Source organism: Rattus norvegicus, chromosome 1 (assembly GCF_021556685.1).
Source record: "Rattus norvegicus strain SHRSP/BbbUtx chromosome 1, alternate assembly SHRSP_T2T, whole genome shotgun sequence".
NCBI classification, from domain to species: domain Eukaryota; kingdom Metazoa; phylum Chordata; class Mammalia; order Rodentia; family Muridae; genus Rattus; species Rattus norvegicus.
In genome coordinates, this window is record NC_141534.1 from 72,491,875 (window position 1) to 72,563,963 (window position 72,089).

General features: G+C 40.2%; 1 protein-coding gene and 1 pseudogene across 1 annotated transcript; both read right to left on the minus strand.

Moving 5' to 3' along the window:
• On the minus strand, nt 4,241-13,454 carry Vom2r-ps24 (vomeronasal 2 receptor, pseudogene 24; annotated as a pseudogene).
• On the minus strand, nt 44,090-45,890 carry LOC148007191 (uncharacterized; the record flags this gene model as incomplete). The annotated part of the gene is given in 1 exon segment (XM_087606033.1): nt 44,090-45,890. A coding segment is annotated over 1 exon segment (1,716 nt), but the record flags the coding sequence as incomplete, so codon positions are not given.
• Between the last annotated feature and the right edge of the window lie 26,199 nt (nt 45,891-72,089).

Sequence of the window (72,089 nt, forward strand, 5' to 3'; positions counted from 1 at the left end):
GTACAGAGACAGACATGGTGATCAATGGAATAGAATTGAATGCCCAGAAATAAACTCATACACTTATGGACACTTGATTTTTGATGATAAAAAAGCCAAAAATATACAATGGGAAAGAGAAAGTATTGTCAATAAATGGTGCTGGTCTAACTGGTAGTCTGTATGTAGAAAAATGAAAATAGATCCATATTTGTCACATTGCACAAAGCTTAAGTCCAAGTGGATCAAGAACTTCAACATAAAACCAGATACACTGAATCTAATAGAAGAGAAATTAGGATAGGGCCTCAAACTAATTGGCATAGGGTGAGGTTGGGGGTGGAAAATTTCTAAATAGAACACCAATGGCACAGGCTCTAAGATAAAAATTTCATAAATAGGATCTCATGAGACAGAAAGACTTCTGTAAGGCAAAGGGCATAGTCAAGAGGACAGATTGGCAACCTACAGACTGGGAAAAAATCTTCATACCCTACATCTGATAGAGGACTAATATCCAGAATATATAAAGAATTCAAGAAGCTAACCTCAAAAATAAAAAGAAAAGAAAAGAAAAAAATACCTAATAAAAAATGGGGTAGACCAGAGGTCCTGAGTTCAACTCCCAGCAACCATCTGTAATTGGATCTGATGTCCTCTTCTGGTGTGTATGAGGACAGCTACAGTGTACTCATATGCATAAAATAAATAAATCATTTTAAAAAATGGGGTATAGAGCTAAACAGAATTAATAACAGAGAAATCTTGAATGGATGGAAACCACTTAAAGAAATGTTCAAAGTCTTTAGTCATCAGGGAAATGCAAATCAAAATGACTGTGAGATTCCACCTTACACCAATCAGAATGACTAAGATCAAAAGCTGAGGAGACAGTAAATGTTTGCAAGGAGGTAGAGAAAGAGAAACAGTCCTCCATTGCTGATGGTATTGCAAAGTGGTACAACCACTCTAGAAACCAATCTGGAGGTTTTTCAGAAAATTCAAAATAGATCTACCTGAAGACCCACTTATACTACTCTTAGGCGTATACCCAAAAGATGCCCCACCATACTACAGGGCTACATGTTCAACTATGTTTATACTGGCCTTATCTGTGATAGCCAGAAGCTGGAAACAACCCATATGAATGGATACAGAAAATGTTAATTTACACAATGGAATATTATTTAGCTATTAATAACAAGGACATCATAACTTTTGCAGGCAAATGTATGTACCTGGGAAATATCATCCTGAGTGAGCTAACATAGACTCAAAAGGACATGCATAGTATGTACTCACTAACAAGTGGATATTATCCTTATAAGTATAGAATACTTAGGATACAATCCACAGAATTCAAGAAGGTTAACAAGCAGAAGGACCCAAGTGAGGAAAATGCTTGAATCCTACTTGGTAGGGACAAGAAAAAAAAAACTATCATGGGAGGCAGAAGGAAGGAGGGACCTGAGTGGGAGAGCGAAGAGGGCAAAAGGGAAATATGATCACGTATGGTGGGTAGAGGCAGGAAGAAGCCCTGAGAGCCAGCAGAATATATGGAAATATGCAACCTTGGGGGGGGGGCACCCTCTAGAAAGGTACCAGAGGCCTGGGAGGTGAGAAACTCTCAGGACTGAAAGGGAGGAACCTTACACAAAATGTCCAACAGTGGGAAGAGGAAACTTGTAGTGTCCACTTCCAGTAGAAGGACAAAACATCAAGTGGAGGGATAGGTTGCCATCCCACAGTCAAAAACTCTAACCCAGAGTTGGTCTTGTCTAAAAGAACTGTGGGGACAAAAATGGAGAAGTGACTGAGTGAAAGGTGGTCCAGTGACCACCCACAACTTGGGATCTGTCTGAAGGGGAGGCTCCAAGGCGTGATACTATTACTGATGCTGTGGTGTGCTTAGAGAGAGGAGCCTAGCATGGCTGTCCTCCAAGAAACCCAACAAGCAGCTGAGTAAGACAGATGCAGATACTTACACTCAACGGCTGGAATGAAATTGGGACACCTGTGACTGAATTAGAGAAAGGCTGGAAAACGCTGAGGAGGAGGATGACCCCATAAGAACACCAGCAGTCTAAACTTATCTGGACTCGTGAGGTTTTGCAAACACTGAGCCACCAACCAGGCAGCATACATGAGCTGGTCTGAGCCCCTGACACATATACACCAGAGGTCTGCCTGATCTGTCTGGCCTCAGTGGGAGATGTGCCTAACTCACGAGGGATTTGAGACCCCACAAAATTGGGAGGCCTAGTGGGGTGGGGGCACACACTGTTGGAGATGAGTGAGGAGCAGGAATGGGATGAGGAACTGTTGGAGGGCAAAGTCACCATGATGGAAAAGATGGGGTTTATGCAAGGATTACTTGGCTATAGCTGTTGCTTAATGTCAGATCTACCAATAGAAGAGACCAAGACTGAGCCACAGATATGGCATCATTCCACAGGGTGACCTGGCAGTAACCTGGTTGTATATTGACTGCATTGGATCACTTCCTCTCTAGAAAGGACAATGCTTTGTCATTACTTTAGTAGGTAATTTTCTAGCTATAGATTTATCTTTCTTGAATGTAATGCTTCTTCTGAAATCACAATCTTACAGAATGTCTTATATGGAATTTCCGAATGTTTGTTGACCATGGCATTCTACACAGTATTGTATCTGACCAAAAAACTTACTTCACAGTCAGAGAAGTATGACAATGGGTCACACAGTGGAGATTACACATTTCATGTCTGGAATGCAGGAGATCTTTGGGAATCTCTTGGTTTTGATTTAAATAAAGTGGAAAATGCAACAACCTCATCCACACAGGATGACAAAGGGCACAGACACATCAGAAATACAAAAATACGGTGTCACTCCTCCATGGAAAGGGTCACAATTTGCTGAGGTAATAGTAGATGCAGGAGGAAGTACAAGATGAGTAGTAGAGAAAGGATGTTGTAAATGAGCTAAAGTCACATAACCCATTGTGGAAAAGAGCATTCTGTCATGAGGGTGTTGTTTTGCTTAGAGTGCATTTATGCATGTTTGTGTTTTCTTTCCTTAATTTCTTTATCAGGTGATTTGATATCAATATAGAGAACATCAATAGTAATCATATTTAAGTTCAATATAACAAAATAATATTCCTTGACAGAAATTACCACGTATTCTTAATTTATAATGACTTTGCAGTTGTCTGTGTCTTCTCGTGAGTATTGGGATACTATATGACTTGAACCTGTGAAGGTATTATGAATGCTGCAAAATTCTCTTTGAGTACATATCAGTCCTTTTTGATCTTGGTGATATTGTTTCTTTGAACTCAGCCACGACTTCTGCCACTTATAGTCATTGACCTACTTTTCCATACAGATCTCTGAGTCTTGAGTGATATTGGTGCTGTACAAACTGGTAGTAAGTAGATATTCCTAGAGAAAAACCTTACTTATGTCTCCAAATGGAAAAGTTGAGCTGGTCCCTAACTACTAGTTTTACCTCTACTGATTAGAATTCAAGATGCTGATATTCTTAACATCATAGCACACTGTAAAGTTATTCCAAAATATGGCGCCCCTGTGATGGCCGTCAACAATGTGCAATGCTGTCACTAAGCCCCATACGCTGCTGACATTCATTCTTGTTTCTCTTTTCAAATCAGTTCCTTTTATTGAATCAGTAATCTATAGTATTCTCAGTCACAGTGGAGGCAACATACCATTTTGCTTATGTTTATTGTTGTAATAAAACACCATGGTCAAAAGGAACATGTGAGAAAAGTGTCGATAGACACTTATGTACTGTGGTCACAGTTCATTGAATGAAGCCAAGACATGCACTTTGATGCAGGAACTCAATGAGAGTCCATGGAATAATGGTGATTACTGGCTTCATGGTGCCTAAAGTTTCCTATAATTCCCAGAACAACTTGCCTAGAGGTGCCACAGTCCACCAGCTGTAGCATCATTTAATATTAATTATTAATTAAGAATATGACTTAAACATATACCTACAGGTCAAAATGATAGTAGCCATTGCTCAGTTGAGATTTTCTGTTCTCAATATGTTTAGGTTTGTGTACTCATGAATGAAACCATTTTCTACTCAAACTTAGTAGATGGTATTACATTAGACCGTACTGGCCTGTGTTGTAATTACATTATTTAAAAGTTTTATGTGAGTTAGTATTACTCTTGTTGAGGCAAAGCAAAAACATATATTGAGTGCCATCTAACACTTTAAAACTGTTAAAGTTTCAATAAACTGGTTTATTTTTGTACTTCTGAAGAGCATTTAAATCTGGTCTAACTAAAATAATGTAACACTTTGGGACAAAGATACACCCCAGCAACCCTGCAGTAGAAGCCAAGATGGAAAAGACCTCCACAACCACCATAAACTTCCCTCTGGTGCTATGGTAGACAGGGAGGAAGGTAATCCAAACACTGCAGAACACCAGCATGCTGAAGGTTAGGAACTTGGCTTCATTGAATCTGTCAGGAAGATTCCTGGCCATGAAAGCCACAGTGAAGCTCCCCAGAGCCAAGGAGCCCAAGTATCCCAAGACAAAGTGGAATGCAATAGCTGAACCTTTGTTGCATACAATGATGGTTTTCCCATGCTCAGATTGTGTATCTCTTTCAATAAAGGGAGGGGATGCTACAAGCCAGATTCCACAGAGAACAATTTGGATTAGAGTACAAATTGGAATGACCAAATTCGGTGTTCCTGATGCCAGCATGCCTCTCATCTTTATTCCTGGTGCAGTAATCCTGAAAGCCATGACCACAGTTATTGTTTTTGCTAACACCGTAGAAACAGCCACTGTGAAAAATACTCCAAACGTGGTCTGCTGCAGGATGCAGGTGGCCTTGTTGGGATGTCCAATGAAGAGCAATGAGCAGAGAAAACACAAAATGAGAGAGATGAGCAGGATGTAGCTGAGAATGTGGTTATTGGCTTTCACAATAGGAGTATGCTTGTACTTCACAAAAGTGACTAGGACTAGAACTGTGAGGGCAGAGAAGGACAGGGCCATGCAGCCTAGAGCTATCCCCAGTGGATCTTCATAAGCCAGAAATGACACAGTTCTGTGGAGGCAATGGGTTTGCTCTAAATTGGCGTACTTATCATCTGGACATCTCACACATTGCTCCATATCTGGTGGTGAACAACAACAGACCATTATAAGATACCATAATTATGTACTTATAATTTAGTGTTTGTATTATTCAGAGGATACCTCAATAAATAATTTGTTGTTAGGCATCTATTCCACACCTTCATGCTCTAGGGACCACTGACTTAAGCTTGCTCTTTATTAACTTAAGTTTGGTGATGGAGAAAACACCATAATGGGGACTGGAGCAGAAACAATATTTATTTTTTTTAAGCAAGCAAGCAAGCAAGCAAGCAAGCAAGAAAACACCTTTTTTCCCCCAGTGTATTATGAATAGTAATGTGCACAAACTCAGATTAGTTAATTCCTCAAACCTTAAACGCACTACTCACAATTCTGTGTGGTGTGCAGACATAGTTCTCAATGCCAACTCATGAAATGCATTATGCACTTTGTTGGCTTTGAGGGTTGTGCCCTTTGTATATTTACATATGCACAATGGCATACAAGTCCTCATGCAAGTCTTGTTTGCATAAAGCAATATTTCCCTTATTGAAACTGTATGGCTCATAGATCTATCCATGTCCCCTTCATTGTTGTAAGGCCTCTTTTTTTCCCAAATACACATTCCAAACTGGATGGTATGAAGATTATGGGTATTGACATTCATCTCTGTTGTTAAGCTAGGCTGTGATTACTAATGAGCACTATCACATTTTTGTGTGCATTCTTGATATTTCCACTGTTGTTCTAATTGTTTCAAAGCAAATGCTTCATCCTTTAAGCCATATAAGCTACTACAGTGTGTTTCCTTAAATAACAACTCTTGCCCTGATCATCTGGTCTTTGTCAGGGACCAATGTGGCTGATAGGAAAAGATTGTGGGCCAATCCTGTAGCCACGTTGCTTTGTTGAAAGAATCAAGGAAGATTAAACATATGCATAGGCTATGCCTACATTTTTTTGTTTAAAAATGGTTATAGATGTTTGTTCCCCTAAATATCTTCTATGAAATATATAATTAGTAACGAGTATATTTTGAGGGAAATGATTGTAGAACAAACAGGTTATGTGCATGGTCCAAAAGTTTTTGATACCATTCAAAGGATTAAATTCTGAAACAGAAATTTCGGGTCTTCAGTTTCTATCTAGGCCATTTTACAATTCTAGATTAGAAAGAGAAGATACTCAAAATCAGAATTTATTTCCTGCATGCAAACATGTACCTGTCTCATTGGAAATCTCATTTTCTGGGCACTGAGCACAATCAAAGCAGCAGTCTGCTGTTTGTTCCTGATGAATTTTCCTGAATCCAACCATGCATGTCACACTACACATGGAGGTGGGGATCTGAGGCAATATAGATATAGGTATAGATATATTATATCATACATGATATACATAATGTACATATGCACAAATATACACATACAAAAATATATATACATACGTGGTTATTAACAGATATGACTATACATATTTCATTGTTAACCAGCATCACATATTAATTTCAGGTACTTTTTATTTTATATAAGCTTACAATGCCCTCAATGTTACACATTATTTACTACATCATCTGATATTATATGTATAATGTTTAGGTTGTAGTGATGGTAAAAAATTCCTTTCTAAAATGATTAAATCCAAATGGAATATTTATGTGGAACAGTTTCTTTCACATAATTTATAAATAAAAAAAGGAAGGATACAGACTTTGGTTGGGGAGGGACAATAGGGTAAATCAGGAAAACTTTGTTTGATGACTATGAACAAAGTATGTTGTATGACATTCTCACAGAATTAGTAAAGTTTTCCTAAGCTTAAAAGCAAATCTTGGATATGGGGAAATATTTCTGTTAATGGGTATAAGCTCTTCTTCTTTAGGCTTTCAAGATGTTTACACAGAATAACAAAATTTTATGGCTTATATGTAGTTCCACAATTTTAATTATATGTATTACTTTATATTTCATACATGTGTTTCTGTAGTGTTGGGTGAATACTCACGTGTCTGCATTTGACCATGTAAACCAAAAGCCTTTGATCTCTGTGACCTTGATTTGTAAGAAGTTGTGTGCTATCAAATATTGATGCTGGTGACTAAAGTTGGGCCTTTGCAAGAGCAGCAACTGATCTTAACCACAGAGCTAAGACTTCTTTGCCATATATTTTAAAATTTAGATATACTGAAAAGAATGAAAACTGTGACATACACACCGATGTTATTCCTGTGGCCCACTCCAAGTCTTCAGATATATGAAGTTTTTGGCTCCGTGGGAAATAAGGAGAATAGGTTCCTATTTTCACTTTTAATCCAAGGCCTTGTGGAAAATTCCAAATGTCAAAAATGTCATATACTGCACACTGACTTTCTCTATGATTCATGTTCACCAATTCTCCTAGAGGGTTAGTAAATACTCTGGTCTTCAGCACAGAAGTCACCTAAATGAGATGCATCATTAGATGATTACATATGTATATCAATGTGAAATTGAGATTGTCCCCTAATATTTAAATGGCTTCCAGTAAAGACAGGTGTATTAAAGTTATTCCATGTAATAAAATGTAATCTCTCTCATGGGTAATTAAAAATTAATTTATTTCACATTGAAGTTTCAGGGTAAAAAGTTCTAGAACAACTTACCAAATAACAAAGCTTACCAAATAACAAGTGTAGTAGGAAATATTAAAAATATGACTCCCACACTGTCCTCTACTCTCTGGCCCCAGCAGTCTCACTGCCTTCTTGGCCTCCAAGCACCCACACTACCACTAGCAAGGCACTGGAGGTCAGGTCAGCCTGACCTGTTCTCAGCCCTACAGACTCTCTGACCCCAGACTTCTGAAATCTCTCTGCCTGGCTCACCAAGTTCCCATGGTGGGTAGCTGCCACAACAGCCGCACGTTTCCAAAATTTTGTATCTGGCTGGGATGCCCCACCAACATGCCTTTCTCTGTAACTTAGTTGAGTTGCAGCGTGAAGGAAAACACCACACAAACTTAGTTTAGAATCAACAGGTAACTCAATCACTGAGCACAGCAATTAGCATCTTAATTTTGTAAGCTATTCTAAATATAACTCCGCCAGTGGCAAATTTAGGTTATCTAAAGTGGAGGCCTCTTGCTAGCTACATTTTGTCCTGAAAGCTCTCCCTGTCCAAAAACTAGTCCTTTATCCTGCCTCTCCTCTTCCCATCTCTGACACGGAAGTGCCACCTACTCCTTATCCAGTGATTGGTTCCTAGAAATCTTTATTTATTAAGGGAAGGTTCCCAGCAAGTCACTTGAATACAGGAGTCATTCCTCTTCCCAGGCAGCCCTTCTTGGGGAAGTGGAATTAGCACCAAAATACAAACAGCACCAGGGCTATCCACAACAAGAAGTGTGTGTGTGTGTGTGTGTGTGTGTGTGTGTGTGTGTGTGTGTGCGTGCGTGTGTGTGTGTGTCTGGACATTGTGGAAAAAAAGATTGGCAGTTGGGCACTTGGTCAATCACGTATATATAGTATACATATGTGAAATAAACATAAACTTAATGAAATATACAGTTTTCATCATTTATGTTTCTATAAATGTTACTTTAAATGGATAACTATTATTCACAGTGTATATATTGATTCTTGATAAAATTATTCTAGTCTAGTCATCATTTAAGGCTTTTATGATAAAACTCAGCTCCTATTTTAAATATAAAACTTATTTGTTAAAATGTTGAGACAAATTTTTACAAAAGTCACTGATAATTCAAACAAAAAAATAATCTCTCCTATTAAATGTTATCCTGGTAAAAGATTCATTAGGGAGTTTTGTAGAATAGAAATATTTTTATTGAGAGACTAATCTCTAACAAATGTATGTGAGTTTGCCAGGGGTCATTTAAAATATCACATTACTAAATCTAAGTATAATGAATTGTAAGAAATTTTACCTGCATACAGTCTAAAAATAATCCTTTGTGTTTTGTCATTTTCTGAGAGTCTACTTCTTGAAAAATGAGTTTATGGTAGGTATGGGCCACAGCATACACAGCATTATACAAATTGTAACCTTCTTCACTCAGGTCCATGTGAAATCTCTGTTGTGCTATCCATTCCCGGGTGTTGTTGAATTTAAAAAGATCAATTTTGCTATTGTTGTTTTTAGAGGTTGAACAATTAAAATAATTCCACCCAAGTTTAGTTTGAAAAAGGTCTATTGGGTATATGGAAGTGTCCACTGTTTGGATAAAATCCCAAAATCTAGAAATCTCATCATGGTGGTGTGCAAAAGTGACAGTCCCGTGGAAGAAATCAAGGCTGAAATCTCTTTTATTTGGGATGACATCCCATTGTGAAGTTGTAATCCAGATTCTCCGTACTCCTAAATCTCCCCATCTTCTAAAGCTGACTTCTAGAGTAGAATTCATTTCACCATAAATGATAACAACTTTTGCTGATGATGTCATAATTTGCTTATCATATATCATAGCCCTTGCCATGTATATCTGCATGGTTTCTGGTATCACATTCACAAAAGCTAAACAGATCTCATGTCTTTGCATTTCTTCTCTCAAGTCTGAGAGAAACTGTATACCCTGGTCATCATTTGAAATAACTACTCCTATCCAAGTCCATTTAAAATGAAGCATCAAGGAGACCATGGCATGGGACAAACATGTATCTTTGGTTGCTATCTGACAGACGTAGGGAAATTGGTCATTGTCACTCAAGTTAGGATTAAATGGTCCAAAAAAAACCTAAAGGATATGGAAGAGAGGATGAAACATCCATATGAGGAATATGATTTTTAGGCAGTTTTGTCTTCTATATGAGTAATGTTACATACCTTTCAGAATTCCTATTAAGGATAATAAGATTCCCTTATAAATATCATGTATTATTCCTACTAAATTTCAGAATATTCCTGACAAGTATGAATATTCCTGGAAATAGTTTTGCCTGTTTCCCCATTGCATCTATGATCTGATAATCTATTTTTTTAAAATATATGTATAACAGCATACTCACAAATGCATGCTGCACAAGTTTTCTTGCTAGATACATATGAATGGAATAAAAAAGGTGTTAATTCATCCAGTGTCACATATTCTCACCTTTGGTCTCTTATTATTAATTGACAGTTTTAAGGCTGTTGTCCATGATGGTCCTGTAACTTGTATATCACATCTATACTGTAATCCACAGGCGTAATTAATAAAACTGAAAATATTTTTTTTTGGTGAATATTTATTTTCCAGGAATACTAATGTATCATCACACATGCCCACAATGTTGGAAAATATCAAAGACATGTTGGGTAAAAGATGAGGATTTTTGTTGATTTCACTGGTAGTAAAAAACAATACCAAAAAATCCTCATATCTTCTTGGTGGTATTCTAAAGGAAGCCACAGGGAAGATTAAGGAGAATGTACAATACATGAAATTTTCCATTCAAATTGCAGAAATCTACTGCAAGACATGATAACTTTCTGTGTAAATGCTGCCTCTCCTGAAATAAGCCTGGGAAATTAGATATAGGATGCTCTGATACGATAATTTTTATATTTGTGAAAATCCATAAAGAGCTTTTTTTAAATCTCTGAATGTCATCCATGAGCTAGATTACAGTCCTAGGGAGTAAGACTCTACTATGCAATAGACTTAGAGTTCTAATTGCACATAAACAAAAACCCATGATTTGAACCATATATCTAATTCATAACACATTCTCCTTAAATTTTATTATTTAAAAAACTTTAAAGATGTATTTTGTTTATTTCATATGAGTACACTGTATCTGTCTTCAGACACACAAGAAGGGAACATCAGATACTATTACAGATGGTTGTAAGTCATCACTTGGTTGCTGGGAATTGAATTTAGGACCTCTGGAAAAAGTCAGTGTTCTTTAATGTAGACCCATATCTCCAGCCTTATTTAAAAAATTTTAAGCATCAAATATCTTAATCATATTGAGTATTTTAAGAATCAAATAATACATCAAGATATTTCATTCACCTTTTATATTTATATCCTTTAGTACCATAACATATCATTAACACATATTTACCAATATCCATAACTTAGGATCCTATTTATTTTTTAAAGATTTATTTATTTTACATATGTGAGTATACTCTCACTATCTTCTGACATACTAGAATAAGGCATCAGAGCCAATTACAGATGGTTGCAAACCACCATTTGGTTGCTGGGGATTGAACTCAGGACCTCTTGAAGAATAGTTAGTACTCTTAACCACTGAGTCCTAAGGATCCTATTTCTAATGCTTAAGTACTAAATTATGTTTCAAAACATACAAGATATTGTTTGGAATTCAAACACAGTAAATAGCATAAAATATTAAAGAGTAAATTATTAAGAAATATATTCAAAGCCAATATATGATACTATCTGACATAGAATACTCAAAATGCATTATATATTTATATAAATTGTCTAAAAATCAGTTTACTTAAAAATTTATTCATGAGAGTTTCTTTAATCAGTTAGAAAATTTTAGAAAGAAGAAAATAGGAAATACTCTTTCAAGTTTAATATTAAGAAAATGCTCATTTCATGCACGGTGAGAAAAATTACCAGTAATGATAGTTACATGATGGTTTTAGAATATGCTTTTAATATTTTCAAATGTTAATGTTCATTAAACATAATAATTATTTTATGGTACATTCCACTTAAATTTATATATCCATTTGGTAATATGTAAAGTGATATACCACATAACCAGATTATTATCGTTTAGGGCTCATTCACATATCAATTTATTGTTACCTGTTAGTGTCAATGTTACTATGTAAATTTACTAAAAAAAAGTATCAGATTTCTCTTAACACCTCAATCTTACTAATTCTCTGCCATGATTTCAGAGCACTGAGATCCTTTTTCCATATGAAATGTGCTCATTTGTTCCACACCATGTCCCAGTACTTGTTTTACTATTTGCAATTTCCTCTCATCAGGAGTAAAAACACAAAACATGCTCTTTTGCTCAAAGTTGCATTTTTCAATTGAGTGTTTAGAGCTTTTTCTCATTTTAAACCATGAAAGTGTATTAATATAGTTCATATATGTTCATTATAATCCCTATTATTGCTTATAAAAGTGTCATTAATGAGAATTTCCATTATTTTACCAATTAGGTGTGGGATAACCTAGGATAAAACAGAAATGAAATCCCTAGTCAACTGACATCCAAAAATACTAATATTAAGCAACTATCAGTATCTAAATATGCACAATGTATTGTGGCTAACAATTGGAAAATGTATTCTTAAAATCCTAAAGAGTTGTAAATTAAGTAAAAGATGGGATGAGATTCAGAGACAGAAAAGCACAGGAAACCTCAGTTCATAAAAGAAAGAAGCCCCAAACAGAGTAAATAGGTGAGGTATTCCCAGACTTCTTCATTCATATCTATGATGTGCAGCCAACACTGATATCTCACACTTGAGATCTGAGAACGATGTAGACATATTGAGAACAGATTCTAATCCACAAGAAGTAAAATAATCCTTCTAAAAATTTCAAATGTTGTATTTATTCACTAATGAATAGCAATATATACAGAAGTAGACAGTAACAGAATCTCAAACTTGGCAGGTTTTCCACATGTATATTCACAATTCTATATATATATATCACAATTATACATATATATAATCATATACACTACACACATACATATTTAAATGTATGAATATATGTCCAACTGCCAGAGACCAAAATTAAGTAAACATTTTATGAAAGCCTTTAGAATGCACACGGATATATGAATCTTTGGCAGACAACTAAAGATAGACTGTGATGCAGCCTGTTCATATTGAGCTCTTGTCTGTGGTGTGGATTGTGAATTCAAGGCAGTTCAAGACACCTTGCACGATGGCATCTTTCAACCTATGAAATCCACGAGGAGGCAAAATATAAAATCTACTTTCTCTCACTGTCCAGCCTTGTGATTTAGAGCTCAATGTACTAAAACCAAACTAAACTGTGACACATTTGAAAGTACTCAAACAAGAAGAAACATGAGAGTTAATTTTCAGTAGTTACTGGTGTTACAGTGGGAAGAACAGGACAGAAAATCACATTTCATCTACATAGCTACATATTTCTAATACATGATATTGAAGAAGGAAATTAAATTGAAAATTTACCTAAAATAGATAAGGTCCTTATAATATCTGTCTTTTGTGATTTCCTCATTTGCTACAAGAACAAAACCACAGTCATTTCGCAAATCTCCATCATCATCTTCATTATTCTTTATCCTCCAAAAGCAACCAGTTTCAGTCAAGCTGCAAAAGATGAGGGAAAACTTCAGGACCAAGAAGGAAAGAGGGAAAGCACACAGCTTCTTCATGTCTGCTAGGATATAAGATGGGACAGTTGTGAAATCTCCTTCATATGAGAACAAACATAATACACATATACACTTATGTGTCTGTTTTAATACTGTTGCTATCTGGAGATCCATTTAATTATATTTTCCATTTCCTTCCTACTAATCCTGTGACTTACTCCCTGGATTCATCTGAAAAATTAGAGCCTCAGGCTCTGCATCTGAGGTCTTCAAAATTTGATCAACACGTATCTCAGAACATGTTGTGAAGACCATGTTTTCCATACTCAGGTGCCATGATTTCATTCTTATCCATGGCATAAGTCCCAGTGATAATCTTTCCCTTAGCCACTTAGGCTAGACCATATGTCAACAGCTATATGTAAGTGTGTTTCATCAGAACTTTCCTGGTAAGACAAGAGTTGAGAAGGTCATAAAGGTCCAATGTCATTCAGACTTTGATTTGAATCATAGGACATTAGGCTTTCCCTTGTCTAGTGTCTGGAAGGGCAATCTAATATGCAACATTGCGGCAGGAGTTGAGCATGCTTTTCATTGTTCATATACTATTGTATGCTAGTCATGCTTATAAAATGTCCTAAAAATTGCTATGATTCTTGTTATCTGGACAACCCGTCATCATGTAAAAATCCAAAAGCCCCTGGAATTATACAGGTTCAATACTCATCCTGTTCACTATCGGTACCTGGCATACATTCATTATCAATCTGTGTTATAAAACTGGTCTCTAGGTGACTGTCTTTTGATGAAACATTTCTTGGGTTGATGCTTATTCACACCTCATTAAGGTGATTGAGAACAATTTCATATATTTTTACTCAAGTGAAATGAGAGAACTTTATTCCTGTTAGTAAATACTAATATTTTTATTCATATCTAGTTGTTATTTGTTTTGATATAGTACTGACTTGTAGTACATCGAAACATCACAAATGTATGTCTGATATACTAATTTATGTAACTTGGTTAGATTACAATGAGTAAGAAATATGGGCATTGAATTTGATTTATAAGTTTTAAACTACCTTGTTCTAATGTCATAATGGCCACACTGAGTTATATTTCCACTAGAAATCAAGTCGAGTCTTTAACTCCATCTATCCATTAAAACTGGATACATTTTCTCCATGGTTGGTACTTCACTGGGCTATAATAGGACGTTGATATGGAGTTTATTAAATTTTCATAGTTACTATAAGTTAGAATTTGTTTTATACATTGGTTGAAATGTGTCTTTGTCAGTTTAAATTTTTTTTGTACTTTTGTATACTTACTGATTAGATGAGTTATTTGTCTTGATGCTTACAATTTTCTGTCCTCTTTGTATTCTGGAAGGTGATGTCATATCAAATGAATCAGGAATATGCATGCTCTCTATTATGATGGTTGACTCTTCACTCCTTTGAGACAGCATCATCTCAGGTAGTAGCTATTAAAATGATATCCTGAGCTGTGGCAGAATTTTGGGATGTCATTTGGTATATACGAATATTGGATTGGGATCCATAAAGTACTCATATCAAGCCTATAGGCCAAACATTTAGGTCTTTCAATAATGTTGGATTTGTTTTTGCCCAGACTGAGAGGTGAGCCTCCATGTTGTTTTCTACAGAGACATATACCAGGTTGCTTGGGATACTAGTAGTGTTACTTGCACTTTCTTTATTTGCCAAAGCTCATTTTATTGATTTGCCTTGGTGAATAGAATATACAGCACACACCACAGTGTCCTTACTGATTATCAAGTAAAAGCTTTGATTTCTTTTTTCCTTGTAGGTTATTCTGTTGGCAGGCAATCTCAAGATATTGACTATAATACTTGATGAATATTTAAAATAAAAATTTGTTTCCATGTTTTTTTTCATTTTTATTAAATTGGGTATTTCTCATTAACATTTCAAATACTACTCCCTTACCTGGTATCCATGCCAAAATACCCCTAACACCTTCCCTTCCCCTTTTATATAGTTGTTCCCCTCACCATCCTCCCACCATTAATAACACCCCCAACAATCCCATTCACTGGGAGTCCAGCCTTGGCAGGAACAAGGGCTTCCCCTTCTTCTGGTGCCCCTACTAGGGTATTATTTGCTACCTATGAATTTGGAGCCCAGGGTCAGTCCATGTATAGTCTTTGGGTCGTGGCTTAGTCCCTGGAAGCTCTGGTTGCTTGGCATTGTTGTACATATGGGGTCTCGAGCCCCTTCAAGCTCTTCCAGTCCTTTCTCTGATTCCTTCAATGGGGGTCCCATTCTCAGTTCAGTGGTTTGCAGCTGGCATTCGCCTCTGTATTTGCTGTATTCTGGTTGTGTCCCTCAGGAGCGATCTACATCCGGCTCCTGTCGGTCTGCACTTCTTTGCTTCTTCCATCTTATCTAGTTTGGGGCTGTATATGTATGGGCCACATGTGGGGCAGGCTTTGAGTTGGTGTTCCTTCGGCATCTGTCCTAAACTTTGCCTCCCTATTCCCTTCCATGGATATTCTTGTTCCCGTGTTAAAGAAGGAGAGAAGCATTCACATTTTGGACATCCTTCTTGAGTTTCACGTGTTCTGTGCATCTAGGGTAATTCAAGCATTTGGGCTAATAGCCACTTATCAATGAGTGCATACCATATATGTCTTTCTGTGATTGGGTTAGCTCACTCAGGATGATGTTTTCCAGTTCCAACCATTTGCCTACGAATTTCATAAAGCCGTTGTTTTTGATAGCTGAGTAATATTCCGTTGTGTAGATGTACCACATTTTCTGTATCCATTCCTCTGTTGAAGGGCATCTGGGTTCTTTCCAGCTTCTGACTCTCATAAATAAGGCTGCTATGAACATAGTGGAGCATGTGTCTTTGTTACATGTTGGGGCAACTTTTGTGTATATGCCCAAGAGGGGTATAGCTGGGTCTTCAGGTAGTTCAATGTCCAATTTTCTGACGAACTTCCAGACTGTTTTCCAGAATGGTTGTACCCGTCTGCAATCCCACCAACAATGGAGGAGTGTTCCTCATTCTCCACATCCTTGCCAGCATGTGCTGTCACCTGAGTTTTTTATCTTAGCCATTCTCACTTGTGTGATGTGAAATCTCAGGGTTGTTTTGATTTGCATTTCCCTTATGACTAAAGACGTTGAACATTTCTTTAGTTGTTTCTCAGCCCTTCAGCATTCTTTAGCTGTGAATTCTTTGTTTAGCTCTGAACCCCAATTTTCAATAGGGTTATTTGTCAGCAGTCTAACTTCTTGAGTTCTTTGTATATTTTGGATATAAGCCCTCTATCAATTGTAGGATTGGTAAAGGTATTTTCCCAATCTGTTTGCTGCCATTTTATTCTAAGAACAGTGTCCTTTGCCTTACAGAAGCTTTGCAGTTTTATGAGATCCCGTTTGTCAATTCTTGATCTTAGAGCATAAGCCACTGGTGTTTTGTTCAGGAAATTTTCTCCAGTCCCCATGTGTTCGAGGTTCTTTCCCACTTTTTCTCCTATTAGTTTGAGTGCATCTAGCTTGATGTGGAGGTCCTTGATCCACTTAGACTTAAGCTTTGTACAGGGTGATAAGCATGGATCGATCTGCATTATTTTACATGTTGACCTGCAGTTGAATCAGCACCATTGGATGAAAATGCTATCTTTTTTCCATTGGATGGTTTTGGCTCCTTTGTCAAAAATCAAGTGATCATAGGTTTGTGGGTTCAGTTCTGGGTCTTCAATTCTATTCCTCTGGTCTATATTTCTGTCTCTGTAGCAATACCATGCAGTTTTTATCACTATTGCTCTATAATACTGCTGGAGTTCAGTGATAGGGATTTCCCTGGGTGTCCTTTTATTGTTGAGAATAGTTTAAGCTATCCTGGGTTTTTATTATTCCAGACTAATTTGCAAATTGTTCTGTCTAACTCTGTGAAGAATTGGGTTGCAATTTAATGGGGGATTGCATTGAATCTGTAGATTCCTTTTGGTAAAATGACCATTTTTACTATATTAATCCTACCAATCCATGAGCATGAGAGATCTTTCCATCTTCTGAGGTCTTCTTCAATTTCTTTCTTCAGAGTCTTGAAGCTCTTATCATACAGATCTTTCACTTGCTTGGTTAAAGTCATACTGAGGTATTTTATATCATTTGGGACTATTATGAAGGGTGATGTTTCTCTAATTTCTTTCTTGGCTTGTTTCTCTTTTGTGTAGAGGAAGGCTACTGATTTATTTGAGTTAATTTTATACCCAGCCACTTTGCTGAAGTTGTTTATCAGCTTTAGTAGTTCTCTGGTGGAACTTTTGGGATCACTTTAATATACTATCATATCATCTGCAAATAGTGATATTTTGACTTCTTCTTTTCTGATCTGTATCCCTTTCATCTCCTTTTGTATTCTGACTGCTCTGTCTAGGACTTCAAGAACTATATTGAATAAGTAGAAAGAGAGTGGGCAGCCTTGTCTAGTCCCTGATTTTAGTGGGATTGCTTAAAGTTTCTCTCCATTTAGTTTAATATTAGCTACTGATTGGCTGTATATGGCTTTTTCTATGTTTAGGTATTGGCCTTGAATTCCTGTTCTTTCCAGGACTTTTATCATGAAGGGGTGTTGAATTTTGTCAAATGCTTTCACAGCATCTAATGAAATGATCATGTGCTTTTTACCTTTAAGGAGGTTTATATAGTGGATTACGTTGATAGTGTTCCATATATTAAATGATCCCTGCATCCCTGGTCTGAAGCCTACTTGATCATGGTGGATGATTCTTTTGATGTGCTGTGGGATTCAGTTTGCAAGAATTTTATTGAGTATCTTTGTGTCAATATTCATAAGGGAAATTGGTCGGAAGTTCTCTTTCTTTGTTGGGTCTTTGTGTGGTTTAGGTATAAGTGTAATTGTAGCTTCATAGAAGGAATTCGGTAGTGTTCCATCTGTTTCAATTTTGTGGAATACTTTGGATAGTATTGGTATGAGGTCTTCTATGAAGGTTGATAGAATTCTGCATTGAACCCATCTGGACCTGGGCTCTTTTTGTTTGGGAGACCTTTAATGACTGCTTCTATTTCTTTAGGAGTCATGGGGTTGTTTAAATGGTTTATCTGTTCCTGATTTAACTTCGGTACCTGGTATCTGTCTAGGAAATTGTCCATTTTCTCCAGATTGTCAAGTTTTGTTGAACATAGGCTTTTGTAGTAGGATCTGATGATTCTTTGAATTTCCTCTGATTCTGTAGTTATGTCTCCCTTTTCATTTCTGAATTTGTTAATTTGGACACACTCTCTGTGTCCTCTGGGTAGTCTGGATAAGGGTTTATCTATGTTGTTGATTTTCTCAAAGAACCAGCTTTTGGTTCTGTTGATTCTCTGTATAGTCCTTTTTGTTTCTACTTGGTTGATTTCAGATCTGAGTTTGATTATTTCCTTCTTCTACTCCTTCTGGGTGTGTTTGCTTCTTTTTATTATAGAGCTTATAGGTGTGCTGTCTAGCTGCTGACATATGCTCTCTCCTGTTTTTTTCTGCAGGCACTCAGAGCTATGAGTTTTCCTCTTAGCATAGGTTTCATTGTGTCCCATTAGTTCGGGTATGCTGTACCTTCATTTTCATTAAATTCTAAGAAGTCTTTAATTTCTTTCTTTATTTCCTCCTTGACCAGGTTATCATTGAGTAGAGCATTGTTCAACTTCCACGTATATGTTCACATTCTTTCCTTAGTGTTATTGAAGACCAGCTTTAATCTGAGGTGGTCTGATTGGACACATGGGTTTATTTCTATCTTTCTGTATCTGTTGAGGTCTGTTTTCTGACCGATTATATGGTCAATTTTGGAGAAAGTACCATGAGGTGGTGAGAAGAAGGTATACCCTTTTGTTTTAGGATAGAATGTTCTATAAATATCTGTTACATCCATTTTTTCCATAACTTCTGTTAATCTGCCTATGTCTCCATTTAATTTCTGTTTTCATGATTTGTCCATTGATGAGAGTGGAGTTAAATAAAACATTCTCAGTTGCAGATTATCAAATGGCCAAAGAGTACCTAAAGAAATGTTGAACATCTTTAGTCATAAAGGAAATATAAATCAAAATTACCATGAAATTTCACCTCATACCAGTCAGAATGGCTAAGATAAAAAAAACTCTGGTGAAAGCAGATGCTGGTGAGGATGTGGAGAAAGAGGAACACTCTTCCATTCTTGGTAGAATTACAGACCAGTACAACCATTCTGGAAATCAGTCTGAAGGTTCCTCTGAAAATTGGATATTGAAAATTGGACATTGCACTACCTGAGCACCCAGCTATACCTCTCTTGGGCATATACCCAAAAGATGCCCCAACATAAAACAAAGACACATCCTCCACTATGTTCATAGCAGCCTTATTTATAATAGCCAGAATATGGAAAGATCCCACATGCTCTTCAACAGAGGAATGGATACAGAAATTGTGGTACAGCTACACAACAGAATCCTACTCAGCTATCAAAAACAATGACTTCATGAAATTCATAGGCAAATGGATGGAACTGGAAAATATCATCCTGAGCGAAGTAACCCAATCACAGAAAAATGCACTCATTGATAAGTGGATATTAGCCCAAATGCCCGAATTACTCTAGATGGCACAGAACACATCAAACTCAAGAAGGATGACCAATGTGCAAATGCTTCACTCCTTCTTTATAAGGGGAACAAGAATACCCTTGGGAGGAAATAGTTCAAAGTTTAGAACAGAGGTTGAAGTAATGCCCATTCAGAACCTGCCCAACATGTGGTCCATACATTTACAGCCACCAAACTAGATAAGATGGATGAAGCAAAGAAGCAGGCTTGTTGGGAGCGATGCCTTTGAAACCCTCCATTATTGATATTATTATTATGGTTAGAAATTTGTCTGTCTACGTTCATGGAAAATCCCGAGCCAGGTGCAGAAGACTAATACAAATCTGGTGGTCAGGATGAATAATGTTATGATAAATTTCTTAACTTGTTGAGAAATACATCTGATGTCAAGATACCCAATGTGATGACCTGTAACCTTTCTGAAAAACCAACATCCTGCTGACCAATAGATCTGACAAACCTGTGACCTTTCTAAAATCCTGTCAACATCAGCTGATTCCCTGACCACACAAATATTGTGTCCTTGGCCTGTATAAATGTTTCACACTCCCTCCCTCACTTTGTTACCCATGTTATGGTATAAATTCAGCCCTGGAAAAAATAAAATTGTCGCCTTGATCAGATTCTTGTTTTGGCTTCCTTATTCATTTCTCCTGTCCACCATTCTCTTCCAGGTACCCTCAGCACCCTTGTTGACACAGGCTGACAAGAACGAGATGTAGATCTCCCCTGAGAGACACAGCCAGAATATGGCAAATACATAGGCGAATGCCAGCAGCAAACCACTGAACTGAGAATAGGACCCCCGTTGAAGGAATCAGAGAAAGAACTGGAAGAGCTTGAAGGGGCTCGAGACCCCATATGTACAACAATACCAAGCAACCAGAGCTTCCAGGGACTAAGCCACTACCTAAAGACTATACATGGACTGACCCTGGACTCTGACCTCATAGGTAGCAATGAATATCCTAGTAAGAGCACCAGTGGAAGGGGAAGCCCTGGGTCCTGCTAAGACTGAACCCCCAGTGAACTAGACTGGTGGGGGGAGGGCGGCAATGAGGGGAGGGTTGGGAGGGGAACACCCATAAGGAAGGGGAGGGGGGAGGGGGATGTTTGCCCGGATACCGGGAAAGGGAATAACACTTGAAATGTATATAAGAAATACTCAAGTTAATAAAATAAAAATAAAAAAAAAGAAGAGGATTTGCAGTCAGTGAGCTTAGGCTTCTGTCTGGAGGAATTAAAGGACTTTCCCTTAAAAAAAAAAAAGAAGGAGTGAAGCATTCACATTTTGATCATCCGTCTTGAGTTTCATTTGTTCTAGGCATCTAGGGTAATTCAAGCATTTGGGCTAATAGCCACTTATGAATGAGTGCATACCATGTATGTCTTTCTGTGATTGGGTTAGCTCACTCAGCATGATATTTTCCAGTTCCAACCATTTGCCTACGAATTTCATAAAGTCGTTGTTTTTGATAGCTGAGTAATATTCCATTGTGTAGATGTACCACATTTTCTATATCCATTCCTCTGTTGAAGGGCAACTGGGTTCTTTCCAGCTTCTGGCTATTATAAATAAGGCTGCGATGAACATAGTGGAGCACGTGCCTTTTTTATATGTTGGGGCATCTTTTGGGTATATGCCCAAGAGAGGTATAGCTGGATCCTCAGGCACTTCAATGTCCAATTTTCTGAGGATCCTCCAGACTGATTTCCAGAATGGTTGTACCAGTATGCAATCCCACCAACAATGGAGGAGTGTTCCTCTTTCTCCACATCCTCGCCAGCATCTGTTGTCCCCTGAGTTTTTGATCTTAGCCATTCTCACTGGTGTGAGGTGCAATCTCATGGTTGTTTTGGAAATCTCCTACTATTACTGTGTGAGGTGCAATGTGCGCTTTGAGCTTTAGTAAGGTTTCTTTCATGTATGTAGGTGCCCTTGTATTTGGAGCTCATATATTTAGGAATGAGAGTTTATCTTGCTGGATTTTTCCTTTTATGAATATGAAGTGTCCTTCCTTATCTTTTTTGGTTACTTTTGGTTGAAAATCGATTTTATTCGATATTAGAATGGCTACTCCAGCTTGCTTCTTCAAACCATTTGCTTGGAAAGTCATTTTCCAGCCTTTTACTCTGAGGTAGTGTCTTTCTTTGTGTCGGAGGTGTGTTGCCTATAGGCAGCAAAATATTGGGTCCTCATTGTGTATCCAGTTTGTTAATCTGTGTCTTTTTATTGCAGAATTGAGTCCATTGATGTCGAGAGATATTAAGGAATAGTGATTGTTGCTTCCTGTTATATTCGTGTTTGGATGTGAGGTTATGTTTGTGCTTGTCTCCTCTTTGTTTTATTGCAAAACGATAAGTTTCTTTCTTTTTCTAGGGTGTAGCTGCCTCCTTGTGTTGGGCTTTACCATTTATTATCCTTTGTAGTTCTGGATTTAGAAATATATTATGTAAATTTGGTTTTGTCATGGAATATCTTGGTTTCTCCATCTATGTTAATTGAGAGCTTTGTTGGATACAGTAATCTGGACTGGCATTTGTGTTCTCTTAGGGTCTGTATGACATCTGTCCTGGATCTTCTGGCTTTCATAGTCTCAGTGAGAAATCTGGTTTAAGTCTGATTGGTCTGCCTTTATATATTGCTTGACCTTTTTCCCTTACTGCTTTTAATATTCTTTCTTTGTTTCGTGCATTTGGTGTTTTGACTATTATGTCACAGGGGGACTTGCTCTTCTCACCCAATCTATTTGGAGTTCTGTAGGCTTCCTGTATGTTTATGGGCATCTCTTTCTTTAGGCTAGGGAAGTTTTCTTCTATGGTTTTGTTGAAGATATTTACTGGGCCTTTGAGTTGGGAGTCTTCACTCTCTTCAATACCTATTGTCCTTAGGTTTGATCTTCTTGTTGTGTCCTGGATTTCCTGTATGGTTTGTCCAGTATCTTTTCCATTTTACATTATCTTTGACAGTTGTGTTGATGATTTCTATGGAATCTTCGGCTCCTGAGATTCTCTCTTCTATCTCTTGTATTCTGTTGGTGATGCTTGTATCTACAGTTCCTTGTCTCTTCCTTTGATTTTCTATATCCAGGGCTGTCTCCTTTGTGCTTTCTTTATTGCTTCTATTTCCTTTTATAATTCCTTCACCTGTTTGATTGTGTTTTCCTGTAATTTTTTCAGGGATTTTTGCATTTCCTCTCTGTAGGCTCCTTGCTGTTTATTTCTGTTTTCTCTAAGGGAGTTCTATATGTCTTTCTTGAAGTCCTCCGTCATCATGATGAAATGTGATTTTAAATCTAGATCTTGCTTTTCTGGTGTGTTTGGATATTCAGTGTTTGCTTTGGTTGGCAAATTGGGCTCTGATGATGTCATGTAATCTTGGTTTCTGTTGCTTGGGTTCCTGCGCTTGCCTCTTGCCATCATGTTGTCTCTGGTGTTACCTTGTTCTGCTATTTCTGTCAGTGATTAGACCGTCCTGTGTGTCAGGAGTGCTGTAGACCTGTTTTCCTCTTCTCTTTCAGCCAGTTATGGGAAAAGAGTGTTTTGCTTTCAGGCATGTAGTCGTTCCTGTCTCCTGTTCTTCCGGTGTTACTGTTGCTGTGTGTACTGAGACCACCAGGCAGGTCAGTTAGAGCAGAAAAGTTGTTCTTACCTTTTGTCTCAGGCCTTGTGCTGCTTCTGAGATCCAGGTTCCAGCTCTCTGTAAGGGCAGCAACCAGAAGGGCCTGCCCTGTTTAGCTCAGGACCATGTGTACAGGGGGCCCAGATGGTGCTAGGCGTTTGGCCTTTTTCCTCTAGTGTCAGAAATGTGTGTAGAGTAGTCTCCTCTGGCTTTCTAGGTGTGTCTGCCCCTCTGAAGTTCTAACTCTCCCTCCCATGGGATTTGGATGCAGGGAGCTGTTTGATCGGGTCCCTTCAGATCCGGGCGGTGTCTGGACTGCAGGGATGAGTGTCCACATCTTCCTGTTTCCAAAGGGCCTGTAAGGTTTCCTTTTGGGCCTGGGATATCCGCAGGGGCGGGCAGTACTATTGGTCTCTCCTGCCCTGCAGTCTCAGGAGTGTCCACCTGTCTGGGCGGTGAGCTCTCTCTCCCACGGGGTTTGGGAGCAGTCAGCTGAGGGCCAGGATCAGCGACGTTTGGGACCCAGCTAGAAACCAGAAATGCCTGGTCCCTGGGCAATTTTGCCTTTGTGAGTCCTGAGTCAACCAGGCAGGTCACTTGGAGCAGAAAAGTTGGTCTTACCACTGGTCTCAGGCCTGGAGTCGCTTCTCAGATCCAGGTTCCAGCTCTCAGTGAGGGCAGCAACCAGAAGGGCCTGCCCTGCCTTCACTAGGGACCCTGTGCACAGGGGGGGGACAGATGGTGCTAGGCATTTTGTGTTTTCCTCTAGCATCAGAAATGTGGGCAGAAACTAGTCTCCTCTGGCTTCCCAGGCATGTCTGCCCCTCTGAAGGTTTAGCTTTCCCTCCATGGGAAATCGAAAGCTTAAGTCCAAGTGTATCAATGACCTCCACATCAAACCAGGTACACTCAAACTAGTAGAAGAAAAAAATGGGGAAGAGTCTCAAACACATGGGCACTGGGGAAAATTTCCTGAACAAAACACCAATAGCTTATGCTGTAAGATCAAAAATCGACAAATGAGATCTCATATAATTGGAAAGCTTTTATACAGCAAAAGTCACTGTCATTAGGGCAAAATGGCAACCAACAGATTGGGAAAAGATCTTTACCAATCCTACATCTGATAGAGGGCTAATATCCAAAATACACAAAGAACTCAAGAAGTTAGACTCCAGAGAGCCAAATCACCCTATTAAAAATGGCATACAGAGCTAAACAAAACATTCTCAGCTGAGGATTATGGAATGTCCAAAAAGCACCTAAAGAAATGTTCAACATCCTTAGTCATCAGGGAAATGCAAATCAAACAATCCTGAGATTCCACCCCACACCAGTCAGAATGGCTAAGATAAAAAACTCAGGTGGCAGCAGATGCTGGTGAGGATGTGGAGAAAAAGGAACACTCCTCCATTGTTGGTGGGATTGCAAACTGGTACAACCACTCTGGAAATCACTCTGGAGATTCCTCAGAAAATTGGACATTGAACTGCCTGAGGATCCAGCTATACCTCTCTTGGGCATATACCCAAAAGATGCTCCAACATACAACAAAGACATATGGTCCACTATGTTCATAGCAGCCTTATTTATAATGGCCAGAAGCTGGAAAGAAGCCAGATGCCCTTCAACAGAGGAATGGATTAAAAAAAATGTGGTACAATTACACAATGGAGAACTACTCAGCTATCAAAAATAATGACTTCATGAAATTCATAGGCAAATGGAATGAACTAGAAAATATCATCCTGTGTGAGGATACTCAATCACAGAAAAACACACTTGGTATGCACTCATTCATAAGTGGGTATTAGCCCAAAAGCTCAAATTTCCCACAGGAAGCTCAAGAAGAAGGATGACCAAAATGCAGATACTTCAGTCCTTAAAAGGGGGAACAAATATATTCATAGGAGGAGATATGGAGACAAAGTTTGGAGCAGAGACTGAAGGACTGGCCTTTCAGTGCCTGCCGCACCTGGAAATATAAACCCACCAAAACTAGATAATGTCTATGAAGCCAAGAACACCCAGAAATGAACCTACACATCTATGGTCACTTTGATTTTTGACAAAGGAGCCAAAACCATCCAATGGAAAAAAGATAGCATTTTCAGCAAATGGTGCTGGTTCAACTGGAGGTCAGCATGTAGAAGAAGGCAGATTGATCCATGCTTATCACCCTGTACAAAGCTTAAATCCAAGTGGATCAAGGACCTCCACATCAAACCAGATACACTCAAACCAATGGAAGAAAAAGTGGGGAAGCATCTCGAACACATGAGCATGGGAGAAAATTTCCTGTTTCCATTTTTAAATCCTGGATAATTTTTTTCTATTCCTTCACCTGTCTAGTTGTATGTAGGGAGCGGCGCGGTAAGACAAAGATGGCGCCAACATCCAGCGCCCTCCTGTGGTAAAATACAGTACTGTGCATACACGTTTTTGCCCCTGGCGTCAATCTGGCCGGGGCGGTACCATGGTAGTGGGGTGATTCATGCTCTGCCAATCCCTGGAGGACAAGTAGCATGAGGTGATTCGGGCTCCGCCAATCCCTTAAGGACTAGTAGCATGACCACAGCCTGTTGTGTATATAAGGCGAGCGCCTTTGCCGCTCGAGGTCCTTGTATCAGCAATGAGGTGGTCCTGCAATAAAGGCTGTTGAGAAGAATCCAACCGTGTTGCGCCTTCCTTGCTGGCCGAGGTGAGCGCGACCAACTGGTGACCCGTACGGGAACCCGAGGACATCCTCGTGGATTCAGAACTCTTCAATTCCAGGATGGCGACGTCGGTAAGTTCCCGGGTAAGGGATGATAAAGTTCTCTGGAGGTAAGCAGAGATGATGAAAGCCTTGGTTTAGAGGCTAAAAAGTCTGTGGTCTTCAGCAATGTTATTTCCAATTGATCCTTTGTGGGTAGGACTTGTAATTTTGTTTCTTTTCTTCTTTGTGTGGTAGATTTGTTTTCTTTTGAATTGCTACCGTTCCGGAAGTGAGTGCATTTGCTGGGAATAGCCAAAAAGTGCCAGGCTACGAAGTCGTGTGTAAACAAACACACCAGCCCATCCTGCTCGTAAAACCGCTCGTAAATAAGTTCATTGAGTATGGGAAACTCACATTCCAGCCCACTCCTGACAGCTCTCCAGGAACTCCTCAATCAGCATAACCTCAAAATCGAGAGGAAAATCCTATTGAGCTTTCTTGATGAATGCGACCGTTTATAGTATCAGGATCTCGTACCTTGCGAGCATGGAACAAATTGGGAAAAGATCTGGATAAAGAAGCCACAGAGGGCAAGCTTAAGCCTGGATCAAAACCTCTTTGGCGAATGGTCTGTGCCTGCTTAGAGGATAGACTATGTGAGGAAGCCATTAGCACAGGTCAGAAAATCCTTACAGAACAACAAGAAAGTATGTCGGAGGGAGAAAAGATCCCGAAGGAAGAAAAGAAAAGAAAGGGAGACAAAAGGAACAGAAAAAAGGCAGAGATAAAAAAAGGGGGGGGGGGATAATCAGGACCAGGAAACAAATAAGATATATCCCTCTTTAAAAGCCCTGACCTTAGGAATGTCAGATGATTCAGAGCTTAGTGAGGATGATGAGGCTGATCTCAAGGAAAAGGGTGCTCAGTATGAGAGAGAGAGAGAGAGATGATCCAGACTGGCCACACGCTAACGCCACATGGCAACGAGGCAGACAATTAGGCAAGAAAGTGGTTATACCAACAGCACCTACGTATAACCCTCAACATGAAAGCATGGTGAAGCCTGCAAAAGGTACTTCCTTTTGCCCAGAGGTGTGGAAAGAGATGGGATTAAGTTTTCCAGTATTTCTGGATGCTAACAGGCATCAGTATCATGAACCCGTTGATTTTAAGACTATAAAGCAATTGGCAGAATCTGTCAGAACCTATGGGGTCAGTGCAGCTTTTGTTGTGGCTCAAGTTGAGGCTATTGCTAGATATTGCCTCACCCCTGGGAATTGGGGGAGTCTTGCTAAAGCCTGCCTCTCCTCAGGTCAATACTTGGATAGGAAATCTTACCTTTATGAATATACTAATACTCAGGTGGCCATTAATCTGGCCTCAGGAGTAGACCATCAGAGACATTTGGGACGCTGACATACTATTAGGTCTAGGGAGATTCGCTCTGGACCAGACTGGTTATCCAGAACAAGTCTATAGCCAAATTAATGAAATAGCCATCAAGGCATGGAAAGCACTGCCTAATAGGGGCGCAGTCTCTGGGAACATTACCAAGTTTCTGCAAGGGCCCACAGAGCATTTTTCAGAATTTGTAGCCCGCATGGTAGAGGCTGCTACCAAGATCTTCGGAGACCCTGATACAGCCATGCCTCTCATTAAACGGCTAGTGTATGACCAATGTACAAAAGAATGTAGGACTGCTATAACACCATACAAACAAAGGTTTAGAAATTAGGATGAAGATGGGATAAACAGTTCTCTGCACCAAAATCCCGTGGGAGGGAGAGCTAAACCTTCAGAGAGGCAGACACACCTGGGAAACCAGAAGAGACTGCACTCTGCACACATTACTGATTCCAGAGGAAAACACCAAACGCCATCTGGAACCCTGGTACACTGAAGGTCCCAGAAATGGCAGCGCAGATCTTCCTGGTTGCTGCCGCCGCAGAGAGCTCGTGCACAGCACCCTGCCAGCAAACTTGAGCCTTGGGACCACAGGTAAGACCAACTTTTCTGCAGCACGTGACCTGCCTGGTGAACTCGGGACACACAGAGGCAGATTACCTCTAGGACCGGGAACTCCCTGTGTTTACCAGGAGTCCCACACCCTTGTATCCCGTCCCGCAGCAGCTCTCTGCTCCCACACCCCGTGGGAGAGAGACCTCACCGCCTGGTCAGGTGGGCACTCCTGAGGCTGCAGAGCAGAAGAGACCACCAACACTGCCCACCCCTGCCCACATCCCTGGCCCAAGAGGAAACTGTATAAGGCCTCTAGGTTCCCGTGGGGGAGGACCCAGGAGCGGCAGGACCCCTGCGCCTGAGACACCGCCGGAACCTGAAGGAACAGACAAGATAAACAGTTCTCTGCACCCAAATCCCGTGGGAGGGAGAGCTAAACCTTCAGAGAGGCAGACATGCCTGGGAAACCAGAAGAGACTGCACTCTGCACACATTACTGATTCCAGAGGAAAACACCAAACGCCATCTGGAACCCTGGTACACTGAAGCTCCCGGAAACGGCAGCGCAGATCTTCCTGGTTGCTGCCGCCGCAGAGAGCTAGTGGGCAGCACACCGCGAGCGAACATGAGCCTCGGGACCACAGGTAAGACGAACTTTTCTGCTGCAAGAGACCTGCCTGGTGAACTCAAGACACAGGCCCACAGGAACAGCTGAAGACCTGTAGAGAGGAAAAACTACACGCCCGAAAGCAGAACACTCTGTCCCCATAACAGGCTGAAAGAAAACAGGAAAACAGGTCTACAGCACTCCTGACACACAGGCATATAGGACAGTCTAGCCACTGTCAGAAATAGCAGAACAAAGTAACACTAGAGATAATCTGATGGCGAAAGGCAAGCGCGGGAACCCAAGCAACAGAAACCAAGACTACATGGCACCATGGGAGCCCAATTCTCCCATCAAAACAAACATGGAATATCCAAACACACCAGAAAAGCAAGATCTAGTTTCAAAATCATATTTGATCATGATGCTGGAGGAGTTCAAGAAAGACGTGAAGAACTCCATAGAGAACAAGTAGAAGCCTACAGAGAGGAATCACAAAAATGCTTGAAAGAATTCCAGGAAATCATAAATAAACAAGTAGAAGCCCATAGAGAGGAGTCACAAAAATCCCTGAAACAATTCCATGAAAACACAATCAAACAGTTGAAGAAATTAAAAATGGAAATAGAAGCAATCAAGAAAGAACACATGGAAACAACCCTGGATATAGAAAACCAAAAGAAGAGACAAGGAGCTGTAGATACAAGCTTCACCAACAGAATACAAGAGATGGAAGAGAGAATCTCAGGAGCAGACGATTCCATAGAAATCATTGACTCAACTGTCAAAGATAATGTAAAGCGGAAAAAGCTACTGGTCCAAATCATACAGGAAATCCAGGACTCAATGACAAGATCAAACCTAAGGATAATAGGTATAGAAGAGAGTGAAGACTCCCAGCTCAAAGGACCAGTAAATATCTTCAACAAAATCATAGAAGAAAACTTCCCTAACCTAAAAAAAGAGATACCCATAGGCATACAAGAAGCCTACAGAACTCCAAATAGATTGGACCAGAAAAGAAACACCTCCGGTCACATAATATTCAAAACACGAAACGCACAAAATAAAGAAAGAATATTAAAAGCAGTAAGGGAAAAAGGTCAAGTAACATATAAAGGCAGACCTGTGAGAATCACACCAGACTTTTCGCCAGAAACTAGGAAGGCCAGAAGATCCTGGGCTGATGTCATACACACCCTAAGACAACACGAATGCCAGCCCAGGTTACTGTATCCTGCAAAACTCTCAATTAACATAGATGGAGGATCCAAGACCTTCCATGACAAAACCAAATTTACACAATATCTTTCTACAAATCCAGCACTACAAAGGATAATAAATGGTAAAGCCCAACATAAGGAGGCAAGCTATACCCTAGAAGAAGCAAGAAACTAATCGTCTTGGCAACAAAACAAAGAGAAGAAAAGCACACAAACATAACCTCACATCCAAATGTGAATATAACAGGAAGCAATAATCACTATTCCTTAATATCTCTCAACATCAATGGCCTCAACTCCCCAATAAAAAGACAAAGATTAACAAACTGGATATGCAACGAGGACCCTGCGTTCTGCTGCCTACAGGAAACACACCTCAGAGACAAAGACAGACACTACCTCAGAGTGAAAGGCTGGAAAACAACTTTCCAATCAAATGGTCGGAAGAAGCAAGCTGGAGTAGCCATTCTAATATCAGATAAAATCAATTTTCAACTAAAAGTCATCAAAAAAGATAAGGAAGGACACTTCATATTCATCAAAGGAAAAATCCACCAAGATGAAATCTCAATCCTAAATATCTATGCCCCAAATACAAGGGCACGTATATACGTAAAAGAAACCTTACTAAAGCTCAAAACACACATTGCACCTCACACAATAATAGTAGGAGATTTCAACACCCCACTCTCATCAATGGACAGATCATGGAAACAGAAATTAAACAGAGACATAGACAGACTAAGAGAAGTCATGAGCCAAATGAACTTAACAGATATTTATAGAACATTCTATACTAAAGCAAAAGGATATACCTTCTTCTCAGCTCCTCATGGTACTTTCTCCAAAATTGACCATATAATTGGTCAAAAAACGGGCCTCAACAGGTACAGAAAGATAGAAATAATCCCCTCATGCTATCAGACCACCATGGCCTAAAACTGGTCTTCAATAACAATAAGGGAAGAATGCCCACATATACGTGGAAATTGAACAATGCTCTACTCAATGATAACCTGGTCAAGGAAGAAATAAAGAAAGAAATTAAAGACTTTTTAGAATTTAATGAAAATGAAGGTACAACATACCCAAACTTATGGAACAGGATGACAGCTGTGCTAAGAGGAAAACTCATAGCGCTGAGTGCCTGCAGAAAAAAACAGGAGAGAGCATATGTCAGCAGCTTGACAGCACACCTAAAAGCTCTAGAACAAAAAGAAGCAAATACATCCAGGAGGAGTAGAAGGCAGGAAATAATAAAACTCAGAGCTGAAATCAACCAAGTAGAAACAAAAAGGACCACAGAAAGAATCAACAGAACCAAAAGTTGGTTCTTTGAGAAAATCAACAAGATAGGTAAACCCTTAGCCAGACTAACGAGAAGACACAGAGAGTTTGTCCAAGTTAACAAAATCAGAAATGAAAAGGGAGACATAACAACAGATTCAGAGGAAATTCAAAAAATCATCAGATCTTACTATAAAAGCCTATATTCAACAAAACTTGAAAATCTGAAGGAAATGGACAATTTCCTAGACAGATACCAGGTACCGAAGTTAAATCAGGAACAGATAAACCAGTTAAACAACCCCATAACTCCTAAGGAAATAGAAGCAGTCATTAAAGGTCTCCCAACCAAAAAGAGCCCAGGTCCAGACGGGTTTAGTGCAGAATTCTATCAAACCTTCATATAAGACCTCATACCAATATTACCCAAACTATTGCACAAAATTGAAACAGACGGAGCACTACCAAATTCCTTCTATGAAGCCACAATTACTCTTATACCTAAACCACACAAAGACCCAACAAAGAAAGAGAACTTCAGACCAATTTCCCTTACGAATATCGACGCAAACATACTCAATAAAATTCTGGCAAACCGGGGCTGGGGATTTGGCTCAGTGGTAGAGAGCTTGCCTAGCAAGCGCAAGGCCCTGGGTTCGGTCCCCAGCTCCGAGAAAAAAAAAAACAAAAAAACAAACAAAAAAAAAAACAAAAACAAACAAACAAAAAAAAATTCTGGCAAACCGAATCCAAGAGCACATCAAAACAATCATCCAGCATGATTAAGTAGGCTTCATCCCAGGCATGCAGGGATGGTTTAATATATGGAAAACCATCAACGTGATCCATTATATAAACAAACTGAAAGAACAAAACCACATGATCATTTCATTAGATGTTGAGAAAGCATTTGAAAAAATTCAACACCCCTTCATGATAAAAGTCCTGGAAAGAATAGGAATTCAAGGCCCATACCTAAACATAGTAAAAGCCATATACAGCAAACCAGTTGCTAACATTAAACTAAATGGAGAGAAACTTGAGGCAATCCGACTAAAATCAGGGACTAGACAAGGCTATCCACTCTCTCCCTACTTATTCAATATAGTTCTTGAAGTTCTAGCCAGAGCAATCAGACAACAAAAGGAGGTCAAGGGGATACAGATCGGAAAAGAAGAAGTCAAACTATCACTCTTTGCAGATGATATGATAGTATATTTAAGTGATCCCAAAAGTTCCACTAGAGAACTACTAAAGCTGATAAACAACTTCAGCAAAGTGGCTGGGTATAAAATTAACTCAAATAAATCAGTAGCCTTCCTCTACACAAAAGAGAAACAAGCCGAGAAAGAAATTAGGGAAACGACACCCTTCATAATAAATCCAAATAATATAAAGTACCTCGGTGTGACTTTAACCAAGCAAGTAAAAGATTTGTACAGTAAGAACTTCAAGACTCTGAAGAAAGAAATTGAAGAAGACCTCAGAAGATGGAAAGATCTCCCATGCTCATGGATTGGCAGGATTAATATAGTAAAAATGGCCATTTTACCAAAAGCGATCTACAGATTCAATGCAATCCCCATCAAAATACCAATCCTATTCTTCAAAGAGTTAGACAGATCAATTTGCAAATTCATCTGGAATAACAAAAAACCCAGGATAGCTAAAACTATCCTCAACAATATAAGGACTTCAGGGGGAATCACTATCCCTGAACTCAAGCAGTATTACAGAGACATAGTGATAAAAACTGCATGGTATTGGTACAGAGACAGACAGATAGACCAATGGAATAGAATTGAAGACCCAGAAATGAACCCACACACCTATGGTCACTTGATTTTTGACAAAGGAGCCAAAACCATCCAAAGGAAAAAAGATAGCATTTTCAGCAAATGGTGCTGGTTCAACTGGAGGGCAACATGTAGAAGAATGCAGATCGATCCATCCTTATCACCCTGTACAAAGCTTAAGTCCAAGTGGATCAAGGACCTCCACATCAAACCAGACACACTCAAACTAATAGAAGAAAAACTAGGGAAGCATCTGGAACACATGGGCACTGGAAAAAATTTCCTGAACAAAACACCAATGGCTTATGCTCTAAGATCAAGAATCGACAAATGGGATCTCATAAAACTGCAAAGCTTCTGTAAGGCAAAGGACACTGTGGTTAGGACAAAACGGCAACCAACAGATTGGGAAAAGATCTTTACCAATCCTACAACAGATAGAGGCCTTATATCCAAAATATACAAAGAACTCAAGAAGTTAGACCGCAGGGAGACAAATAACCCTATTAAAAAATGGGGTTCAGAGCTAAACAAACAATTCACAGCTGAGGAATGCCGAATGGCTGAGAAACACCTAAAGAAATGTTCAACATCTTTAGTCATAAGGTAAATGCAAATCAAACAACCCTGAGATTTCACCTCACTCCAGTGAGAATGGCTAAGATCAAAAACTCAGGTGACAGCAGATGCTGGTGAGGATGCGGAGAAAGAGGAACACTCCTCCATTGTTGGTGGGGTTACAGAGTGGTACAACCATTCTTGAAATCAGTCTGGAGGTTCCTCAGAAAATTGAACATTGAACTGCCTGAGGATCCATTTATACCTCTCCTGGGCATATACCCAAAAGATGCCCCAACATATAAAAAAGACACCTGCTCCACTATGTTCATCACAGCCTTATTTATAATAGCCAGAAGCTAGAAAGAACCCAGATGCCCTTCAACAGAGGAATGGATACAGAAAATGTGGTACATCTACACAATGGAATATTACTCAGCTATCAAAAACAATGACTTTATGAAATTCGTAGGCAATGGTTGGAAATGGAAAATATCATCCTGAGTGAGGTAACCCAATCACAGAAAGACATACATGGTATGCACTCATTGATAAGTGGCTATTAGCCCAAATGCTTGAATTACCCTAGATGCCTAGAACAAATGAAACTCAAGAAGGATTATCAAAATGTGAATGCTTCACTCCTTCTTTAAAAGGGCAAGAAGAATACCCTTGGCAGGGAATAGAGAGGCAAAGATTAAAACAGAGTCTGAAGGAACACCCATTCAGAGCCTGCCCCACATGTGGCCCAAACATATACAGCCACCCATTTAGACAAGATGGATGAAGCAAAGAAGTGCAGACCAACAGGAGCCGGATGTATATCGCTCCTGAGAGACACAGCCAGAATACAGTAAATACAGAGGCGAATGCCAGCAGCAAACCACTGAACTGAGAATAGGACCCCCGTTGAAGGAATCAGAGAAAGAACTGGAAGAGCTTGAAGGGGCTCGAGACCCCATATGTACAACAATGCCAAGCAACCAGAGCTTCCAGGGAGTAAGCCACTACCTAAAGACTATACATGGACTGACCTTGGACTCTGACCTCATAGGTAGCAATGAATATCCTAGTAAGAGCACCAGTGTAAGGGGAAGCCCTGGGTCTTGCTTAGACTGAACCCCCAGTGAACTAGATTGTTGGGGGGAGGGCGGCAATGGGGGGAGAGTGGGGAGGGGAACACCCATAAGGAAGGGGAGCGGGGAGGGGGATGTTTGCCCGGAAACCGGGAAATGGAATAACACTAGCAATGTATGTAAGAAATACTCAAGTTAATAAAAAAAAGAAAAAAATATATAAAATCTTCAAAAAGCTGTAAAAAAAAAAAGAAATTAGGATGAAAGCCTGCAGGGAAATGGGAGGGCCATTGACTAATGTTGGCCTAGCAGCAGCTGTGGTGCAGTTAGGGAAAACTGCCACCATGGATACCTGTTTCAAATGTGTCCGTAAAGGACATTATCAAAGACAGTGTCCTGAAAGGAGTAAGGGGCAAATTAGCAATAGACCCAAGCAGCCTGGACTATGTCCACGGTGTAAGAAGGGAAACCACTGGGCAAATGAGTGTTGATCTGTGAAGGAGTTGGATGGCTGACCCCTATAGACAGGATATGGTGGTGCACGGCCAAAAAACAGACAACGGGGCCCACGTCCCCAGGTCCCTCAAATATATGGGGCTCTGCAGGGCGACAAACAGAGGCCTTGGCCTTTCCTTCGCCACCCGAGCTAAAGGCTCAGCAGGACTGGACCTTTACTCCCCCTCCAGACTCGTACTGACCCCCCAAATGGGAGTGCAGCCTGTAGACACACATTTTAGAGGACCCCTCCCTAAAGACACAGTTGGGCTATTGTTAGGATGCTCTTCCTCTGCCCTGAAAGGTTTACAGATTGTGCCAGAGTAATTGACCCTGATTATTTAGGCACAGTAAAAGTCCTGGTAGCCTCCCCCCAGGGAATCACTGCCATTTCCCCTGGAAACAGAATTGCTCAAATGCTGCTTCTGCCTAGCTTGCATAAGCGCTTTCCTGCTGAAAATAGAATTAGAGGGGACGGGGGCTTAGGATCTACAGGCTCCCGATTTGCCTTTATCTCATTGGAACTGGGTGATCATCCAATGTTAACATTGACTGTGGAGGGACAATCATTCCTTGGTCTGTTGGACACTGGCGCAGATTGTAGTATTATCTCTGCTCATGACTGGCTACCTAGGTGGCCTACGCAAACATCATCTCAGGCCCTACTTGGTCTAGGGTACGAAATGGCTCCTTTAATAAGCTCCAAAGAATTGACATGGAAGGATACAGAAGGGAGATCAGAAAAGATTACTCCCTATGTTATAGACATTCCTGTGACACTGTGGGGCAGAGATGTTTTCATAAATCTAGACATGAGACTGACTAATGATTACTCCCCACAAGTCAAGGATATGATGACAAAAATGGGCTACGCGCCTAAAAAGGGTCTGAGAAAAAACTTACAAGGACGAGTTGACCCAGTACTGTCAAAACAAAAACAAGACAGGACGGGTCTGGGCTTTTCCTAGGGGCCATGGAGGGGCCATGGAGGGGGGACTACCCATTACATGGAAAACAGAGGAGCCTGGATGGATTCCTCAATGGTCTCTATCCTCTGAAAAAATTAATTGCTTCTGCCGACTTAGTATTCGAACAATTACAATTAGGACATATTCAACCATCCAGCTCACCTTGGAATACACCCCTATTTGTTATTAAGAAAAAATCAGGAAAATGGCGATTATTACATGATTTAAGAGCTATCAATTCTCAGATGCAGATAATGGGTCCCATACAGAGAGATTTACCATTACTCTCCAGCATCCCTGCTGATTGGCCTATTATTATTATTGATATTAAAGATTGCTTTTTTCCATCCCTCTTGCCCCACAAGATAGCGTGCGATTTGCATTTACTTTCCCCTCTATGAATAATGAAGAGCCTGATAAGTGCTATCAGTGGGTGGTCTTGCCTCAAGGTATGGCTAATAGCCCTACTATGTGTCAGCTTTATGTAGGACAAGCCCTACAGCCTGTACGTGACCAATTCCCAAAAGTAAGAATAATACATTTTATGGATGATATTTTGCTTTCCGCTAAAGATTGTGGCACCTTAAAAGCGGCCTATGCGAAAGTGGTTAAGGTGCTTGAAAACAATCAATTGATAGCACCTGAAAAGGTTCAAATGGGCAAAATAGGGGAGTATTTAGGAACAAAAATTACTCCTCATAGTATTTCCCCTCAGAAAACAGAATTACGAAAAGATCATTTAAAAACATTAAATGATTTTCAAAAATTACTAGGAAACATAAATTGGATTCGACCCTATATTAAAATGCCCAATGTAGATTTGCAACCACTCTATGAGATCCTGAAAGGGGATCTTCAGCTTGCTTCACCCCGTGCTTTAACCAAGAAAGTACAATTATCCTTGGGGAAAGTAGAAGAAAGACTGGAAAAGGCAATGCTAAGAAGGTACAAGGAAAAGGAAGATCTCCTTCTGTGTATACTAAGAACCTTTCGTCAGCCTACAGGAGTGCTATGGCAACAAGGACCGCTTCTTTGGATTTATCCCCATATTTCTCCTAATAAGACCCTTGAATATTACCCTTCTGCCATTGCACAGGTTGCTGTGTTAGGCATTAAATCTTGTATTTGACATTTTGGTATTTTACCCAAGAAAATTATTATACCATATACTACAGCTCAGATGGAAACATTGTGTGCCTTGGTAGATGATTGGGCCATATTACACTGTAGTTTTGGAGAGTTTGACAATCATTATCCTAAGGATCCTTTGCTACAATTTTTTATTGAACATCCAGTGATCTTTCCTAAGGTCACTGCCTCAGAGCCTTTGTCTGGAGCGTTAGATATTTATACAGATGGCTCCAAAACAGGTGTAGGTGTTTATATGGTTGATTCTCAAGAACCAGCCTTAATTCAATACAGTCCAGGCACCCCCCAAATTACAGAATGTAAAATTGTATTGGAAATTTTTAAAAGATTTCATGATTCTTTTAATTTAATTTCTGACTCTGCTTATGTAGTTAATGCTGTGCGCTTACTTGAAATTGCAGGATCAATTCGGTCAACTAGTACCATATGTCAAATTCTTTTAGAATTACAAAAAATGATTTGGGCCAGAAAAAATAAATTTTTCATACAACATATTCGAGCCCATACTAATTTGCCTGGTCCCTTGACCAGTAATAACGCCCTGGTGGATGCCAGTACTCGTGGAGAGTTTATTTTTCATGCTGCTCCGGTTGATCTCGCTAGAGGATTCCATCACAAGTTTCACGTTCCTGCCTTTACCCTTCAACAAAAATTTAACATCTCTAGGGCTACAGCCCATGATGTGGTGTTAGGTTGCCAGAATTGTGTTCAATTTCACCACCCTCCTCATGTGGGGATTAACCCTCGTGGTCTGATCCCGCTAAAACTTTGGCAGATGGATGTCACACACATATCTCAATATGGAAATTTAAAATATGCTCATGTTTCTGTTGATACCTGTTCCAGTATTATACACGCTACTCTGATGACTGGTGAAAAGGCTCGTGATGCCATTAGTCATTGCTTAGAGGCATGGGCGGCCTGGGAAAGCCTGATAGTCTCAAGACAGACAATGGGCCTGCCTACACAGCAAAGTCCTTTCAGACATTTTGCCAGACAATGCAGGTCGCTCATACTACAGGATTACCATACAATCCCCAGGGTCAAGGAATTGTGGAAAGAGCACATCGTACTTTGAAAGAGCTGATACAAAAACAAAAAGAGGGAATTGCCAGCAGCCGGACACCAAAAGAACAACTTTCTTTAGCTCTTTTCACTTTAAATTTTTAAATTTTAGATGTGCATGGCCGCTCTGCTGCGGACTGCCATACTGCCATTACCCCTATAACTAATGCAGAAGTAAAGTGGAAGGATGTCTTAACTGGTGAATGATGTGGCCCAGATCCCGTGATTTCGAGATCTAGGGGAGATGTTTGTGTTTTTCCACAGAATCAAGAAAATCCAATTTGGGTACCTGAGCACTTGACTCGAAAATTGCCTTCTGCTCTTCCTGAAGATGAGACTACAAGCCCTATTGCTACTGGGAATGGTAACACAGGCTGAGTCACTTATCTTGTGGGCTATTGCCAGATCCTGGCCTGTACCCATGCCAGTTCATAACAATTCTACTGTTTTGCCAACCTTTTTCTCCACCTCCTGTTTGCGTGATGTTCCCTGTATAGTGCCAAATGGAGAAATGCCCCAACGGTATGCCACCACTAACTTTTCTCTGTCACATACCTTATGTTTTACTGTAAAGGACTCTTCCCTGCCCTGTGTTTGGTTGCGTAGGGCCACATTAGCTAATTGGTTGGATCCTATGAGTAGCAGTGCAATGGGCACCGGGATCATCCTGGCTGTTTTGAGTCAAATTACCCAGAGGGTCTCTTCACCCAGCAGAAACACTTCAGTCAATAGTTCTGCTGATTTGAACATTACAACACTGATTATGATGCATAATTGTAGCATTCCATCACGCCCGGGGCAAGGTAACTATACACAGGATAAGTCTACCCATCGTAGAGTCTTACCCGCTTGCCCCCCGTATCAAGAGTTCCCACCTGATTTAACCCCATGTCAGAGTCCATTTCATAGAGCAAAACAATTCTTGCCAGGATTTGAGTTTTCCCCACCTCTTGGCAAAACACAATTTAATTGAAAACAGAATAAGTCTGGCATGGAAAATCTCTGGCCTTGGTTTCAATGGGTGCTATCCAATGAGCAAGGGGCATATACATCCCTGACCCCCTTTGCTAGGTTGATGGGTGAGAACTTCACACTGTATAATGTTTTAGCTACCAGAAACAATGATACCAGGTTGATCAATATTCAATATAATAACCTCTTGGCAAATGATACTGCCACTAGTACTTCAGTATGTGTTAGATCACCTTTTTTCTTTCTGATAAGCACTAATGTAAGTGTTGATGTTTTAAATTGTAATAGTTCTGATGTAGTCTGCTATTTAGCTGAATGCTGGGATGGCATCAACGACTCCGAAGTGATGGTTAAGATTCCCTCCTTTGTGCCAATCCCAGTGGAGGCAAACGCAGATAGCTTTCCTATTCTTAATTTGCTGAGAGCCAGAAGAAATTTTGGTATTACGGCAGCTATAATTTCAGCTATTGTGCTGTCTGCTGCCACAGCTACTACAGCCACAATAACCATGACTAATCAAGTACAGACGGCTGAGATTGTCAATCAGATTGTAGAAAGAACTGCAGTGGCAGAAGAATTTAATACCCATTTGGCATCTGGCCTTCTATTACCTAATCAAAGGATAGATTTAATTCAAGAACAAATTGAAGCACTGTATCATATGACACAGCTGTCCTGCGTTTCCTCCCTTAGAGGTTTATGCATTACTCCTTTGCAAGCTAACTTTTCTCAGCATTCTCAACAGAGCAAACAAATCTCGAATTATCTGAAAGGAAACTGGTCCATGAAAGCAGAGCAACTCTCGAGATAATTGCTGATGCAAATTGCTGTCCTTTACAGCACTAGATTGGACCCGATCACAGTTGAGGATTTTACCTCATGGATCACCAACGCTTTCTCCTTTTTCAAGGAGTGGTCTGGCATGTTTGCCTGGGGAGCTATTGTCCTCCTGGGATGAGGAGAATGTCTCTGGCTTATTGGCCATTTAAAAAAGGAACATGCCAGACACAAAGCAGGTGTTTACTAGGCTATGATCGCCATTGAAAATGGTGCTTCTCCCAACATATGGCTGGCCTCTTTGAAAGACTAAGAGTTCGCAGTAGATCATTTTTGTCACTGTTGTGTGGAGTCATTGTATCCAGAGACTGGCAACTTTCGTGAGGCTCGGACCAACCTAAGACACGGGGACCGGTGGCGATAGGGTAACCCAACGACGGGTAAGAACAAGTCATCATCAGGAACGACCTAAGACAGGAGCAATGACATATTGGTGTGACACCCTCATCCAGACCAGTCATTTTATTAAACAAAAAAGGGGGAGATGTAGGGAGCTGTGCGGTAAAACAAAGATGGCGCCGACATCCGGCGCCCTCCTGTGGTAAACAACAGTACTGCACATGCGCGGGTTTGCCCCTGGCGTCAATCTGGCCGGGGCGGTACCATGCTAGTGGGGTGATTTGTGCTCCGCCAATCCCTGGAGGACAAGTAGCACGACCACAGCCTGTTGTGTATATAAGGCGAGCGCCTTTGCCGCTCGAGGTCTCCATATCAGCAATGAGGTGGTCCTGCAATAAAGGCTGTTGAGAAGAATCCGACCGTGTTGCATCTTCCTTGCTGGCCGAAGTGGGCGCGACAGTTGTGTTTTCCTGTAATTCATAAAGGGATTTTTATGTTTAGTTTTTAAGGGCTTCTACATGTTTACCTATGTTGTCCTGTATTTCTTCAAGGGAATTATTTATTCTTAAAGTTCTCTATCATCATCATGTGATTTTAAATTCACATCTTGCTTTTCCTGTGTATTTAAATATCCAATATTTGCTTTGATGGGAGAACTGGGTTCTGATGACCAAGTAGTCTTGGTTTCTCTTGCTTCGGTCCTGTGTTTGGCTCTCATCATCAGCTTTTCTCTCATGTTAGCTTGTCTTGCTGTCTCTGACAGTGGCTTGACCCACCTGTAAGCCTGTGTGTCAGTACTCCTGTAGACCTCTTTTCTTTCAGCCGGATCTGGGAACAGACAGCTGCTCCTGGTTTTGTGTGTCCTAAAGCCTTCAGCTAGGTCGCTTCGAGAAGAAGAGCTGGTCTTACCTCCGCTCTCAGGCCTGTCAGTACTCCACGAGATTGGCTTTCAGCTCTGGGTTCAGGCAGAAACTAGAAGGTTCCTGCCAATGACTGTTCCTGTATTCCCATATCCAGAGGGCCATAGGCAGGTTCCTCTTGTGCCAGGAATGTGAGATGTGGAGGTCTTGCCTGAGTTCTCAGAATTGTCCGCACTTCTAGAGTCTAGCTCTCTCCCCCATGGGATTTGGGTAGAGAGGGTTGTTGTATACAGAGGAGAGGTTCAGGTCCTGATGCAGCCAGAAACCAGAAGTGTCCTGTCTCAGAAGACTCTGTGTGTTTTAAGGCCACCAGGTGTATCGCTTGGACCAGGAAAGTTGGTCTTACCTCTGCTCTCAGGTGTGGAGGGGCTCCTGGGGACTGGCTTTCAGCTCTCGGTACAGGCAGAAACCCGAAGGGTTCTACCCCTTGACTGGTCCTAGGTCCTGCCCTTTACTTCTTACTCATCTTTTCAGTCCCCAGGTTTACATTTCTGGTACATGACAGAGCCAGTATATAAACTGTAATTTTGTATTTGTTGAAAAATAAAGAATCAAAAATGGTAATTATTTACGCAACCTAAAATCCTGTTAGATGATTGAGCTGAAGTAGTGAAGAAGAGGAGAACATACAAGATTCAAATTTCTTTTCTTTTATTGTTTTAGTTTTCAAGATAGGGTGTCCCTGTAACTAGTCTTGGCTGTTCTGTAACTAGTTATGTAGACTACACTGGCCTCAAACTCAAAGAGATCTGCCTTTCTCTGCCTGCGGAGTGCTGGTCATTACTTGCCAAAGGCAAGTCCCATCAGTATCTGTGAGTAAAACAAATGTATTAAGCTGAGTAAGCAGTGTACTAACTCTTCACTAATTTGAACGCATTATTGTTCAAGAATTTGGCTCAATTTAAAAAATGAATCTTAGCTGGGCAATAATGGCAGTTGGGCTCCCAGAGGCTGTGGACTTTTGGGAGGGAGGGTCCCTTACCAGTTGCCCTATGTGCAGCAAATCTCCCAGGATACCTTCTGGTTGTAGTGTCTTCAGGAGTCAGACAAGCTGGTGATCTGCCAAGGTAGAAGGCACCAGGCAGAAGGGGAGTGTAATTCAGGAGGTGCAGATTTTGGGGGCTCATGGGTCCTGAATCCATTGAGCTCCTAGTGGCTGTGGGCCTCTTATCAGTTGCCCTTCATTGAGCAGAACTCCTGTGATTGCCTTAAGGCCATGGTGTCCTGAGGAGTACAGACAAGCTGGTGATCTGTTGGGCAGAAGGCACAGGCCAGAAGGGCTCTATATCACTTTATGATTCAAAATACTCTCATATAAGCAGACTCACGAGGAGACAAAAAATAGTATCTCAGTTCTAAGACCACTGAAAATAATGTGTTTTCTTATGGTTTTATATAACCCCTGTGAGAAGTTCACTCCAGCCTCAATGAGCTGACAAACATTATTATAATATTTATTTTATGTTACAAGTTTTCAGAAAATATTAATAGGCACAGCACATTTTTTTTTTGGTGGGAGACATTTTCTGGAGAGATGCAACCTACATGTTCATCTACCCAACCCAAATGGAAATCGAAAACCACCAATTCCAACTTGTTGAACCAATGAGCTTTATTGGAGTTACACACAGGAGTTCAGGAAGGAGTTAGGAAATGAGAGTCCCAGGGACTCAAAGACAATTGCTATTCTGAAATTTAAAACCAGCATATGATACAGAACATAAGTACTGGACACTAGGAGCAAACTGCCTGGCTCTAGGCATATTTACAGGATAAAGAGCACCCTATCTCGGTGGCTCATGTTGTCAAATCCTCTTTTAAGAAGTAAAATTTGTCCGAGTATCTTTATTTGAGTAAACTGTACCAAATGCTGTCAGTTTCATTAGCAATTTTGAGGCATGTATTTTGTAGCTTCTCTTTGAAATACACCATTTTATTCTCCCAGAACCTTTATATAATTCCACATTCTTCTAGCTTCTCAATTGTGTTTTCATTATGATATATTTGAAAGTGAACAAGTAAAAACTTTTAATGAAATTTTTCCTTCATTGTCATACTTTCAGTTTCTCTCAGTGTAAACTCTGGGTAGTTTCTAAGATTTGAGCAGTAATTAATACCTTCACAAGTTTCATGTACACACACACACACACACACACACACACACACGCACACACACAATAGATCTCTACTGTGCAGCCTCAAGTGTTACAAACAATAGCACATGCCACATTTTTCCAGTGGACATATTTTTTTCTGACTATAAATTTCTAGGTATCTTCTTAGATCTGAGATCTGAGTAAAGACCTTTCCTCATGCATTACATTTCTGTTTTTTGTCCTGTATGCATTCTTTGATGTATTCTAATCAATGAGTCAACAGTAAAAGATTTGTACATTTACTACATTTGTAAGGTCTCTCCTATATGTATTCTTTGATAAATTGTAAGATGACTTCCCTTGGGAATGGATTTTTCTCATTCACTTCATTCATGAAGTTTCATTATTGTATGAATTCTTTGATGAATGCTAAGATTGTTTCTGGCAAAAGAATTCATCACATTCACTATATTTTTAAGGTTTTTCTCTTGCATAAATTCTCTAAAAATTCTAAGACTGCTTTTGCAGGTAAGCACTTGTCACATTCACTACATTTGTAAGGTTTCTCTCCTGTATGAATTTCCTGATGAGTAAGAAGACTGAATTTTTGGGTAAATCAGTAGTCACATTCACATTTGTAAGGTTTTTCTCCTCCATGATTTCTCTGATGTTTTCGAAGATCGCCTTTGTAGGAAAAGCATTTTTCACATTCACTACATTTGTAAGGTTTCTCTCCTGTATGAAATCTGTGATGAAAATTAAGACTGGTTTTGCGGGTAAAGCATTTGTCACATTTACTACATTTGTAAAGCTTCTCTCCTGTATGAATTCTCTGATGAACTATAAGACTTCCTTTATGGGTATAGTGTTTGCCACATTCACTACATTTGTATGGTTTCTCACTTGTATGAATTCTCTGATGAATTGTAAGACTGCCTTTTTGGGTAAAGTGTTTGCCACATTCGCTACACTTGTAAGGTTTATTTCCTGTACGTATTCTCTGATGATTTCTAAGACGATACTCGTCAGTAAAGCATTTGTCACATTCACTGCATTTGTAAAGTTTCTCTCCTGTATGAATTCTCTGATGAACTATAAGACTGCTTTTCCAGATGAAGCATTTGTCACATTCACTACATTTGTAAGTTTTCTCTCCTGCATGAATTCTCTGATGAATAATAAGACTACATTTTTGGGTAAAGTATTTGCCACATTCACTATATTTGTAAGGTTTTTCTCCTGTATGAATTCGCTGATGAATTCTAAGATTGCTTTTCAGGGTAAAAGATTTGTCACATTCACTACATTTGTAAGGTTTCTCTCCTGCATGTATTCTCTGATGAATTCTAAGACGATATTTCTTGGTAAAACATTTGTCACATTCACTACATCTGTAAAGTTTTTCTCCTGTATGAATTCTTTGATGAATATTAAGATCACTTTTGAGGGTAAAGCATTTGTCACAATCACTACATTTATAACCTTTCTCTCCTGTATGAATTATTTGATGAATGATAAGACTGCATTTCTGGATAAAGCCTTTGTCACATTCACTACATTTATAAAGTTTTTCTCGTATGAATGCTCTGATGTCTTCTAAGATCACCTTTACGGGTAAAGCATTTTTCACATTCACTACATTTGTAAGCTTTTTCTCCTGTGTGTATTCTATGATGACTCCTAAGGCCACTTTTGAAGGTAAAACATTTGTCACATTCGCTACATTTCTAAGGTTTTTTTCCTGTATGTATTCTCTGATGTTTTCTAAGATCACCAATTTGGGTGAAGCATTTGTCACATTCACTACATTTGTGAGGTTTCTTTCCTGTATGAATTCTCTGATGTTTGCTAAGATAACCTTTATGGGTGAAGCATTTGTCACATTCACTACATCTGTAAGGTTTCTTTCCTGTATGATTTCTCTGATGAATAATAAGACTGTATTTTTGGGTAAAGTGTTTGCCACATTCACTACATTTGTATGGTTTCTCACCTGTATGAATTCTCTGATGAAGTGTAAGACTGCCTTTTTGGGTAAAGTGTTTGCCACATTCGCTACATTTGTAAGGCTTATTTCCTGTATGTATTCTCTGATGATTTCTAAGACGATGCTTGTCAGTAAAGCATTTGTCACATTCACTGCATTTGTAAAGTTTCTCTCCTGTATGAATTCTCTGATGAATTATAAGACTGCTGTTCCGGATGAAGCATTTGTCACATTCACTACATTTATAAGGTTTTTCTCCTGCATGAATTCTCTGATGAATAATAAGACTACATTTTTGGGTAAAGTATTTGCCACATTGACCACATTTGTAAAGTTTCTCTCCTGTATGAATTCGCTGATGAATTCTAAGATTGCCTTTCAGGGTAAAAGATTTGTCACATTCACTACATTTGTAAGGTTTCTCTCCTGTGTGAACGGTCTGATGCTGTCTAAGCTTGCATTTCTTGTCAAGGCATTAGGAACATTCACTACATTTGTAAGGTTTCTTTCTATTATAAGTTTGTTTGAGCATGAAATTTTGTTTAGAGTCAAAAACTTTATCAAGGTCTATACCATTGTATTCTTTCTTTCCTCTGAGCTTTCGCTGAGGTAAGCCCATGGTAGAGCATGAAGTTAAAGAGTTTATAAAGTTTTTACGTTTGCAAGGTTCTCTGTTGTTTCCAGTTTCATTTCTGCTTAGGTTTGATGATTCAACAGATGTATCCCCGAGGGTAGTTTTTTTTTTTTTTTATTAACTTGAGTATTTCTTATATACATTTCGAGTGTTATTCCCTTTCTCGGTTTCCGCGCAAATATCCCCGTCCCCCCTCCCCTTCGTTATGGTGTTCCCCTCCCAACCCTCCCCACATTGCCGCCCTCCCCCCAACATTCTAGTTCACTGGGGGTTCAGTCTTAGCAGGACCCAGGGCTTCCCCTTCCACTGGTGCTCTTACTAGGATATTCATTGCTACCTATGAGGTCAGAGTCCAGGGTCAGTCCATTTATAGTCTTTAGGTAGTGGCTTAGTCCCTGGAAGCTCTGGTTGCTTGGCATTGTTGTACATATAGGGTCTCGAGCCCCTTAGAGCTCGTCCAGTTCTTTCTGTGATTCCTTCAACGGGGGTCCTATTCTCAGTTCAGTGGTTTGCTGCTGGCATTCGCCTCTGTATTTGCTGTATTCTGGCTGTGTCTCTCAGGAGCGATCTACATCCGGCTCCTGTCGGTCTGCACTTCTTTGCTTCATCCATCTTGTCTAATTGGGTGGCTGTATATGTATGGGCCACATGTGGGGCAGGCTCTGAATGGGTGTTCCTTCAGTCTCTGTTTTAATCTTTGCCTTTCTCTTCCCTGCCAAGGGTATTCTTGTTCCCCTTTTAAAGAAGGAGTGAAGCATTCACATTTTGATCATACGTCTTGAGTTTCATTTGTTCTAGGCATCTAGGGTAATTCAAGCATTTGGGCTAATAGCCACTTATCAATGAGTGCATACCATGTATGTCTTTCTGTGATGGGGTTAGCTCACTCAGGATGATATTTTCCAGTTCCAACCATTTGCCTACGAATTTCATAAAGCCGTTGTTTTTGATAGCTGAGTAATATTCCATTGTGTAGATGTACCACATTTTCTGTATCCATTCCTCTGTTGAAGGGCATCTGGGTTCTTTCCAGCTTCTGGCTATTATAAATAAGGCTGCGATGAACATAGTGGAGCACGTGTCTTTTTTATATGTTGGGGCATCTTTTGGGTATATGCCCAAGAGAGGTATAGCTGGATCCTCAGGCAGTTCCATGTCCAATTTTCTGAGGAACCTCCAGACTGATTTCAAGAATGGTTGTACCAGTCTGCAATCCCACCAACAATGGAGGAGTGTTCCTCTTTCTCCCCATCCTCGCCAGCATCTGCTGTCACCTGAGTTTTTGATCTTAGCCATTCTCACTGGTGTGAGGTGAAATCTCAGGGTTGTTTTGATTTGCATTTCCCTTATGACTAAAGATGTTGAACATTTCTTTAGGTGTTTCTCAGCCATTCGGCATTCCTCAGCTGTGAATTCTTTGTTTAGCTCTGAACCCCATTTTTTAATAGGGTTATTTGTCTCCCTGCGGTCTAACTTCTTGAGTTCTTTGTATATTTTGGATATAAGGCCTCTATCTGTTGTAGGATTGGTAAAGATCTTTTCCCAATCTGTTGGTTGCCGTTTTGTCCTAACCACAGTGTCCTTTGCCTTACAGAAGCTTTGCAGTTTTTTATTTATTTATTTTTTTTATATCTACATTCTTTTTTTTTTTTATTAACTTGAGTATTTCTTATATACATTTCAAGTGTTATTCCCTTTCCCGGTTTCCGGGCAAACATCCCCCTCCCCCCTCCCCTTCCTTATGGGTGTTCCCCTCCCAACCCTCCCCACATTGCCGCCCTCCCCGCAACATTCTAGTTCACTGGGGGTTCAGTCTTAGCAGGACCCAGGGCTTCCCCTTCCACTGGTGCTCTTACTAGGATATGCTACCTATGGGGTCAGAGTCCAGGGTCAGTCCATGTATAGTCTTTGGGTAGGGGCTTAGTCCCTGGAAGCTCTGGTTCCTTGGCATTGTTGTACATATGGAGTCTCGAGCCCCTTGAAGCTCTTCCAGTTCTTTCTCTGATTCCTTCAACGGGGGTCCTATTCTCAGTTCAGTGGTTTGCTGCTGGCATTCGCCTCTGTATTTGCTGTATTCTGGCTGTGTCTCTCAGGAGCGATCTACATCCGGCTCCTGTCGGTCTGCACTTCTTTGCTTCATCCATCTTGTGTAATTGGGTGGCTATATATGTATGGGCCACATGTGGGGCAGACTCTGAATGGGTGTTCCTTCAGTCTCTGTTTTAATCTTTGCCTCTCTCTTCCCTGCCAAGGGTATTCTTGTTCCCCTTTTAAAGAAGGAGTGAAGCATTCACATTTTGATCATCCGTCTTGAGATTCATTTGCTCTAGGCATCTAGGGTAATTCAAGCATTTGGGCTAATAGCCACTTATCAATGAGTGCATACCATGTATGTCTTTCTGTGATTGGGTTAGCTCACTCAGGATGATGTTTTCCAGTTCCAACCATTTGCCTACGAATTTCATAAAGTCGTTGTTTTTGATAGCTGAGTAATATTCCATTGTGTAGATGTAGCACATTTTCTGTATCCATTCCTCTGTTGAAGGGCATCTGGGTTCTTTCCATTTTCTGGCTATTATAAATAAGGCTGCAATGAACATAGTGGAGCACGTGTCTTTTTTATATGTTGGGGCATCTTTTGGGTATATGCCTAAGAGAGGTATAGCTGGATCCTCAGGCAGTTCAATGTCCAATTTTCTGAGGATTCTCCAGACTGATTTCCAGAATGGTTGTACCAGTTTGCAATCCCACCAACAAAGGAGGAGTGTTCCTCTTCCTCCAAATCCTCGCCAGCATCTGTTGTCCCCTGAGTTTTTGATCTTAGCCATTCTCACTGGTGTGAGGTGAAATCTCAGGGTTGTTTTGATTTTCATTTCCCTTATGAGTAAAGATGTTGAACATTTCTTTAGGTGTTTCTCAGCCATTCGGCATTCCTCAGCTGTGAATTCTTTGTTTAGCTCTGAACCCCATTTTTTAATAGGGTTATTTGTTCCCTGCGGTCTAACTTCTTGAGTTCTTTGTATATTTTGGATATAAGGCCTCTATCTGTTGTAGGATTGGTAAAGATCTTTTCCCAATCTGTTGGTTGCCGTTTTGTCCTAACCACCGTGTCCTTTGCCTTACAGAAGCTTTGTAGTTTTATGAGATCCCATTTGTCGATTCTTGATCTTAGAGCGTAAGCCATTGGTGTTTTGTTTAGGAAATTTATTCCAGTGCCCATGTGTTCCAGATGCTTCCCTAGTTTTTCTTCTATTAGTTTGAGTGTGTCTGGTTTGATGTGGAGGTCCTTGATCCACTTGGACTTAAGCTTTGTACAGGATGATAAGCATGGATCGATCTGATTCTTCTACATGTTGACCTCCAGTTGAACCAGCACCATTTGCTGAAAATGCTATCTTTTTCCCATTGGATGGTTTTGGCTCCTTTGTCAAAAATCAAGTGACCATAGGTGTGTGGGTTCATTTCTGGGTCTTCAATTCTATTCCATTGGTCTATCTGTCTGTCCCTGTACCAATACCATGCAGTTTTTATCACTATTGCTCTGTAATACTGCTTGAGTTCAGGGATAGTGATTCCCCCTGAAGTCCTTTTATTGTTGAGGATAGCTTTAGCTATCCTGGGTTTTTTGTTATTCTAGATGAATTTGCAAATTGTTCTGTCTAACTCTTTGAAGAATTGGATTGGTATTTTGATGGGGATTGCATTGAATCTGTAGATTGCTTTTGGTAAAATGGCCATTTTTACTATATTAATCCTGCCAATCCATGAGCATGGGAGATCTTTCCATCTTCTGAGGTCTTCTTCAATTTCCTTCTTCAGTGTCTTGTAGTTCTTATTGTACACATCTTTTACTTGCTTGGTTAAAGTCACACCGAGGTACTTTATATTATTTGGGTCTATTATGAAGGGTGTCGTTTCCCTAATTTCTTTCTCGGCTTGTTTCTCTTTTGTGTAGAGGAAGGCTACTGATTTATTTGAGTTAATTTTATACCCAGCCACTTTGCTGAAGTTGTTTATCAGCTTTAGTAGTTCTCTGGTGGAACTTTTGGGATCACTTAAATACACTATCATATCATCTGCAAACAGTGATATTTTGACTTCTTCTTTTCCGATCTGTATCCCCTTGTCCTCCTTTTGTTGTCTGATTGCTCTGGCTAGAACTTCAAGAACTATATTGAATAAGTAGGGAGAGAGTGGGCAGCCTTGTCTAGTCCCTGATTTTAGTGGGATTGCTTCAAGTTTCTCTCCATTTAGTTTAATGTTAGCAACTGGTTTGCTGTATATGGCTTTTACTATGTTTAGGTATGGGCCTTGAATTCCTATTCTTTCCAGGACTTTTATCATGAAGGGGTGTTGAATTTTGTCAAATGCTTTCTCAGCATCTAATGAAATGATCATGTGGTTTTGTTCTTTCAGTTTGTTTATATAATGGATCACGTTGATGGTTTTCCGTATATTAAACCATCCCTGCATGCCTGGGATGAAGCCTACTTGGTCATGTTGGATGATTGTTTTGATGTTCTCTTGGATTCGGTTTGCCAGAATTTTGTTGAGTATTTTTGCATCGATATTCATAAGGGAAATTGGTCTGAAGTTCTCTATCTTTGTTGTGTCTTTGTGTGGTTTAGGTATAAGAGTAATTGTGGCTTCATAGAAGGTATTCGGTAGTGATCCATCTGTTTCAATTTTGTGGAATAGTTTGGATAATATTGGTATGAGGTCTTCTATGAAGGTTTGGTAGAATTCTGCACTAAACCCATCTGGACCTGGGCTCTTTTTGGTTGGGAGACCTTTAATGACTGCTTCTATTTCCTTAGGAGTTATGGGGTTGTTTACCTGGTTTATCTGTTTCTGATTTAACTTCGGTACCTGGTATCTGTCTAGGAAATTATCCATTTCCTGAAGATTTTCAAGTTTTGTTGAATATAGGTTTTTATAGTAAGATCTGATGATTTTTTGAATTTCCTCTGAATCTGTTGTTATGTCTCATTTTCATTTCTGCTTTTGTTAACTTGGACACACTCTCTGTGTCCTCTCGTTAGTCTGGCTAAGGGTTTATCTATCTCGTTGATTTTCTCAAAGAACCAGCTTTTGGTTCTGTTGATTCTTTCTGTGGTCCTTTTGGTTTCTACTTGGTTGATTTCAGCTCTGAGTTTGATTATTTCCTGCCTTCTACTCCTCCTGGGTGTATGTGCTTCTTTTTGTTCTAGAGCTTTTAGGTGTGCTGTCAAGCTGCTGACATATGCTCTTTCCTGTTTCTTTCTGCAGGCACTCAGCGCTATGAGTTTTCCTCTTAGCACAGCTTTCATTGTGTCCCGTAAGTTTGGGTATGTTGTACCTTCATTTTCATTAAATTCTAAAAAGTTTTTAATTTCTTTCTTTATTTCTTCCTTGACCAGGTTATCATTGAGTAGAGCATTGTTCAATTTCCAAGTATATGTGGGCATTCTTCCTTGATTGTTATTGAAGACCAGTTTTAGGCCGTGGTGGTCCGATAGCACGCATGGGATTATTTCTATCTTTCTGTACCTGTTGAGGCCCGTTTTTTGACCAATTATATGGTCAGTTTTGGAGAAAGTACCATGAGGAGCTGAGAAGAAGGTATATCCTTTTGCTTTAGGATAGAATGTTCTATAAATATCCGTTAAGTCCATTTGCCTCCTGACTTCTCTTAGTCTGTCTACATCTCTGTTCAATTTCTGTTTCCATGATCTGTCCATTGATGAGAATGGGGTGTTGAAATCTCCCACTCTTATTGTGTGAGGTGCAATGTGTGTTTTGAGCTTTAGTAAGGTTTCTTTTACGTATGTAGGTGCCCTTGTATTTGGGGCATAGATATTTAGGATTGTGAGTTCATCTTGGTGGATTTTTCCTTTGATGAATATGAAGTGTCCTTCCTTATCTTTTTTGATGACTTTTAATTGAAAATTGATTTTATTTGATATTAGAATGGCTACTCCAGCTTGCTTCTTCTGACCATTTGCTTGGAAAATTGTTTTCCAGCCTTTCACTCTGAGGTAATGTCTGTCTTTGTCTCTGAGGTGTGTTTCCTGTAGGCAGCAGAATGCAGGGTCCTTGTTGCGTATCCAGTTTGTTAATCTATGTCTTTTTATTGGGGAGTTGAGGCCCTTGATGTTGAGAGATATTAAGGAATAGTGATTATTGCTTCCCGTTATATTCATATTTGGATGTGTGGTTATGTTTGTGTGCTTTCATTCTCTTTATTTTGTTGCCAAGACGATTAGTTTCTTGCTTCTTCTAGGGTATAGCTTGCCTCCTTATGTTGGGCTTTACCATTTATTATCCTTTGTAGTGCTGGATTTGTAGAAAGATATTGTGTAAATTTGGTTTTGTCATGGAATATCTTGGTTTCTCCATCTATGTTAATTGAGAGTTTTGCAGGATACAGTAACCTGGGCTGGCATTTGTGTTCTCTTAGGGTCTGTATGACATCAGCCCAGGATCTTCTGGCCTTCATAGTTTCTGGCGAGAAGTCTGGTGTGATTCTGATAGGTCTGCCTTTATATGTTACTTGACCTTTTTCCCTTACTGCTTTTAATATTCTTTCTTTATTTTGTGCGTTTGGTGTTTTGACAATTATGTGACGGGAGGTGTTTCTTTTCTGGTCCAATCTATTTGGAGTTCTGTAGGCTTCTTGTATGCCTATGGGTATCTCTTTTTTTAGATTAGGGAAGTTTTCTTCTATGATTTTGTTGAAGATATTTACTGGTCCTTTGAGCTGGGAGTCTTCACTCTCTTCTATACCTATTATCCTTAGGTTTGATCTTGTCATTGAGTCCTGGATTTCCTGTATGTTTTGGACCTGTAGCTTTTTCCGCTTTACATTATCTTTGACAGTTGAGTCAATGATTTCTATGGAATCTTCTGCTCCTGAGATTCTCTCTTCCATCTCTTGTATTCTGTTGGTGAAGCTTGTATCTACAGCTCCTTGTCTCTTCTTTTGGTTTTCTATATCCAGGGTTGTTTCCATGTGTTCTTTCTTGATTGCTTCTATTTCCATTTTTAATTCCTTCAACTGTTTGATTGTGTTTTCCTGGAATTCTTTCAGGGATTTTTGCGATTCCTCTCTGTAGGCTTCTACTTGTTTATTAATGTTTTCCTGTGTTTCCCTAAGGGAGTTCTTCACATCTTACTTGAAGTCCTCCAGCATCATGATCAAATATGATTTTGAAACTAGATCTTGCTTTTCTGGTGTGTTTGGATATTCCATGTTTGTTTTGGTGGGAGAATTGGGCTCGGATGATGCCAAGTAGTCTTGGTTTCTGTTGCTTGGGTTCCTGGGCTTGCCTCTCGCCATCAGATTATCTCTAGTGTTACTTTGTTCTGCTATTTCTGACAGTGGCTAGACTGTCCTATAAGCCTGTGTGTCAGGAGTGCTGTAGACCTGTTTTCCTGTTTTCTTTCAGCCAGTTATGGGAACAGAGTGTTCTGCTTTCGGGCGTGTAGTTTTTCCTCTCTACAGGTCTTCAGCTGTTCCTGTGGGCCTGTGTCTTGAGTTCACCAGGCAGCTTTCTTCAGCAGAAAAGTTGGTCTTACCTGTGGTCCCGAGGCTCAAGTTCGCTCGTGGGGTGCTGCCCACGTGCTCTCTGCAGCGGCAGCAACCAGGAAGACCTGTGCCGCCCCTTCCGGGAGCTTCAGTGCACCAGGGTTCCAGATGGTCTTTGGCTTTTTCCTCTGGCGTCTGAGATGTGTGTGCAGAGAGCAGTTTCTTCTGGTTTCCCAGGTTTGTCTGCCTCTCTGAAGGTTTAGCTCTCCCTCCCACGGGATTTGGGTGCAGAGAACTGTTTATCCGGTCTGTTTCCTTCAGGGTCCGGCGGTGTAAATTGAGACCCTTCAGTACCTGGCTGTTAATTCAACATAAAAGCAAAAATGTATGGCATGGATCTCCTGTCATATATACCTATACATATACATCCACACACAGGCATACAAATACATGTATAAATATATATACATATATATATGCATATATATATGTATGTATATATGTTTGTGTATATCCCCAAAATAAGAACTCATTTCGAATATTGAAATACTATTTCACAAAATGAGCATGACCATTATATTAGCATATATGCAACTCTTTTTATATATTCTTAAGTTTCTCTCATGTCAAATAATTCTCTAGACATTTAACAGACACTTGGATGGTATCTTTCTATGCCAATGCCCAGGTAGTTTAGTGTGACAGTGGTAAAGAGTAGGTGGTTAGCATGCTGTGGAAAGTCAAACAACATTAATGAAAGTTGAAGAGAAAAATGATAATTTTTCTAGGAGCGAGTGAGTATCAATCTTTAATATCATAAAACTAGGTCAGGCAAGAGCAAGTGCTGACACAGTATTTCCACACTAACAATGTCTGTGGACTGGACAGACTGAGAAATGAATTCTCCAATTCTTTTGGAAAAATCTATAATTACCTTGCACAGAGGATACTGCAGAACACTGAAAGAAAAGAGATGTTAGACAGCCGTCACACAAAGCTGACTTTACCCTGACTTAAGAAAACCAGATGAATAAAAAAACCTTATGAAGGAAAAAATCATAGACCACTTAAAGTATGTACATTAACAAAAAAGATTCTCTTTAATGGATAGAGAAAGGGAACAAGTTCATTTCATGCCAATGATATAAGAGTGTTTCAAGACCAAAAGAAGGGGTTGGGGATTTAGCTCAGTGGTAGAGCGCTTGCCTAGCAAGCACAAGGCCCTGGGTTTGGTCCCCAGCTCCGAAAAAAAAAAGACCAAAAGAAAAAATTCAAGACACAAAATACATAAAATCATTGAGAGAAGACAGCCAACCCTGTCAACATATTCATGAAAGACCCAAGGCAAAACGTCACATTGGCTCACTATGAAAACATCAAAGAATATGAAAACAAAAGAAACAGACCTCAGAATAATTAAGATAGTAGCCAACATCCTAACCCATCACTACATAATTTAAAGACAACCTCCATCATTCTTCTGTACTCAAAAGAAAAGAATGTGCAATGCCTTTAAACTAACTCATAACAGTGTATCAGTGTTTATCAAGAGCAAGTAAGACTTAGAACATTTTGCATGAATAAGAAAACAAGGATGAATGTTTTCTGAAATTATAATTTCTGAAACATGATTTCTCAATTCAACAACTACAAACATTCCCCAAGGTATCTCCAATCTGATAATACTCTTTTCTAAATTTTATTTTTCTTGAATATTTTATGTATTTACATTTCAAATGTTATCACCTTTCTTCCCTCTCCCATACACCCTCCCGCTCTCATAATCTCTCCTGCTCCTCCTCCCCTTACTTCTATGAGGATGCTTCCACTCCCACCCACCCACTCTTACTTCAACACCCTGGCATTTCCCTACATTAGGGAAAGAAGCCTTCACAAGGCCTAGGGCTTTTCATCCTATTAATGCTGGACAATGTCATCCTCTGCTACATGTGTGATTGAAGTCATGGGTCCCTCAATATGTACTCATTGGTTGGTTTAGTCCCTGGGAACTCTGGTGGGGTTTGGTTGGTTGATGTTGTTCTTCCTATGGTGTTGCAAAACCCCTTCAGCTCCTTCAGTCTTTTCTCTAACTCCTCCATTGGGGTCCCCTTGTTCAGTCAATGGTTAGCTGCAAGCATATTCATCTGTATCAGTAGGGTTCAGGCAGAGCCTCTCAGGAGACACCCAAGCCTGGCTCCTGTCAGTAAGCAAGTCTTGGCATCAAAAACAATGATTGGGTTTGGTGGCTGCATACGGAATGGATCCCCAGGTGGGGCAGTCTCTTGGTAACCATTTCTTCAGTCTCTCCTTCACTCTTTGTCCCTGTATTTCCTCCCATGGATATTTTGTTTTTGATTCTAAGAAGAAATCAAGCAACCACATTTTGGCCTTCCTTATTCTTTTTTTTTTTTTATTAACTTGAGTATTTCTTATATACATTTCAAGTGTTATTCCCTTTCCCGGTTTCCGGACAAACATCCCCTCCCCCCTCCCCTTCCTTATGGGTGTTCCCCTCCCAACCCTCCCCCCATTGCCGCCCTCCCCCTATAGTCTAGTTCACTGGGGGTTCAGTCTTAGCAGGACCCAGGGCTTCCCCTTCCACTGGTGCTCTTACTAGGATATTCATTGCTACCTATGGAGTCAGAGTCCAGGGTCAGTCCATGTATAGTCTTTAGGTAGTGGCTTAGTCCCTGGAAGCTCTGGTTGCTTGACATTGTTGTACTTTTGGGGTCTCGAGCACCTTCAAGCTCTTCCATTTCTTTCTCTGATTCCTTCAACGGGGGTCCTATTCTCAGTTCAGTGGTTTGCTGCTGGCATTCGCCTCTGTATTTGTTGTATTCTGGCTATGTCTCTCAGGAGCGATCTACATCCGGCTCCTGTCGGTCTGCACTTCTTTGCTTCATCCATCTTGTCTAATTGGGTGGCTGTATATGTATGGGCCACATGTGGGGCAGGCTCTGAATGGGTGTTCCTTCAGTCTCTGTTTTAATCTTTGCCTCTCCCTTCCCTGCCCTGCCAAGGGTATTCTTTTTCCTCATTTAAAGAAGGAGTGAAGCATTCACATTTTGATCACCCGTCTTGAGTTTCGTTTGTTCTAGGGATCTAGGGTAATTCAAGCATTTGGGCTAATAGCCACTTATCAATGAGTGCATACCATGTATGTCTTTCTGTGATTGGGTTAGCTCACTCAGGATGATATTTTCCAGTTCCAACCATTTGCCTACGAATTTCATAAACTCGTTGTTTTTTGATAGCTGAGTAATATTCCATTGTGTAGATGTACCACATTTTCTGTATCAATTCCTCTGTTGAAGGGGATCTGGGTTCTTTTCAGTTTCTGGCTATTATAAATAAGGCTGCGATGAACATAGTGGAGCACGTGTCTCTTTAATATGTTGAGGCATCTTTTGGGTATATGCCAAAGAGAGGTATAGCTGGATCCTCAGGCAGTTCAATGTCCAATTTTCTGAGGAACCTCCAGACTGATTTCCAGAATGGTTTTATCAGTCTGCAATCCCACCAACAATGGAGGAGTGTTCCTCTTTCTCCACATCCTCGAAGCATCTGCTGTCACCTGAGTTTTTGATCTTAGCCATTCTCACTGGTGTGAGGTAAAATCTCAGGGTTGTTTTTATTTGCATTTCCCTTATGACTAAAGATGTTGAACATTTCTTTAGGTGTTTCTCAGCCATTCGGCATTCCTCAGCTGTGAATTCTTTGTTTAGCTCTGAACCCCATTTTTTAATAGGGTTATTTGTTTCCCTGTGGTCTAACTTCTTGAGTTCTTTGTATATTTTGGATATAAGGCCTCTATCTGTTGTAGGATTGGTAAAGATCTTTTCCCAATCTGTTGGTTGCCGTTTTGTCCTAACCACAGTGCCCTTTGCCTTACAGAAGCTTTGCAGTTTTATGAGATCCCATTTGTCGATTATTGATCTTAGAGCATAAGCCATTGGTGTTTTGTTCAGGAAATTTTTTCCAGTGCCCATGTGATCCAGATGCTTCCCTAGTTTTTCTTCTATTAGTTTGAGTGTGTCTGGTTTGATGTGGAGGTCCTTGATCCACTTGGACTTAAGCTTTGTACAGGGTGATAAGGATGGATCGATCTGCATTCTTCTACATGTTGCCCTCCAGTTGAACCAGCACCATATGCTGAAAATGCTATCTTTTTTCCATTTGATGGTTTTGGCTCCTTTGTCAAAAATCAAGTGACCATAGTTGTGTGGGTTCATTTCTGGGTCTTCAATTCTATTCCATTGGTCTATCTGTCTGTCTCTGTAACAATACCATACAGTTTTTATCACTATTGCTCTGTAATACTGCTTGAGTTCAGGGATAGTGATTCCCCCTGAAGTCCTTTTATTGTTGAGGATAGCTTTAGCTATCCTGGGGTTTTTCTTATTCCAGATGAATTTGCAAATTGTTCTGTCTAACTCTTTGAAGAATTGGATTGGTATTTTGATGGGGATTGCATTGAATCTGTAGATTGCTTTTGGTAAAATGGCCATTTTTACTATATTAATCCTGCCAATCCATGAGCATGGGAGAACTTTCCATCTTCTGAGGTCTTCTTCAATTTCTTTCCTCAGTGTCTTGAAGTTCTTATTGTACAGATCTTTTACTTGCTTGGTTAAAGTCACACCGAGGTACTTTATATTATTTGGGTCTATTATGAAGGGTGTCGTTTCCCTAATTTCTTTCTCGGCTTGTTTCTCTTTTGTATAGAGGAAGGCAACTGATTTATTTGAGTTAATTTTATACCCAGCCACTTTGCTGAAGTTGTTTATCAGCTTTAGTAGTTCTCTGGTGGAACTTTTGGGATCACTTAAATATACTATCATGTCGTCTGCAAATAGTGATATTTTGTCCTCTTCTTTTCCGATCTGTATCCCCTTGATCTCCTTTTGTTGTCTGATTGCTCTGGCTAGAACTTCAAGAACTATATTGAATAAGTAGGGAGAGAGTGGGCAGCCTTGTCTAGTCCCTGATTTTAGTGGGATTGCTTCAAGTTTCTCTCCATTTAGTTTAATGTTAGCAACTGGTTTGCTGTATATGGCTTTTACTATGTTTAGGTATGGGCCTTGAATTCCTATTCTTTCCAGGACTTTTATCATGAAGGGGTGTTGAATTTTGTCAAATGCTTTCTCAGCATCTAATGAAATGATCATGTGGTTCTGTTCTTTCAGTTTGTTTATATGATGGGTCATGTTGATGGTTTACCGTATATTAAACCATCCCCGCATGCCTGGGATGAAGCCTACTTGATCATGGTGGATGATTGTTTTGATGTACTCTTGAATTCGGTTTGCCAGAATTTTATTGAGTATTTTTGCGTCGATATTCATAAGGGAAATTGGTCTGAAGTTCTCTTTCTTTGTTGGGTCTTTGTGTGGTTTAGGTATAAGAGTAATTGTGGCTTCGTAGAAGGAATTCGGTAGGGCTCCATCTGTTTCAATTTTGTGGAATAGTTTGGATAATATTGGTATGAGGTCTTCTATGTAGGTTTGATAGAATTCTGCACTAAACCCGTCTGGACCTGGGCTCTTTTTGGTTGGGAGACCTTTAATGACTGCTTCTATTTCCTTAGGAGTTATGGGGTTGTTTAACTGGTTTATCTGTTCCTGATTTAACTTCGATACCTGGTATCTGTCTAGGAAATTGTCCATTTCCTGAAGATTTTCAAGTTTTGTTGAATATAGGTTTTTATAGTAAGATCTGATGATTTTTTGAATTTCCTCTGAATCTGTAGTTATGTCTCCCTTTTCATTTCTGATTTTGTTAATTTGGACGCACTCTCTATGTCCTCTCGTTAGTCTGGCTAAGGGTTTATCTATCTTGTTGATTTTCTCAAAGAACCAATTTTTGGTTCTGTTGATTCTTTCTATGGTCCTTTTTGTTTCTACTTGGTTGATTTCAGCTCTGAGTTTGATTATTTCCTGCCTTCTACTCCTCCTGGGTGTATTTGCTTCTTTTTGTTCTAGAGCTTTTAGGTGTGCTGTCAAGCTCCTGACCTATGCTCTTTCCTGTTTCTTTCTGCAGGCACTCAGCGCTATGAGTTTTCCTCTTAGCACAGCTTTCATTGTATCCCATAAGTTTGGGTATGTTGTACCTTAATTTTCATTAAATTCTAAAAAGTTTTTAATTTCTTTCTTTATTTCTTCCTTGACCAGGTTATCATTGAGTAGAGCATTGTTCAATTTCCACGTATACGTGGGCATTCTTCCCTTATTGTTATTGAAGACCAGTTTTAGGCCGTGGTGGTCCGATAGCATGCATGGGATTATTTCTAACTTTCTGTACCTGTTGAGGCCCGTTTTTTGACCAAGTATATGGTTAATTTTGGAGAAAGTACCATGAGGAGCTGAGAAGAAGGTATATCCTTTTGCTTTAGGATAGAATGTTCTATAAATATCTGTTAAGTCCATTTGGCTCATGACTTCTCTTAGTCTGTCTACATCTCTCTTTAATTTCTGTTTCCATGATCTGTCCATTGATGAGAGTGGGGTGTTGAAATCTCCCAGTATTATTGTGTGAGGTGCAATGTGTGTTTTGAGCTTTAGTAAGGTTTCTTTTACATATGTAGGTGCCCTTGTATTTGGGGCATAGATATTTAGGATTGAGACTTCATCTTGGTGGATTTTTCCTTTGATGAATATGAAGTGTCCTTCCTTATCTTTTTTGATGACTTTTAGTTGAAAATTGATTTTATTTGATATTAGAATGGCTACTCCAGCTTGCTTCTTCTGACCATTTGTTTGGAAAGTTGTTTTCCAGCCTTTCACTCTGAGGTAGTGTCTGTCTTTGTCTCTGAGGTGTGTTTCCTGTAGGCAGCAGAATGCAGCGTCCTCGTTGCGTATCCAGTTTCTTAATCTATGTCTTTTTATTGGGGAGTTGTGGCCATTGATATTGAGAGATATTAAGGAATAGTGATTATTGCTTCCCGTTATATTCATATTTGGATGTGAGGTTATGTTTGTGTGCTTTCATTCTCTTTGTTTTGTTGCCAAGACGATTAGTTTCTTGCTTCTTCTAGGGTATAGCTTGCCTCCTTATGTTGGGCTTTACCATTTATTATCCTTTGTAGTGCTGGATTTGTAGAAAGATATTGTATAAATTTGGTTTTGTCATGGAATATCTTGGTTTCTCCATCAATGTTAATTGAGAGTTTTGCTGGATACAGTAACCTGGGCTGGCATTTGTGTTCTCTTAGGGTCTGTATGACATCAGTCCAGGATCTTCTGGCCTTCATAGTTTCTGGCGAGAAGTCTGGTGTGATTCTGATAGGTCTGCCTTTATATGTTACTTGACCTTTTTCCCTTACTGCTTTTAATATTCTTTCTTTATTTTGTGCGTTTGGTGTTTTGACAATTATGTGACGGGAGGTGTTTCTTTTCTGGTCCAATCTATTTGGAGTTCTGTAGGCTTCTTGTATGTCAATGGGTATCTCTTTTTTTAGATTAGGGAAGTTTTCTTCTATGATTCTGTTGAAGATATTTACTGGTCCTTTGAGCTGGGAGTCTTCACTCTCTTCTATACCTATTATCCTTAGGTTTGATCTTCTCATTGAGTCCTGGATTTCCTGTATGTTTTGGACCAGTAGCTTTTTCCGCTTTACATTATCTTTGACAGTTGAGTCAATGATTTCTATTGAATCTTCTGCTCCTGAGATTCTCTCTTCCATCTCTTGTATTCTGTTGGTGAAGCTTGTATCTACGGCTCCTTGTCTCTTCTTTTGGTTTTCTATATCCAGGGTTGTTTCCATGTGTTCTTTCTTGATTGCTTCTATTTCCATTTTTAATTCCTTCAACTGTTTGATTGTGTTTTCCTGGAATTCTTTTACGGATTTTTGTGTCTCCTCTCTATGGGCTTCTACTTGTTTATTTATGTTTTCCTGGAATTCTTTCAGGGATTTTTGTGTCTCCTCTCTATGGGCTTCTACTTGTTTATTTATGTTTTCCTGGAATTCTTTCAGGCATTTTTGCGATTCCTCTCTGTAGGCTTCTACTTGTTCTCTAAGGGAGTTCTCGTCTTTCTTGAAGTCCTCCAGCATCATGATCAAATATGATTTTGAAACTAGATCTTGCTTTTCTGGTGTGTTTGGATATTCTATGTTTGTTTTGATGGGAGAATTGGGTTCTGATGGTGCCATGTAGTCTTGGTTTCTGTTGCTTGGGTTCCTGCGCTTGCCTCTGGCCATCAGATTATCTCTAGTGTTACTTTGTTCTGCTATTTCTGACAGTGGCTAGACTGTCCTATAAGCCTGTGTGTCAGGAGTGCTGTAGACCTGTTTTCCTCTCTTTCAGTCAGTTATGGGGACAGAGTGTTCTGCTTTCGGGCGTGTAGTTTTTCCTCTCCACAGGTCTTCAGCTGTTCCTGTGGGCCTGTGTCTTGAGTTCACCAGGCAGCTTTCTTGCAGCAGAAAATTTGGTTTTACCTGTGGTCCCGAGGCTCAAGTTCGCTCGCGGAGTGCTGCCTACTGGCTCTTTGTGGAGGCAGCAACCAGGAAGACCTGTGCCGCCCCTTCCGGGAGCTTCAGTGCACCAGGGTTCCAGATGGTCTTTGGCTTTTTCCTCTGGCGTCCGAGATGTGTGTGCAGAGAGCAGTCTCTTCTGGTTTCCCAGGCTTGTCTGCCTCTCTGAAGGTTTAGCTCTCCCTCCCACGGGATTTGGGTGCAGAGAACTGTTTATCCGGTCTGTTTCCTTCAGGTTCCGGCGGTGTCTCAGGCAGGGGTCCTGCCACTCCTGGGCCCTCCCCCACGGGAGCCCAGAGGCCTTATACAGTTTCCTCTTGGGCCAGGGATGTGGGCAGGGGTGAGCAGTGTTGGTGGTCTCTTCTGCTCTGCAGCCTCAGGAGTGCCCACCTGACCAGGCGGTTGGGTCTCTCTCTCTCACGGGGTCTGGGAGCAGAGAGCTGCTGCGGGCCGAGATCCGAGGGTGTCGGCCTTCCTTATTCTTAAGCTTCATATGATCTGTGAATTTTTTCTTAGGTATTCCAAGCTTTTGGGCTAATAGTCACTTATCAGTGAGTGCACTCCATGTGTGATCCTTTGTGACTAGGTTTCCACACTAGGATGATATTTACTAGTTCCATCTATCTGCCTATGAATTTCATGAAGATATTGTTTTTAATAGCTGAAAACTACTCCATTGTATAAATGTACCACATTTTCTGAATCCAATCCGCTGTTGAAGGACATCCGGATTCTTTCCAACTTCTGGCTATTATAAAGAAGACTGCTAAGAACAGAGTGGAGCATGAGTCCATATTATATGTTGGAGTTTCCTTTGGGTGTATGTCCAGGAGTTTCATAGCTGGATTCTCAGGTAGTACTAGGTTCAGTTTTCTGAGAAACCACCAGAATGATGTCCAGTTTGCAATTCCACCAGTAATGGAGGAGTGTTCCTCTTTCTTTACATCTCTACTACCATCTATCGTCATCCAAGTTTTTGATCTTAGCCATTGTGAGTGGTGTTAGGTAGTATTTCAGGGTTATTTTCATTTGTATTTCCCTGATGACTAAGGATGTTGTACATTCGGTATTCTTTTTTTTTGTTTGTATTTTCTTTTTTTTATTTTTTTTATTTTTTTTTATTAACTTGAGTATTTCTTATATACATTTCGAGTGTTATTCCCTTTCCCGGTATCCGGGCAAACATACCCCTCCCCCCTCCCCTTCCTTATGGGTGTTCCCCTCCCAACCCTCCCCCCATTGCCGCCCTCCCCCCACAAGTCTAGTTCACTGGGGGTTCAATCTTAGCAGGACCCAGGGCTTCCCCTTCCACTTGTGCTCTTACTAGGATAGTCATTGCTACCTATGAGGTCAGAGTCCAGGGTCAGTCCATGTATAGTCTTTAGGTAGTGGCTTAGTCCCTGGAAGCTCTGGTTGCTTGGCATTGTTGTACATATGGGGTCTCAAGCCCCTTCAAGCTCTTCCAGTTCTTTCTCTGATTCCTTCAACGGGGGTCCTATTCTCAGTTCAGTGGTTTGCTGCTGGCATTCACCTCTGTATTTGCTGTATTCTGGCTGTGTCTCTCAGGAGCGATCTACATCCGGCTCCTGTCGGTCTGCACTTCTTTGCTTCATCCATCTTGTCTAATTGGGTGGCTGTATATGTATGGGCCACATGTGGGGCAGGCTCTGAATGGGCGTTCCTTAGTTGAGAATTCTTTGTTTAGCTCTGTGCCCAATTTTTAAATGGGATTATTTGATTCTCTGGAGTCTAACTTCTTGAATTCTTTGTATATGTTAGATATTAGCCCTCTATCGTCCTTAAGATTGGTAAAGATATTTTCTCAATGAGTCTTTAATTTCTTTCTTTATTTCTTCTTTGACCAATTTGTCACTGAGTAGAGCATTGTTCAACTTCCATGAATATATGGACTTTCTTTTGTTATTGTTCTTATTGAAGTCCAGCCTTAGTCCATGACATTGTATGCATGGGATTATTTCAGTCTTCTTGTACCTGTTGAGGCCTGTTTTGTGACCAATTATATGGTCAATTTTGGAGAAGGTACCATGAGGTGCTGAGAAGAAGGTATATTATTTTGTTTTAGGATAAAATGTTCTATAAATATCTGTTAAATCCACTTGGCTCATAATTTCTGTTAGTTTCTCTATGTCTGTTTAGTTTTTGTTATCATGATCTGTCCACTGATGAGAGTGGGGTGTTGAAGTCTCCCTTTCTTACTGTGTGAGGTGAAATGTGTGCATTGAGCTTTAATAAAGTTTCTTTTATGAATGTAGGTGTCCTTGTGTTCCACAGAACTCAAGATGGTTAACGTGCAAAAGGCCCAAGTGAGGATGTTTCAGTCCCACTTGTGAGGAAGAAGGAAACAGAGGGCAGAGGGAGGGAGGCAACTGGGTGGGAGAGGGAGGTGTAAGGGAAAAGGGGAAGTTGATCAGTTATTGGAGGTTGGGGGACCAGGAGTGTAGTCCCAAGGGCCAGCAGAATGAATGGAAATATACAACCTCAGGAGGTAGAAATTGGGCGTGAATCCCTAGAATGTACCAGAGACCTGGGAGGTGAGAGCATCTCAAGGCTCAAAGGCAGTGAGTTTGGATCAGATGCCCAACAGTGGGGAGAGGGATCTTGTGGAGTCCACCTCCAGTAGAAAGACAGGGCATAGGGCGTTGCCATCCCGCAGTCAGGAACTTGGACCTGGGCTTGTTCCTGTTTGGAGAGGAGACTAGGGGAAAGGAGGTCCAGTGACCAGCCCAAATTGGGACCCATCTCAGGGTGAGATATTACAGGGCCTGACAATATTACTGATGCTGTTGTGTGTTTACAGATGGGAGCCTAGCATGTATACCTTCCAAGAGGCCCAACAAGCAGCTGAGACAGAGGCAGATACTTGCACCCAACCAACGGTCTGAAGTCGGGGTCCCCTATGGTTGATTTGGGGAAAGCCTGGAAGAAGTTGATGAGGAGGGTGACACCATGGGGAGACCAGCAGTCTCAACTAACCTGGACCCCTGAGATATCTCTGACACTGAACCACCAGTCAGGCAGCATACACTAGCTAGTCTGAAGCCCCTAACACATATAGAGTGGAGTACTGCCTGGTCTGGCCTCAGTGAGAGAAGATCCATCTATCCCTTGAGAATCTTGGGGTTCCGGGGAGTGGGAAGGTCTGGTGGGTGGTAGGGTGGTGTGGAGATGTGGACGGGGAAATGGGATGGGGAACTGTTGGAGGGCAGAACGGGAGGGAGATAGCTACTAGACTGTGAGAAAAGATTAATGAAAGAGAGTTGCTTTGGTCAGGATTTTTTTTTTACAGCAATGAAAACCCTTACAAAGACAGAAATTGGTATCAGGGACTGAGGTATTGCTGTTATATGCCAGACCATGTTTTGTTTGGAAGAATGTGTATTTTGGGACTTAGAATTTGGAAAGCAGGGGAGGAGCTGAAAGTTCTACATCTTGTTCTGAAGGGGAAAGGCAAAGGGTGAACTGGGAGGGGGATAAAATCGGAACGTAAAAAAAAATTAAATAAAAAATAAACAAATAAAAGAAGGAAGGAAGACAAGAGAGAAAGAAAGAAAGAAAGAGAGCGAGAGAGTGAGCGAGAGAGTGAGCGAGAGAGAGAGAGAGAGACAGACAGAGAGAGAGAGAGAGAGAGAGAGAGAGAGAGAGAGAGAGAGAGAAAGACTGGTCCCCATGCGGCTAGGCTGAGGGTCTCAAAGATCACTCCACAGTAAGTAGCATTGGTCCCTCTCTGGGTCAAGCATATTCAAACCATCACAAGTGAAATGCTTTAAGTAGAACTTAATGGGTTATCCCAGTAGAAATATGGAAGGCTTTGTTGCTGAGGCTGATTTGAACTATGGAAACCTAGTTCTAGAGTTTTCAGAGGAGAAGAATTTCAGTTATTGTGATATTTTGGTGAAGAACATGGCTGCTTTTTGCCCTTGTCTGAAGGGTCTGCCTGTGGCTTGGGGGGAAGAGAGTCAAATTAATTGCATTGAAAAAGTAGATCTCAAAATAGTCCAGTTTATACCCTGTGTTATGGTTTAGTTTCATGAACACCACTTTGATGAAACATAGCAAATTTAGAAACGATAAATACAAAATGTGTGGTTAAAGTAATAAAAGGGCAGGAGGAAATGGAATGGAGTTGAATTCTATGTGCAAGGAGATAAACAGATTAAGACAGTGAGTGGTAACTCTGATGGGCAAGGTCCCACCCAGCTAAACTTATTGTATATTTAATTGCATTTGAATAAGGAATAGTTATATCACGTTAGATATTATCAGCTCATTACTGATTTCATTTGGAGACTTTTAATGTGGAATAAACTACAATTCAGAAGTGGAGGGCACACTGTGGTACAGCTCTAGGAGCTAGAAGACCCAGGCTTTTAATCCAGATCTTGAGGAAAAGTGGCCATGAAAATCTTTGGCCAAAGTGTGGTGCTACAAACCTGTAATCTCAGGAGACAATGTCACACAGATCTCAAAATTCAAGGTCAGCGTGAGTCAGAGCAAGTTGTAGGTGAAGAAAAACTTAAATCCAGGTGTAGTGGTACATACCTTTGACCCCACCATCCAGGACACAGAGCCATGCAGATCTCTGAGTCAATTTACAGGGCAAGTTCCAGTACAGCCAAGTTTAGGCAGTGAAGGAGTTGAAAAACCGAATGCTGGTGATAATGTAATAGAACAGGGCCATGTGTCAGCTCCAGCAATCAGCATAACTTGGCAGCATCAGGCACACAGGCACATAGCATGGTTTTAGCATTAAGAATGGAAAAGACTATTGGAACAGTTGGTGCTAGTTACTTGGAGCAAAGAAGTTAGAGGTGATTAAGGAGAGACCAGGATCATTCAGTGAAATCTTCTGGGAAGTGTTTTTGAGAGTACAGAGAAACTATGTTCCAGATATAACTAAGGTTGTACCCCATGATGCACTGGACTTGGTGATATGTAAGAATCACTCAGGTGGGTACTAGTTTTGAGCTTGGCACTGTGAGAGGCCAGGGAAGACCATTGGTGAAGGTGCAGCTTCAGTTGCAGCTGACAGCCTAGGACTGAAGGCATCATGTAAAGAAGTTGAGGTCTGGCAACATGAAGGGAGCCAACGAGAGGCTTTTGGTGAAGCCTAATTGCAGTAGAAGTCTCCAGTAAATTGGAGATGCCAGTACCATGGGATGATCACAATCAACAGAAACAGTGGAGTGGAGTCAACCAGAGTCAAGTGTGCTGGAGAAGAGAACTAAGCCCTTTGGAGGAACCCAGAATATTATGTGTGGATCCCTGACATTTTTACAAGATGATGTAAAGTTGAAGTTGCTTCAGATACCCCAAGATGTAGAAGATGTCAGAGCCATTGGATATCTGCTGAGGAAAGCTGCTAACAGGGAACCAGCCAAGGAGAAATAATTGTGCTGCAGTCAACAAGAGAAAGGCATTGGACCTCAGACATGGAGACACAGATTTTGGAGTTTGCCCAGCTGGATTTTGGTCTGGTTTTTGTCTAAGATTTCCTTTCTGTGTCGTGCTGGAATGGTAATATATATCCTGTGATGTGGAGGTAATGTGATTAGCTTTTTTGATTTTGATTTTATAAGGAATTACAGTTAAGTGATTGGATTAATCTCAGAAGAGACTTTGAACTTTGAACTTTTAACATTGTTGAGACTGTTACCGACTGTGCGGCTTTGGAAGATGGATTAATTGTATTTTGCAATGTGCTATGGCTAGGTATGGCCTCCATAGACCCATGTGTTTGAACAAGCCTATTGGGGCCAGGGAGTGGACCATGATTGTTCAAATCACTATATATACTACATGCATCATGGAAAACAAAAACCTGACAAGTGAGCAGAATGTGAAAGTTGTTCTTATCGTGCATCAGATTTTGAAAGACAATACAGAATCCATGCTAAAGAGAAAACTTACAAATTTAATGATTATGGTAAATCCTTCATTTGCTGCTCCAGTATTAGAAAACATCAGAAATTCGTACATCAGGGAAAAATTCCAAATGTAATAAATGTTCCAGAGGATTTATCCAGAAACAATTTAGGAGACATTAGACAATCTATACAGGAGAGAAGCCTTATAAATGCTATGAATATGAGAAATCCTTTACTATTAACTCAGCTCTTAGATTACACCAAAACATTCATACAAATGAGAAACTTTACAAATGCAACGATGTGGCAACAACAGGAAACATCTGCCTCCACCTATGTTCTCTGCTTTCACCCTGAGCCTTCTGGGCCAAGACAAGCTGCCCTGAGCAATCTCAGGGAGATCTCAATTCTGCTACCCCCACTTGCATTAGACCTGCAGATCCTGAACCATACATGTAAGCTTCCTTTCCCGTGCCCATGTTCCATGTTGGCTGAGCCCTCTCAGCCAAGCCAAGATGCCCTTAGCAGCCTGTTATCCCAGAAGGTCCTCCATTCTCCCACCACCTCTGCTCTACCCTCATCAGACTCTTTCAACATACAGGTAAGCTTCCCTCACTCCGCCCTTCTTATCTATTCACCGAGCCCTCGGGGCCAAGCTAAGATGCTCTAAGCCACTTAGCCCACCTCTCCCCACATCTTCCACAAACATGAACATCCTGATCCATACAGGTAAGCTTCCCTTTCTCCTTTCATCTTCCCTCCTTGCTGAGCCCTCTGGGCCTAGCCAAACCGCCCAGAGTATCTGCTATTCCAGGAAAATATCCATTCTTCCATTACATCTCACCCCCATCTTCATCAGACCTGAGTCTCCTGAACCACACAGGTAAGTTCCCTTCCCCCATCCACCTTCCCTGCTCTATGAGCCATCCTGGTCATGCCAAGCTGTCCTGAGCAGCTTGCTGGCACAGGGGGCACTTCCTGAAATACACAGATCAAGGATACCCATCAGAGGCTTGCCATACCAGGACCATCAAGATTCACCACATCCCAGTACCTACTACAAGAACATCTAGTGAGCAAAACTATCCTAAAAGCTAAAGGCCCTCTAATGAACACAATCAGCAAAAGCCAGGGCAATAAAAATACCTAAAAAGTATAATTAAACCAGTACAGCAAGCCTTGGATAAACAACATAACCAAAACCAAGGAAATGACCTAAAATCTAATCTTAGAAAGATGATAGAGGCCTGTAAAGAAGAAATGAAAAAAAAAACTTTAAAGAAATACAGGAAAATACAATCAAGCACATATAGGTCTTTAAAGAGGAAACAAATAAATACCTTAAAGGAAGACACGAAACTACAATTAACCAGGTAAAGGAAATAAGCAAAACCGCAAGGCCTGAAAGTAAAAATAGAAGCAATAAAGAAAACACAAAATGAGGAAATCCTGGAGGTGAAAATCCTAGGGAAGAGGACAGGAAAAACAGATGTAAGCATCACTAACAGAATATAGGAGATGGAAAAGAGAATCTCAGGTAGAAAAGATAAAATAGAAAAAATTGATACATTAGTCAAACAAAATGTTAAATCTAAAAAATGTTAATTAAATGTTAATTCTGGCCAAAAAAATCAAGGAAATTTGGGCTACCATAAAAAGACCTAACCTAAGAAAAATTGGAATAAAACAAATTGCAGACTCCCAGCTCCAAAACACAGAAAATATTATCAAAAAAATCATAGGAAAAAACTTTCACAACCTAAAGAAAGCGATGCCTATAAACTTATGGGAAGCTTATAGAGCATTAATTAGACTGTACCAGAAAAGAAAATCCTCCTGCCACATAATAATAAAAGAACAACATATATAGAATAAAAAAAGTATTAAAAGCTTCAAGGGGAAAAGACCAGGTAAAATAAAAAGGCAGACCTATCAGAATTACACCCCACTTCTTGACAGAGACTTTAGAAGCTATAAGAGCCTGGAGAGGTATCTTGCAATCTCTAAAAAACAAAAGGTGCCAACCTAGACTACTAGACCCAGAAAAACTCTCAATCACCATGGATGTAGAAAACAAACTACTTCAACACAAATCCAAATTGAAACATATCCCGACGAATTGGAAATACTAGAAGGAAAACCTCAACCCAAAAGGAAAACACAGGAAATAAGTAACCTAACCAAAATTAATCAAAAGGGACAGGGAACAATACTTCATGCTTATCAGAAGAAAAATCTACCAAGATGATATCTCAATTCTGAACATATATGCCCCAAACACAAAGGTACCCACATTTGTAACAGAAACATTTTTAAAGGATACTTTCACTCCTTCTTGAAAGGGGGAACAAAAATATTCATAGGAGGGGATATGGAGGCCAAATTTATAGTAGAGAAGGAAGGAACAGCCATTCAGAGCCTGCCCCACATGTGCCCCATACATATACACAGCCACCAAAACTAGATAAGATTGATGAAACTAAGAAGCACCTGTTGACAGGAACTGGATATAGATCTCTCCTGAGAGACACAACCAGAGCATGTCAAATACAGAGGCAAATGCTAGCAGCAAATCACTGAATCGAGAACATGACACCCTTTGGGAATATTGGAGAAAGGACTGAAAGAGGTGAGGGGGCTTGCAACCCCATAAGAACAACAATGCCAACCAAATAGAGCTTCTGGGAACTTAACCACTATGGAAAGACTATACATGGACTGACCCAGGGCACCAACTGCATATGTAACAGAGAAAAGCCTTGTTAGGCACCAGTGGAAGGGGAAGGCCCTACCAAGGTTGGACCCCCAGTGCAGGAGAATGTAGGGGGTGGTGGTAAGGGTGGTTGGATGGAGCGGGGAACACACTTACGGGGAAGGGGGAGGGGATATGGAGCTTATGGACAGGAACACCAGGAAAGGGAGTAACATTTGAAATGTAAATAAAGAAACATATCCAAAAAAAAAAAAAGGAACCATTACTAAAGCTTAAAGAGCACATGGAATCCCACACATTAATTGTGGGAGACTTCAACATCTGACAGGTCGTCAACACAAAACCTAAACAGAGAAATAATGAAACTAACAGACATCATAAATCAAAGGGACTAAACAGACATCTATAGAATATTTTACCCAAACACACACATACACAAAAAACACCTTCTTCTCAGTACCTCATGGATCTTTCTCCAAAATTCACCATAGAATAGGTCACAAAGCAAGCCTCAACAAATACAAGAAAAGTGAAATAATGCCTTGCATCTTATCAGAACACCATTCATTAAAGCTGGACTTCAACAACAACAAAAACGCCAGAGGCACAGCATACCCATACTAATGGGACACAATGAAAGCACTGTTAAGAGCAAAATTCAAAGTACTAAGTGTCTCCATAAAGAAATTAGAAAGTTCTTATAGGAACAATTTTAAAGAACAACCTGAAAGCTATAGAAAATCAAAACAAGCAAGGAAAACAAAGAGGAGTAGAGGACAGGAAAAAATCAGGGCTGTAATCAATCAGATAGAAACGATGAAAACAATACAAAGAATCAATAAAACTAAAAGTGGGTTCTCTGAGAAAATCACCAAGATGGACAAATCCATAGCTAACCTAACAAGAGACAGAGTGTCAGTGTCCAAGTAAACAAAATCAGTAGTGAAAAGGGAGCCACAACAATAGACACTGAGGAAATTCAAAGAATCATTAGGTCTTACTTCAAATACCAGTCATCCACAAAACTGGAAAATCTTAATGAAATCGGTAATTTTTCTAGACAGGTATCACTTACCAAAGTAAAATCAAGATCAGGTAAACTACTTAAACAGTCCAATAAACCCAGAAAAAAAGGAGAGAAGTAGTCATTAAATTTTTCCTAGCCAAAATACAAGGCCCAGGGCC